The sequence below is a fragment of the Diadema antillarum genome, unplaced genomic scaffold (assembly GCF_040938485.1).
Source record: "Diadema antillarum isolate AM-2024a unplaced genomic scaffold, OU_Dant_1.0 seq00001815_RagTag, whole genome shotgun sequence".
Taxonomy (NCBI): Eukaryota; Metazoa; Echinodermata; class Echinoidea; order Diadematoida; family Diadematidae; genus Diadema; species Diadema antillarum.
In genome coordinates, this window is record NW_027272490.1 from 147,008 (window position 1) to 207,155 (window position 60,148).

At 38.9% G+C, this 60,148-nt stretch overlaps 2 protein-coding genes across 2 annotated transcripts; both read right to left on the minus strand.

Moving 5' to 3' along the window:
• Positions 1-7,039: 7,039 nt before the first annotated feature.
• On the minus strand, positions 7,040-17,515 carry LOC139712513 (CMP-N-acetylneuraminate-poly-alpha-2,8-sialyltransferase-like). Its single transcript, XM_071624328.1, has 3 exons — positions 17,466-17,515; positions 15,938-16,471; positions 7,040-7,316 (listed from the first exon to the last, which is right to left on the minus strand). Exons 1-3 carry the CDS (start codon positions 17,513-17,515, stop codon positions 7,040-7,042), a joined length of 861 nt encoding a protein of 286 aa, XP_071480429.1.
• Positions 17,516-34,848: 17,333 nt separating this feature from the next.
• Positions 34,849-51,620, minus strand: LOC139712515 (CMP-N-acetylneuraminate-poly-alpha-2,8-sialyltransferase-like). The gene is made up of 4 exons (XM_071624329.1): positions 51,474-51,620; positions 50,861-50,996; positions 36,989-37,522; positions 34,849-35,125 (listed from the first exon to the last, which is right to left on the minus strand). The coding sequence occupies exons 1-4, from the start codon at positions 51,604-51,606 to the stop codon at positions 34,849-34,851; spliced, it is 1,080 nt and encodes a 359-aa protein (XP_071480430.1). The 5' UTR covers positions 51,607-51,620.
• Between the last annotated feature and the right edge of the window lie 8,528 nt (positions 51,621-60,148).

The following is a 60,148-nucleotide window of genomic DNA, read 5'->3' on the forward strand; positions in this document are numbered from 1 at the left end:
AAGTCGTTATCTCCCCATATGAGGTCTAAGTGCCAGGGACTATCAACGTCTAATGCATTTCTGTTTGATGTTACGTTTGCAATGATGTGGCTCAGTCGGTAACGGGTCTGCCTTGCGACCAAATGGCTAAGCAATGTTGTGTGTAATTATACCGTCCCCTCCATTAAGAGGCAAAACACCATTTCCCACCGATGGGAAATTAAATGGAGGTTCCATGTGCGAGACAAAGTCAAGGACTCACTCACGTAAAAGACCCCACTTCATTCATTCATCGCAAAGCAGAACGCTATTTGAAACCCAATGAAGTGTTCCGTCCATCACTGTTCCGTCCATCACATACCAACACCAGAAAATGATGTCGATCCCTCTTGGTTCGCCCCAGCTGACTTCCAATAGTCCATCCCAATAGTTCCAATGCTTCACTTAGTTGTGCAGAAAGGCAAGCACACTTTTGGGAAAGCATACATTTTGTGAAACATGCATGGGATTAGTATATACGTGAAATACACATTATCAACTGCAAACGCGTAATGTATGATGAATGTTCATTGAGATGGGCGGTATTGTGAATAGTCATTCCTTGTCTAGCTGGCTGTCTGTTTATAATTAGCTAAATGGTAATAATCATGTAAATCAACTAAGTTGCTAATATATGATCCTCTATCTGCATGTGTTCTAATTTCAGTTTGTGTGAATTATTTTTGTCTAACCTCGACAACAACAACAGCAACAAGTCGCGCCAGAAACATGTTTGCAAAAGTTAGATCAGTGATTGGTAAATTTTGGTGTTTTTTCTTCACATCCTCTGATGTACTCCAGGTGCAGAGACTCCTGCGGAAACTTCGCCGAGACAGTGGCGATACTGCCAGCGAGCGGAACTCAGACTGCAATGCAAGTAGCTACGACAGTGGCCACGGGGGCGACAGCGATCGAGACATCGCGTCCAGTGGCTGGGGTCATAACAAGCCCAACGGCGGCATAAAAGCGACAGCGCCATCTGGCGATGGGAATTCTCGCCGCTCCTCGTCTTACCCACGGATTGCCGCTTTGGCTGCGCAAAATGTCAGCACGAACAAAAGTGAGTAGCCTCATTCTCCCACACGTTACTGAATCTCAACCTCACTGACTGCCAGAAGTAATGAACAACTTGGCCATTTCAAACTCTGTGCACACACACACACACACACACAAACACACATACAAATCTGCTATAAGGCTTAACCATACTGCTGTATCCACTTCAAATTTATTGTACACAATTTACTATTAAAAAGTACGTTCCTAGAGATAGTGGAGGATTGTAATAGTGTGAGTTTGTGTGTGTGTGTGTGTGTGTGTGTGTGTGCGCGCATGTGTGTGTGTGTGCGCGCGCGCATGTGTGTGTGTGTGCGTTTGTTTGTGTGTGTGTCCCCTACATTATGGAAAGTTGTGCCTGTTTTGCATGTTTCTTGTTCAGGAGAATGCCAGCGTAATCCCTTCTTCTCTTCTTTTTCAGCTGACACCAAGTCAGTTGGCAACATATGTTGTTATGATATACTGAATTCTGACATTACTAGTGTCAACCTGCTCAATGAAATATTGCTAGTGGTATGTTGATATGATTATCCCCGCGAGCGTTGAACTTCAGAAATTGAATACCCAATCGTATGATCCCACTGTCTACAATATTTCTTATTATACCAGCGGAGGTAACAAGTGCTATTGAGACGTTCCTTCCTCAGTCACCTCCTACTACATGTACTACCATATTTTTCCCCGCTCCCTCTCCTCTTCATTTTCTTTTTTTTTTTCTCCTTTCGTCTTTATTGTGACCTATGAACATGCCAACCAAGGTTACAATTGAATATGAGCTACCATGTTTACCATAATATTGACTCCAACAATGTGTGTCTGTTTTTTTTTTTTTTTTTTTTATCACAGCGCCACCTGGAGGCCACCGCCCTAGCTACATGGCTAGCCCTCACTGCACGCCAGAATGTCAGACACTGGGTCACTCGGATGAGTGCTGGATGCCCAATCTTTCCTCTGCCAACAAGCCTAAAACCGTCCACTTTTCGAAATATGATGATAACCGCTCTTCAGGCGGCAGCTACCGCAGCTACCAGTCAAACGACCGTCCGCCTGCCACCAGCCCTAAACCCCCCAATCCTGCCATCGCCTTTGGCAACGTTTCCAAAGTGAGTCAGAACCACAAACCGTTGCCAAAGGGCGGCATCCTTAACATGGGGCAGCAGTCGCCTGCATCGAGGGACATCAGTGGTTACTATGGCAACAGCTCTTCGACTGTGACGGAGGATGAGCGCAACGGAGGTGCCCTGCCATTAACACCGATTAGAGAGCATCCTTTGGAGAGGAACTCTCAGGACAAACGGAATAACACACCCAGCGTGGTTGTTACCCTACATTCGCCAGACAAGAGCAGAGGAGAAAATGACATCAGACAAAATTGCTATCGCAATGACATGAATAGAACAGATTTAGCAGCACAGGGGAGATCCTATATAAATGGTGTGAGTCAAGCGCACAGGAACGATGGCATGACGAATGGGAGAATACCCAGCAGTATGCATAACGGACGAAGCGACAGTCGCAACTCCAGTGGTGACAGCCGGAATTCGAGCACGGATAGCGTGTCGTACTCGACGTCGTCCGGGGCGAGCAGCGAAATGACGCCAGTTCGCTACTCGCCTGACGAGGTCGAGGCAGTTCTCGAAAAGTGTGGAGCAGACGTGAGCTCCGGAGTGTCACCTGATAATGACAGACTATACACAGACTGGGTCTAGCTTGTGGCTACCTACACAGTATGATCCCCCTATACAGTGCTCTTGTGACAACAATAACGCATGTATGGTATTTTTTTCGTCAATATAATTTCTTCTTTTATTGCTGGATAACGAGATGTAAATATTATTTATTTCTTATGTGAACGTTTGTCACAACGATATGAAATTGCAATCTAAATGATGCAAGTCATTGAACTATCATTCTTATGCAAGGGCTGGACCTACCCACAGTGCCTTTGCTTCTGCTTTTGCGTCTGTCAATATGTTTGACCATGTCTTAATGTATATGAATTTATCTTGACACCAACGGTGTTTTGTCTGTGGTAATTCCAAACATTTTTTCTTTTCCACATTTCATAATTACTGTGAAAGTTTTATGCAAACTTGTAAGTTTGCAAAAGTTAGCAAATCGCGTTAGAGCTGATGTTTCGGTCATACTCATAATTGCTTCCAGCAGAAACCGTTTGTAATCAGCTGCCGAAAATGAGCAATATTGTGTCATGAACGCAGTACGACAGCAATACATTCCTATCTATGTTAATGTAGAACCCATGACATACATATCCTCAGTACTTGTGGTTGTAATTATCAGTCGAACAGTATTTATAAGAACTTCATCCTGGACATTTAAAGTAGGTCCGTGTCAGAGCATAAGCAACCTTTCGGACTGATATTATCGGATCGTAGTGAGGTGTATAACTGTATGAGATGATAGAAATGTGTACAATTATCATCTCATGAGCACAAGATGGAAAAGGCTTTAGATCATGGAGACATTGTCTACTTTACTCAGTCTATGCATTTCATTGTAGAAGTCCATTTATGTATTCAGATTGCAACCGAGTACAACCATAGCAATCGTGTGATGGTACTACCTACATATTCTTAACTTTCTGCGTCGGTTCCTAGTACTGTACATGTGGGTTTTTTTTTTTCATGCTCTATGATTGTATTTTGCTTGTTTGACAAGTCTAATATTGCATCTGTGTGCCGATCCATGTTTATATACAGAAACAAGATTATTGGCTGAGTGTTCTTGTGAAAATTCTTATCGTGTGAACTGCTAGTTGCACCGCAATGTGTACTGAAATGTTTATTTTGTATATTTTGTAGACGTAGTAAGTTATAAAGTGAGTATGTAAAGATGACATTTGAGCTGTAAATTGACAAATAAGAGAGTAATTCTCCATGCTGTAGTGATTCCCCGTGCCCTATTCTCTCTCTATCTCTCCCTCGTTCTCTCTCATTGATTTTTACCGGTATCCATCTATTTATTTATTTGATTCCTTTCAAATTCCTTCTTGTGTATCCCTCAATCTCCTATAGTTAAATCCTGTGCATGATGACATGAACAGGTCATATGAGTTGCCAACGTAAGACAAAAGTATTTAAAAGGATAGCACGGAGGTAATCAAGTTCCTGACATTCCGGATCACAATTGTGTAATCAACGATCAACTTTAAAGCTTCATATTAGCCGTAAACTTGACAACCATAATGTTGAGATGCTTATTAAGAATACCGCTTGATATTCATTTAAGCCCAATATAGGCCTACCATTGGGATTCGTCGAGAGAGTGAGTAGTAGTGTTAATAAATTGTAACACTGACAATCAACCAATATCTATTCAAAAAGAAATTCGGAAGTGCATCCTGGTTAATCAGGGTCATGCAATTCCACAAGATTGCTCTATGACAATCGAGATTTGCATTGTATATTTTCTAGCTAGATCGGTTTGATTTCCAAAAACACAAAGGGGAAAGAAAATAGCCATTGAATTATTAAGATTTGGTTTGATCAACTTTAGATTTGAAGACATCGGGTTGGTTTAACAAGCTTGATCAGTACATGGAGATCACACAATAAAGGCTTTGTTTGTTTTCAACCTCTTGATTATGATTTCGGCCAACGGACATGACCGTTCTTAATGGGGATTACATCACAATCGTCTTCCGTTTGTAATCCTCTGTTTTTCATTTTATTATGATCGTTTTTTATGATGGCGGGGAAGGGGGTCGGTATCACCAGACGTTTTGCTTTCAAAGTCTTCGTTGTGACCGTGATTCTTCTGGTAGGGCTGGACTATGTCAGCTATTTAGTGATAGCGCCACCTCTTGTTACATCCTTACCACACGCGGATGTACTTCGCAGTGTGGTTTACCTTGTGAGAAAAATATTTTGCCATGTCATAACCTTGCTTGCAATCCAACAAGGTTCACCGCAGTGTCGATGAAAATTAGCCACAAGCCATATACAAAGATCATTATAGTTAAAAGTCTGGCTATTCTTGTCCAGTGATGCTTTGAAGATGCATTCTTGCCCGATGTGAATATTGACTGTTATGAGAAACGAATGTAGTGTAAAGGCTTCAGCGAAATGAGCATGCACATGCTCCGAATTCTGGCATTCACCAGTTTCTTCTCACGCGTAGTTGAGAAATGTGACTTGTATTTACTTAAAGGTCACTACAATGAGCATCACAACTGGACAACATCCATACAACAGTGCAGTCATGTTTTGAAATGTATAAGTTCATGAAAGAAAGAAAGAAAGAAGCAGGAAATGTATCACCTGTCTAAGAGAGGAGATCATCTGGAAGGGTCATCATTGAACGTAGAGAAAAGGTTACTGCATATAGAGTTTTCCTATAGGTCCACTGAATATTATATACATTCCAGAGTAATTTACAAACGAGTTTGGTCACTGGAGTATCATACATGGCTTTTTGAGACGTTTTAAGAGTTGATGTAACTGGCATAAGATCTCTGTCGTCTGTCATTATTCATTAAAATAATACTTTACCAAAAATCATGTGATCATTGACTTTGATGAATGATAAGCACAAGGGTTCATCTGTATCTTAAAGGTCTAGAACATCCCCATTTTAATCGCAGTCATTCAGCCAAAGAAAAAAATAATTGTTGGAGGCATCCAAGCTGATACTCTTATCAGAAGTGCGAACGTCACAGGAAAGATTCATATTGGCACTTCAATCAATCATCACCGTCATAAGTACCGGGATGAAATATGTAATATAAAAGTACTTTTACAGCGAGCTCTTTTTACCTGATACTGAAGGTTAATTACTTGTAGTTATTGAAATAGACGCCAGCGAATACTGATTTACGAAGCAAAAAAAAAAAAAATGATGCATGATGTATATTCACTGCCTCTTTATTACTCTGTCAGATTTTTTTTTCCTTATTGTTTCATTTCTGTATGACAATATTTACATTATGAAAGTTGTCGGAAAGAATGTTGTTGCTCTTCATTTCCTTTTTGCATGTTAATGATATAAACAGTCTATTGTATTTTGTTATAGCTATTAATTGTGGTACCTATCATACAATGTGCAGATTGTAATAAACGTATGCTGAATATCAAAATATGTGTCCCATGTGGCTTTCGTTTACCTCTTTCATAATGATTTTGTTCTATATATGCAGCTATATAGGTACATTTAAAACAATACACACAGGACAAACAAGATACACTCGACTGAAATTCAACCGAATACAAGCGAAATAGCATATAAAAGATCACGAGTGAGAAGACAAAAACAATGATTAGAAAACAACAGTTAATACAAGGGTGTATTTCCTTTTCACAATACATGTACTTTAATAAATTACATGCGTGGTCTGCAGATAATGACACTATTTTCACATGTTTTTCATCGTCATTGTTAGCGCAGAGCTGTTATGAAGACCCTCTAAACATCATATACTAGTACACCAAGCTATTCATTTAATAAAGGATGTAACATTTCAAATAATTATGTAAAACTGATATGCAATTAATCATCACATGCCATGTGCCGTCATTTCGACATCTGTTAACGTGGACTTACGTTGTATGACTCATTGCCATGTCCTCCCACAGTGACAACACCATGTCTCAATCCACTCAAACATGTTGTGTGTGTGTGTGGTTTTTTTTTTTTTTTGATATGGGGGGGGGGGGGAGGGTAGGAGGCGTGGAATATTTGGGGGAATGATTATAGCTTGTCGTTTTCATTTTTACTAGACCATAGATTCCCTGAAAATAGAGGTCTGGATTTTATGCACCCAAGGTTATTTGAATATCTGAACAGGCTCATTCAGTTGGATTTCTGTGGACCTTTAAATCAGACCAGTCACGTACACGACGTATCAGTTTCGGCGTCGGAACACGACGTGTAGGCCGACGTGTAGGCAATATGAAACTATTAAAGGACCAACGTTGTGTTCAAGTCTCTTGGGTCTTAATTCCACCTATTACTCATCGTAGCAGCGTTCAGTCACTAATCGGAGTACACCCTCTTCGTCTAGCTCTCGCAGCAAAGCAAATTCCCGAGGCATCTCGTGCACACCCACTGTGCCGTTTTTAGAGTAAAACTGTCTCTTATTCGGTTCATAGTAATGGTATCGCAGTTCTCGGTTCCGGGAATCTTGCGGGAACGGATAGAACCCATAGATGTCAACATCATCACAGTGTAGAAGAGCGGCCGTAACAACAGACAGTCCCGTAGACGGCGCGGGAATCTTCCAAATCCTGTAAAGAGAAGGCAAACCCACACAAGAAAATATTGAGGAACTTTATTGCACTATGCATCGTTTTCCAACTGTAATATTAATGTCATAAACATATTGTTGTAGAAAACCGACTTGGGGTCAAGAGGGAAGACTCTGCAAATCCAACTTCAAGTTTATACTGGTGAGCCAGTGATTTTTCAGCATTATCTATAACTGGTCTTTTAAAAACAATCTGAAATTTTGATAGGTTACATTTTGTTATGCTATGTTATATGTATATGTTATATATATATATATATATATATATATATATATATACAATATATATATATATATATATATATATATATATATATATATATATATATATACATAAGAAGAAAGAGTCTCAAGTACGCCACGGATCCAACGAGAAGTTTTTTATTACAAAATTTTCGGTCTGCCCTAGACCTTCGTCAGTGTAAAGACAATGATAGACAATGATATCATTGTCTTTACACTGACGAAGGTCTAGGGCAGACCGAAAATTTTGTAATAAAAAACTTCTCGTTGGATCCGATGGCGTACTTGAGACTCTTTCTTCTTATGATTACAACATTCGAAATCCAACACGTGGAAAGTTCCAAGATATATTTTATATACTTGTATAATCGATATGTATATACAGTATGTATATGCATGTAAACATGTATTTATATACATATGCACTTGTATACATAAATTTTGACAAAATAAAAAATCCGAGGAAAATATAATTTAATGTACAGAGAGCTAATATAGCAAATACAACTCTTAGAAGTGTTCAAAAATAATCGAAAGCGTCTACCAAGGAACTTATCTCGCTGAGGCGATTTGCCAGGATATTGAATTCTTTTGGAGTATTGGAGCAAAAGTGTAAAATAATTTCGATCGCATGCAATTGACTTTTATATTCATGAAACAACCTCCACACTCAATAGTGGACATAAATAAAGCACTTGTAATGCGTCATCAATCTAGTAACCTATTCTGAGGCGCAGAGGGGCATTAAAGTGAATTATATAGGTATACATAATTATAAGAATGGAATGAACAAGGAAGAGATAGAAATGTATGTAAGAAACGAGCCTCTTTGATGTCGTAAAACTATGAATTTGCAAATTTCATGCTGGTGATCATACTTCTTTGGAAATGGAATAAATGAAATGAAATAAAATAAAATGAAATGAGTATGTAAACAAATCCAAAATACATATTCAACCAAAACTAGACACGACCATAAATGATATTATATGACTTTAGATTCTTTTTTTAAATGTTCTGTGGATTCTACTGCTCGGATCCTCAGTGGAAGAGCATTCCAGAGACAGAAATAAAAAGCTTTTTTCTTCGAGATTGGAGATTTTTCTTTGGACATTTAATTGTTTACTGTTACAAGAGCGGAAATTTCTCCAGGTAAAAGATTCTGAGACAAGGTTTTGCAAATATTTTGTAGCCGAAGAATGTACAGCTTTTTATGTGTGGAGCAGGAGCAGGCTCCTTTGCATGCGCTGATACCAAATGAATTCATAGTGCACATGGTCCAAACATCAGAGGAAACATAACCGTTAGTGATGGAAATCGAGAACTACTCTGCTGTAGTTACTTGTGCCATGTGCAATGTGTCTGAGTAATTATTGCCGTTTCAACACTCCGTCTCTGTGTTCTGGGCCAAGGCTTGCCTCAATGTTTTCCTGCTACCGGTAATGACACAATGAAGGTTGCAGTAACATCGCTGTAGTAGCAGTTTCTCTTTCCATTTAAAGGAGTTACAGTTATTTTGTAGAAATCCACCTCAGTCAACAAAACAGGAGTAGAACAAGCAACCTGCTCAGAAATCCCATTGTCAAATGCAATGAATGAAAGGAAGACAACCAAAGCACCATTTCTATTGAGGAAAGTCCAACTTCATAATGACAATGCATAATGAGAGGAATAGAATTTGTGTGCATGACAGACCAGCAGCTAACAAGGCTAATCAAGATGACAGTCAAAGCCAACAAAGAGAGAAACAAGTCAAAGGGATTAACTATAATATTCAATCTTCCACAACGAGACAGGCTCCACATTCTGTCTAGCAGATTGCAAGATATATAATCTAAATACTGGTTATGTTATGAAAGTTACGGCATATCTCAAACGGTATACGTGATGATCGTGCCCTAGCAATCTTTTTCTGTTTTCTGTCAAGGAGATAAACAACATAATAATTTTCAAGGCCACGAAAATGGACACTAAATAGCCCATTTTATACAAGAGTTTCAATCGAACTGGGACACGATATTGTAAATACAAATCATCATCTCCTCCGGTTTGGTTTGGTTTTAAGTAATTTATGTTCTTTTCTGGAAAAAGAAGAAGAAACATAATTTATCATAAACATTTATTTTATGCTTGCAAGCACGTGAAATCATTCTCGGAAATATGTGGAAGTATGTTAATGATGTTTATTTGGGGAAGTAATTCTGTTCAGGATGAAGGAATGCAATAAGGGAAAACACCAATCTTTAAATCACATTTAATTCTTGTTAAATATTCTATTCTCAAAAGCACAGAACATAAAAGCCGCCTAACAATGAAGTGACAATTGATATTCTAGAAGATAGATATATGAAAGGAAATTAGCTTCAATGAAGGGAACTTTAACTATCCATTTTACAAAATGGCAAAATCTCAAAGTAGACAAACTGGCATGGATGAGCCCGGAGCAACATGTCTACAGAGAGGGAGGTAGGGATGGAAGAGGTAGAGAAAAGGGTGGAAGGGTGGGGATAGGAGGGGAGCGGTAGAGGAAATGGTGGGAACACTGGTTTACCACTGGGTGGGAGACATAAAAGGGAATAGATTCTATTTAAGTGTCTTATCTACTAAACTATCTTTTTTATAATGGATATAATCTTTGCTGCAAGTATAGCTTAAAGGTATTAGCCCACATTTGTAAACCTGCAGCAATTGGTCTCATAGTTAGCATGGAGTTTGGGTATGATTGCAGTAACACCTGTGCAAAATTTCGTTCCAATTAGTCCATTACTTTCATAAAAATAAATGAAAATGCACCGTATGCATGCGTATAACGCTCCCTAGCTCCTGTCCACGTACGTACTACATGCATGCGATACATGTGTAAGTTACATACGTAGCTAGCCCGCGCTCGTAATTCGATTTTGGGTCGGGTTGACCCGGTTTGAAAATTGATTTTAAAACGATGATTTTCTCTCTTTTTATCGAATGGTATAGACAAAGAGCAACAGGTGAGGTATGTTATTGTTATAACTTGTACTTGAAGTCATATTGGACCTGTTTTATGCAGTTTTGATTTTCGTGGGTTTGCAAATGTGGGCTAATACCTTTAATTTCATCGATTATAACTTTTATGCAATGCTGATTTGTGTTGATTTTGGTAGGGCCTACAAATGTATTTTGATTTTTCATGCATTTATTTTGAATAAAAGATCCATAAAGGAATATGGAAAAAAAAAGCAACAAAAAGGATCGTATTTCCGACACTGTTTGAGGTCATTCTAGCGCGGAAGATCGGTGGATACTGCTAAGGCCTGATTTGTCGATTACTGATTATCAATTGTAAAAAATTACATAGCAACCGCGAACGGGTAAGCTCTGAGATTGTAGTACTTCCGGCGAACCCTTTTGGCTAACATATCGCAGTTTCGTAGTTTACCCAACTGTATGAAATGAACACATTTCTTATGCATATGCGTACATCTTAGAGTAAAATTCGACAGTCCTGCAGGCATATGCGAACTGCGTTTTCACTTTAACAAGACACCTATGTGGAATTTTACGGATGAAGATGCAAACATAAAGGGAGTGTCACACCGTTCCGGGCAAGCTACGCGGGCTTGTGGCGAGGAGGTAGTTTCCAGCACGTAGAAGATTTTCAGCGGGCGAACAAGAATGTTTGCAATTTTCATTCATGCCTTGTCATACCGTACCTGGGGAAGTTTTGCGGCTTGACTTACGGGGAAACAAATTTACTCCCCGGAGCTGTCCGCAGTTGGTCCGCACCTGACAGTATCTAGCGCGTATCTCGCCTGTAGTTGCCCGGAGGTGCTCACGCAAGTCCGATTTAACCGCAGCCAAGTTTTGAGCATGACCAAAACTTTTCCGGGTGAGTCGCGGGAATGCCCGGAGAGGTCCACGCAGAACACCAGTAGGAGGCCCTTAGCGGCAGCACTTCCCAGGCAACTCCCACGCAGGTACTTCGCAGTCCCGTATGCAGCAAAGATAATGAAATTCTGTGGGATTTCAGCCATTCCATCAGAGGAATTCCTTCACTGAGTTGTCAGCCCCCACGCGACTGGTACAAAGGTCACACAGTATACTCGCAAGTATGATTTAAGTAGAACGCGTCCAGCAAGTAAGACACTCGCTCAGATTCTTTTCCGCCCTCAGGAATGTCCGGTATGCTAGAAAATCCCTACACGTAACAAGCCCGAGTAGCTTGCCCGGAAAGGTGTGACAGGGCCTAAACACGGTTGCGGGTAAAAAAATATGCGTGCGCACCTCCGGGCGACTACGGTTGAGATACGTGCTAGGTACTGTCATGTGCGGATCATCTACAGGGACCTCCGGGTAGTCAAAATTGTTCTTTGCAAGTCGCACGCAAGGCTTGCCCGGGAAGGTGTGACACGGCCTTTACTCTCATGAAATGAACTACGTTGATGGAATTGAAACGACCGAGTGAGGGCGCTCAGCCTCAAAATACCCCGCTCCAAGGGCAGAAAGAGGGTAGAAGAAGTTTTACCATCCCCTTTTCCAGAAAATCAAGGAAAGTAATGGACTATTATGAAGGCCGAGCTATGTTCTGCTATAGAATGAGACCATGAAACTTTAACAGCCAGTCTATTGTACATATTGCAAATTGTACACACTACTAGTAAAAGAAAGGGTATTACACCAACTTAAATTTGTACATGACAAATCCTTGAACACTAACTAGTGTTGATCACTTTACGGTATCTTTGAAATTCTTGTGGTCAGTAGCTAGACTGATGTAAGCATTGTTTTTTAATGGCTCACAATCATTAAAAAAACGGCTGTTGATGTGTTGTTATTGTTGTTGTTTGTATAATTGCCAGAAAGCGCAGACAGACTTTCGCAAAATGTGTGCATTACGAAGACACCATAGAGCTATCTTTCATTTCAATTTGCTTTACATTGACATTTTCCATTATCTGCATTACAGTTTGCTGAGGTCATTTTTTTTTCTACACCTTGTTGTTTTACGAAGAACAGGTAAATATACATTAATAGTCGCTAGAGGTTTCATTACATCGACCAGGGTATTTTGGTTTGGTTTGGTTCTATTGAAGTTGGTGAATTTTCTTTCCTTTCTAATTTTTTCCTTTCAAATTCACTGCCAAATAGCAGCATTCCATTCTGAGAAAAGCACGCATAACATAATTAATTGTACAGCTAGCGTGTTCACTTTACCATTGTATCTTAGGTAATATTCTTAGGTAATAGCCAATGAGTCACTTGACTGTGTATATATTAAAAGTTCCAATCCACAAGATACAAAGATTAATGACATAGATATCTTCAAAGCCTTCGACAAATATCAACTGCTATCCAGTTGATGAAGATGGAAATGAGTCAGGAATAATAACATAATAATAAAACATACGATCAGATGTTCATATCTATTTATTCCTATAGATACAAGTCTGGTCTACCAAGATGAAAGATGGAGAAGCCTACAAAAGAACGAAAGTCGCCCCGAAAAAGGGTGGTGAAAATTAAGATATGACATTAAAGAATTTCGATGTTTGTCTACCAGAGTATTAGAATAACTGGTAATAGAAGAATAAGTGAAATCGTTGCTATCGTTTGATTTCGCGAAGGTAGAGGAATTTCAACACAGGGATCCCAGAGGGAAAAAAAAGTGTGTGGTGGGAACATCCCAATCACGTTAACAGAAAAGGAACGTTTGGCGTTGTGAAGATTTGTGGTTTGACATTCCGTTACGTATGATTGCGCAAAATGTCTCACACCCCTCCCGCAATCCTCTGTTGTTGTTGTTGTTGTTGTTGTTGTTGTTTTGACAATTCAGCCACTTTCGATTGAATCCTGTTGTATTTGGTGCCAGTTCGGCATTTCTATTCTAAAGGAAATGAAAAAAAAAACAATGTTTATCTGATACTGTTTCACATTACTTCCTCTCTTTTTCTAGTTCTTGGCAATGCATACTAAGGCACTGTGAGAAGTTGAATAAAAATGTATACAGTACTAGTTGCATTCAAGCGTATATGATTAAAAAGTATTTTCGCTTTTAAATTTTGGAATGATTGGTTGTTTAATGCTGTCACCATCTGATCAGATATATGTATTTCATGCAATTTGTTCTTTCTTTTTCCTCTGGATTAGTGAAATGAAAAGATTACGAGAGATCACGAGACTGAGACCCACGAGTCATACAGCTCACGAGTATGCAGCCCACTAGTCATACAGCCGACTAGTTATACAGCTCACGAGTATGCAGCCCACTAGTCATACAGCCGACTAGTTATACAGCCCACGAGTTCGACACTGAGTAAATAAAGCCCACGAGTTCGACATCAAGTAAAATAAGCCCACGAGTTAAACAGCGCCTGAGGGCTCGGTCACACTGCCCAAAAGTCGCATAAACGCATGAATCACGTAAGAAATTCGAGCCTTAGGGCCTACGCGATGCATGCGCGATTTGCGCACTTCATGAGTTTGTCTGACGTGGAATCTTCGGATATGTCCGCCGACGTGCGCCGGATCGGCGCTTTACGCGATTCCATGGGAGCTCGGTCACACTGCCCAAAAGTCGCGTAAACGCATGAATCACGTAAGAAATTTGGTTTTGCGTGCTTTTCCGTCGAGAATTTGACCATTTTCGCTGATTTACGCGATGAAAATCACCGATGAATTACGCAAGAACTACGGACAGATCACGCACAACACGGGTTTGATGTGCACCCTCGGCAGCAGGAATTGGCCTGACGGGAGATGATAAAATGACTGTTTTAACATAGCGCCAATCATACGTGAGTTGTTAGTGATACATCAGTGATTCATCAGTATTTCATAAGTATTACATGCGCTTATTTACGTGTTCTGTAAGAGATACATACGCCAATATATTTTTTTTCAGTGATTTTCAGTGATACGCAGGTGTTACAGGCGCGAAACATGCGTCGATATGTCTGCTAATCGTCAGTGGAAAGTCGTTGGTGAACGCGATAGCGGCAACATTTTCGCGAACGATCACTGATATTCCAAGCATATTTCGCGCATTGTTCGCGTAAGAACTACGCAAACTACGCAAAATTACGAATTTTCTGCGAGAAGAAAAGGGAAAAAATTATGTCCTGTCCATCTTCTAGCTAGAAACTGGGAAAGGCTATTAAAAGTAGCACAGTGGCATTTTCAAAGGTCTAAGATTACACCTTACATTGTTTTTGTCCTTTTTTGTGGGGGGGGGGGGGGGGAGTGGGTCCCATGAAGAGCAAAATTTTATTCAAAAAAAAAAATAGCGTGACAGAACTACCCCTAAAAGCCACAAGTGTAGAAATACATACTTGATGTCGCTGATGTCGCTGTTCAATTAGTTACAATCTCTCGCTCGACAGCGCAGCGTGACAAAATTGCACCAGCCAGTATTATATTTCCCCTTCATTGAACTCCCTGTACAGGTACATACTTGTAATTGACATGCAGATGGCGCTGTTCATCCTGTCGGTCTCGCGAGTCTTCCTTGTCTAGTATCGGTCTCGTGGGCTTTCTTTACCTAGTGTCGGTCTCGTGAGCCTCTTTTGCCTAGTGTCGGTCTCGTGGGCTTTCTTTGTCTAGTGTCGGTCTCGTGAGCCTTTTTTTGCGTATTGTCGGTCTCGTGAGTCTTTATTGCGAAGTGTCGGTCCCATGGGCTTTCTTTGCGTAGTGTTGGTCTCGTGAGAATTTTCTGCGTAGTGTAGAACTCATGGGCTGTATGACTCATGGACCTATTTTTTATGTCGGTCTCGTGGACCGTATGACTCGTGGGTGTCGGTCTCGTGGGATGACCCCATTTTTGTCTTCGCGCCTATGTGTGTACGTGTGAATATCTGAATAGTCATAATTTCATAAAGGTTGTTTGGTAAAACAGGGACAATTTCCCCATCTGCACATGATGATGATGATGATCCACAGCATCTGTTATAGAAACATTCAAAGGCGCAGACTCCTCCAAGACAGTTAGCAATTGAATGTCCGGTGGAAAATGTGAGTTTTGAGTGAGGCTTTGAAGTGATCCAGTTTGTCAATTTCACGGAGGAAAGATGGGAGGGGAAAGATGGGAGGGAGTTCAAAAGGCGAGGAGCAATAGAGGAAAATGCCCGGTCTCCGTATCCCTTTAGATGTGTGATGGGCACCTGGAGAGTAAGGCCAGATGAACGAAGGCCAGGGCGAGGCTGCCCTGTCAGTCTCTGATTTTTCCCTAGATAATTATATGTGATCTGATATTCGACATTAACGTAAAGCACTTACTCAACAAGAGAAACTGATCTCGCAGCAGAGTTTAAGGGTGAGCATATCCACAGATTCTATTATATTTGTCAGTAAAAAGCAAAATGGTTGTTACTGAAATTATTGAGATACCTGAACGCAAGATACATCAATGATTCTGGACTGTAGGCCCATGATGGCTGGAGATTCAGAGTTCTGTTAAACAGCGAAGCTACAGTACGCAGCCTTTGAGGATGTCCCTTCGGGTACCACACAATTGTCTTGTTGGTAATGCTGTACGTTCTCTCTGCGTAAGGAAGTCCCTTGTTATCTCGAAGTAAGTCACTTGGCACTTTTATTTTTGACAGTTCGAACAATTCTTCTGTGTTTACTGTAGTTAAACTTATCCTTGACCCGACATCAGATGAGAAATTTCTCCCAACGGGCGCGAGATTCAGCCTGAAAATAAAATCGTGTTCGTCGATTTCGCGTCCACACCGACTATACTCCAGTACCCCAGAGTTCCCGACGACAGCACATCGTGGCCCGATGGTTGGTAGTGGTTCCGTCTGGTTTTGTGCGATGATAGTAGATTCATTGACGCCGAATTGAAAAGCCTCCGCTGCGATGCCCATGCGAAATATTCTGAACGTTGTGTTTGTGTCCAAGTATTTCATAATGATTTTGCTGTAAGACAAAATAAACGAGGTATTAAAAGGGAGAGCTTTTCATGGCACAATGTTCGAGATATTACATTTGATGCATAATTATGTGTAGGTCAGTTATATCACAAAATATCCTGCAGTATCATATTATAAAATTTTCGCAATAAAGCCTAAAATATAGGGAGATATCACTATTTTTCTCAATAAACCATAACTGTAGACGATTTAGTTTAGAACCACTTTTATCATAACCATTGTTCACATTTTGTGTATTTTATAATACTTAACATTGATTATACTGATTCAAATTTTTACATTGGTTGTTTCTATCCCTGACTCAAATTTTAGAACTATTTTGAAGCACTAAAGCTGGGTTTTTGTTTCAACCACAAATGGTAAATAATGTCTTTAAGGCCTGGTTAGAAGAGTACAAAATGAGGTCAGTTTACATAGAGATCAGTGGGTCAAGATAGAATGCTTGGATACGTGTTGATAGTGAACGTAATGTACCCCAGAGAAATTCATACGTCTTCATAAAATTCTTTTGATTAATCAGGATGATACTGCGACCTTGTTTGCGCAATTCTGACATCTACATCGATAACTAAGACGTAAGAAAAAGTCATTCAAATATAAAAACATCGATGAGATATGCTGAATAACATCATATAAGATATAATAATATAAATTTAAATTACGAAATGCAAGAAGAAGGTAGGAAGCGTAGACCTTATTGGAATTGGGTTGATGACAAGAGAAACATTTATGAAACAAATAGAATTCAAGATGTTTTATCAAAATCGTATACCTAAAGTTATTAATGGCATTTAAAGTATCACAAATTTGCCCCACAAAAATGAAATATTCTAAGCAAGTGTGTATGACATTTCACAATAAAAGTGACGATGTCATGGCTTCACAATGCTAGACGTACAAAACAGATTGCTTTCATTCGTGTGTGTGTGTGTGTGTGTGTGTGTGTGTGTGTGTGTGTGTGTGTGTTGATTGTGTCTTACCGTGAACTAGCAACAGCTGTAGCTGATAATGGCCTCTTCATGTGCTTCATATGTTCAAAAGTCGACATTAAAACTGTACTGTCGTATGTATGTCGAACGGATACTTCAAGCCTCGCAATCATAGCTGCTGACTCTGAAATAGAAAATACAAAACTGAAGTAGTATTTTACATCATTGTCGATCCAGTATGATTGTAGTATAGTATGATCGTTTTAATGGGATAGAGTCTTCAATATTGACACTTTTCTAGGAGAGGACCCGCCAATTTATACACCAAAGTCAGGAGGGACATTTGGGGGAAGCATTTTTTTTTAAATCTGATTATCTATCACACCATGTAGGCCTAACCCTCACAGCACAGGGATATCAAAATAAAGTAAAGAAAGCAAAGGGAACAACTTCAATTCTTACGTTAGTCGATGATGCAAATGAGTAATTCAGGTTTTTCATGTTCTACAAACATAATACCCTGGTTTTATTGCTTTGTGCCTATATCGGAGCATTTTCAACTTGTTAATACCATGATCCCTTATACGATACATAAGTTCTATGTGGAGTGTACACAACTTGAGAATGTTGTTTGATGGTTGGAAAACAAATCTGATTACGTCATCATTCAGCTATTTCTTGATACTGCAGGGAAGGAATTCCGTATGCTTCTGAAACTTGTATGGTACAGGTTTTATTTTGATTTTAGTTTGATTAATATTACCATTTATTTATTTTTCGTGTGTGTGTATATAAGTAAGTTATTCTGTTTTCACTGAAGCAATTATGAATGTTGGTCCTACACGTTTGTTTGTTCTTAATGTTTTTAACAAGGACCCCTTTGCAATTCAGCCCTAACTTTGGCTAAAAGGGCAATCCTTTCCATGAGTGGAGAACGAATACATAAAAATGAATAAAAAAAAAAACTAAAGAAAAAGATGAATTGATTTTCAACTATACCTGATCCTCTTTTGCTGATGAGTAAATGCATCTTCCCCAGGTTGGCTCTCCACACAATACAAGCAACCAGGATCACAATGACGAGAGCCCATGTTCTTCCCCGGCAGAAAATTGATCGTTTCATCCGGAAACGGAACGGATACATGCTTGAGCAGCAAACTCACAGCGATTTCATATCTTCCCACTTCTTTGAATCAGTATGATCCGCTTCATAAACTATACACGGTCAATCTCTGCTTGGCTCACTCGCGTAGAATACGAGCGTGCGTAGAATGATAACCCACAAAGACTGACACGTTTCATTGCGTGATATGGGTTATTAAAGGTAACTGTGATATCGATTACAACAAATTATGCTAATAAGATAATGCGTTGACATCATTGGTTCATAAAGATTGCTGTGAAACTCACTCCAGTCAAAAATTCAGCAAACTGAATCCCCGATAGATATAAAAGTCGTAATTACGAAATTAACACTATGTTGATATGAAGGGACGATCATTGTAGATTATTCTTTTTTATTTCACCGGTGTAAAACTTAAGCATTACATAATGGGAAACTTGAGAGACCATGACATGATTACCTCATCTTATTTGCATATGTAACTTCGACAGGGCTCCAGGGAACTCCATAAAAGGAATTGAGTCAGTTTTTGGTATATTCCAATGAAACTGTGTGAACATTGATAGTCTCCTTTAAATCTACTCCTTTGAGTCAAACTAAACATTTTCACTGTCTTCTTCTTCACGTGTTCTGTTGTAATGTGATGTGATATGATGTTGTAATATGATGTTGTATTATGGGTTCTTTTTTGTTGTTGTTGTTGTTGTTGTTTTTTGCTCTTTTTTTGCTTTTTGTTTTTTTGTTTTTTGTTTCTGTGTGTGTGTGTTTTTTTTTTGTTTGTTTGTTTGTTTGTTTGTTGGGGGGGGGGGGGGGTATTTCCTCATTGCCATATGTTGCGGATCCGGTCCAGGGCAGCATCAGTCGCAAGTTCTGAAAGCCTTCCTGGGAACATCCGCAGATGGCATCGTCCTCCACGATCATATGACGCAGTTTAATTTAGTTCTATTTTGTTTTTTATTTTTTCTGTAAAATAAACCGTAACCAAAAAAAAAAAAAAAATAATAAAGTCTGTCAGTCACAAACAAACTACAAGCTTCAATGTCTGATGCCTTTTTACTTAAATTCTAATAAGTAGTGGTTATTAACACATTTGACTTTCAGAGGATCAAGGTCATATAGGCTTACATCCAAAAATCCCACGTACGACAGCACTACTATGTTGAATCAAGCAAAAGTAAATTAATCAAATAAAATGCATATTGTAATCATACAACTCCCCATGACAAGATCATCATGCAGACCTGGTTAAAATTCAACACAATTCCTCTGAGTATTAAAATTTAAGTGGAAGAATATTTCGATGATATTATATCTTCCGATGCTTCAAGAGGAATAGGCACTGATACATATTTTACCCCTCATCTCGTTATGTATTATTCAATACGTTTGTTGATCTGGATTCATTTTAATCTAATCTCTCATGGGGAATTTCCAGTAAAAGCAGAAATCTTATCTTTTTTTTTTACTTCAGAAAATAAATCCGTTATTTTAAGAATTTAGAATCAGAATTTAGAACTTAGAACGAAGTTTAATCAACTATTCAAAAGGGCTGTCTTTAATGTATTGATTCTCGAAACAATCCCTACTTTTACATTTGAAATTTTTATTTATTTTATATTTTTTTATAACACAGTGTCCATTCATAGCCAACTCGTCTTTTGTCTTTTATTTTGAACAGCCCCAGATCACTCCTAGCGCAAATAACCATAAGACACAAAGGTTTCTGATGTATGGAATCCATTACCCGAATATCTTCAAGCTACCTTTTCACTGTTTTCTTTTAAGACCGTATTAGTGGACCTTACTGTGGAAATACAACCATGAATGATTGGCTTGAATGACAAAGCCTGATTATGCTTTCTTTTTTCCCCTTCTCAAACCAAACAAGACTTCACTCTGAACAATGGCAATATTACTCCGCAAAGACAAAGTTCCCAGCAATGTGCACACTGCATCACACTTTGCACAGCACAAACGTATGCAGTTTCCTTTAAAATGGCAAATCATTATTATCGATTATGACATTTTATACTCTTAATGATTCAAGCTGGCTGTATGTGTCCTTAATCATTAAAAAATGGATGGGGGGGGGGGGTCACAGGCAAGACTGATACCAATAAAAGATACCAAGTTTTGATGCTTTAAAAACACAAGCAAAGTATGGATGCCTGTCTTTTTTTGCCAGGTGAATTCATTTGCGTCTGCATAGTTAAAGAATAAATTAAATTAAAGAGGTCTTTTTCAACAATATAAGCGGCGTTTCATTTTTAAGGGGAGGGGCGAAAGAACATTGAGCTTATGCTGAATACCCACCACGTGAGAAAAACCCTGAGACTGACATGGAGAGGGAAAAAGAACTCTGGAACGTTTTTACAAGTGTCCCGTCATTTAGCCTGGAGACAGGGCTGAGACATTTCTAAAAAGTGATTAATTCATTGTAAATCACAAGAGGATGTGATGTAGGATATAACCTCTGTGGCCTAGAATTATATTGATAAAAATGTTATGATCAAACCGTCCAACTCCAGAGCCTGATTGTTAGTTTTCTCGTTTATTTCTCTCTTTTCCATTTTCAAATTGAATTTTTGATGTAAACACAACACGAATACAACTTTATATAATATATAATTATGTACACACATGTGTGTGTGCATGTGTGTATCTTTTAATTGATCAAACATTGCTAATTGTATATTGTGTTTATACATTCAAGATTAATGTTTTTCATGTGAAATTATAGAAATAAAAAAAAGACTGAAAACAGTGGTTGTGTGTTTGTGTTTGTGTGATGTTACGAAAGAAAAAACGGTGAGTATAGCTTGGCATTATTATTCCTGTATACTGTTCCTCCTTTTTGGAAAAAGTCACGAGTTGAATGCATATATATATATATATATATATATATATATATATATACATGTATATATATATTGCCATGATTGTGAATTCTTATACACGGAAGAAAAATCTATGTAATAAAACCGAAAAACGCAATATTTGAACATAAATATCATTGATACTATCAGTCCTGTATTTTACTGTAAAGTTGTGCCTTACTAAAATGCTAATATCCTGTGTTTGATATAGGCCTACTCCTGGGTCCCAGTGAGATTATACATGCACACATGTCAAACATACCCAAAAGCAAATGACAACAACAACAAGAACAGTAGTAGTAGTAGTAGTAATGTAAATAATAATACTAATAATAATGATATCAATAAACTCTTCAGCAAGGCTTTAAAGTACGATAGATGCAAGTAGACAAATCCTGAAACGTTTTGTCCTGAAAGATATTCTGGTACAAGATGAGTTTATTATAAAATCCACCGCATCATCAGTCTCTCTTTTGCATGTCGGTGCTTTTGAGAATTACAGACTGTATATAGTTATATTGGGAATCTCTAAACAGATAAATGAAAATTCAGCATGACGGTTGGTACATAATATACACTGTAGACCCCCTATACGTATGATTCGCATAAATCACCTCTTGGTACTGACATATTTGTAAAAATATTTGAAGCTGAATTATATTTCGATGAATATAGTAAAGGCCCATGGATATGCCAGACATTTCGCTCCAGCTGGCCTGGTGGCAAAATGGATTCTATTAGACTTTTTTATTTTTTTATTTTTTTTTTGGGGGGGGGGGGGCAATTTTGGGTTCCTGATTCAAATATAAAATGTATTTACTTAAAGTATACTGTCATTAGTTTAGGAACTTCTGTCCGTCTCTTCTGAAACAGACTGAACAGTTTGAATAAACACACAATTGATTCCTACGTAGAAAAATCAGTGAGATTGATGAAGCCCATTGAGAGACATAATTAACCCTAGTCTTACTTTGAATGGCACTTATTCAGAAAGACACGTGTTGAATGTTCTTATGTACAATCAAGTTTACACAGCTGACAGCCAACAGCTGTGTGTACAAAGTGCTGTTGTGAGTTTTGGATTGTGCATTACAAAACAAACAAAACGTCGCACGACCTGACTTTTAATTCAATTTGCAGGGACTCAAAATAGGGGAAATGAATCAACCTGATAATTTTCCTACTTTTTTTTCTAAAAAGGGTAAATCTTTTTTTCATGTATAGACTTATTGTTTGTATCATAAAGAAATGGGATATAACCCAATTTTTCTATATTAATAAAGATTTTTTATTATTTATGTGATTGGGTATAGCCGAGAGGTCCCTTTCCATTTCTTAAAAACCTTTTACACACTCTTCACCTTCAACTCTACTAACTTTTTGAAAGAATGATGCTAATACATTGAAAGTTGGTATGCATTGGCCATGAAGAGAATACAAAATAAAATATCAGATTAACTTCATAATTCCTTCATAGTGCTAGCTATGATTTTTTTTTTGGTCTTAGTCACTGCACTGATAATGGGTGAGAGAGATTAAACCCTACTATGTATCATCTTTTCTCAGTCAACACTTCTCCAGTAATGTTCCTTCGTAAATGAAAATAATATATTATTCAGAGGAAATGTCGGAATTTCGGAGCTTGGGTATTTCAATTTCAATTCGTTTATTCATCTCATTTTCTGATAAAACAATACAACAGTATTGAATTTTACAATACAGAACAAAAAAGATAATCAATCATTTACATATATCTGTGAAAATGAAAAAAAGAGAACTTGAATAAAGCCAAAAGGGCCTTGTAAAGTAAGTTCCCTTATGTACGAGTATGCACAAAATAATTGATTTTTAAAGTACAAAGTGTAGACATGGACAGAAAACCAACAAATACAACAACACATAACAAAACAAAACAAAACAAAACAAAACAAAACTTAAGACAAATTATATGATAGATTGACAATGTGTGATTTGTTGGAAGGTATATTTTCAAAAATTTCTTAAATGAGGACAGGCTATTGCGTGAACAGATATCTTAAGGAATCGAATACCAGATTAATGGAAATTGGTGACGTAGGGAGTTTGAAACCAGATATGTTTTTACTAGCAACATATGACGTCTATTGCAATTTCGTGTGTTGTATTTATGAATTTCATTATTGGTGCAAAACATACATGAAATATTATGAGGTAACATACCTTTGAAATAACAAAATCCCAAAATAGCGGTATTATAAGTATACAAATCAAATATATTCAAAGTATTATATTTACGAAAAAGAGGAGCAAAATGAGCAAGTTCCAAGTTGTTCCAAGTTTATGGCGTTACTGCTGGCAACCAGTGATAGCTTGCTGCCCGAAAGCAGTAGATGACAGGTTCGAGTCCCACTGGTTCCTTTTTTTTCCCGACATGTTTGTTAGTTTATAGATCAGCAGTTGCGATCTTAACAAATTTCATTTGCAGAGGGAGACAAATTGGAGAAACTCACACCTGAATGTTCCTTCTTGTCATTGTTAGATAAAGCAACAAAAAGCAATCTTGCTTGCTGATCGATAGACACGATATCAGACTGGTATCGTTTCATTGAAATAACCATTTTATCGACCGTTGAATATAGATTTTCCCGGCCAATTTCCCACTTTTGTCAGTCTAATTCCTTATTGCTGCATTCAATTTAGCAAAATTAAGTGTAGATGACATGCTCGGTATTTCAATTTTATAATCTCTTCATTCAAATTCATTTTGGAGCATTCAAATTACCTTTAACCTCATTCTAATCAACACTTATTCAATTTAAATTCGTAAAACAAGCATCATTTCGTTATTCGTTCATTCAATTTAGAATGATATGGTCACGTGATCACGTATATGCTGCACTCGTTCATTCGAATTCATTTTTGGGCATCCAATTTAACATATTTTGCAGACAATTTAGCACACATGTTTATGCTTTGGTTCTTTCTTTACTTTTTCTTTTCAACATAGTTATTGTTTTGTAAACATCATTATATTTCATCTTTTCGTATTCATTTTAGAGATTTTGGCAACAGTTTCTTTTTTTCAATGTGCTTATTGAGTCTCCCAGTCCGGAGATGGTGCATGTGGCTACAACTTCATCTACCCCTTCTGAGAACATTATTGGCTCAGAATACATTTATATACACAGGCCCTTGATTCTGGAATTCATTAAGTTGTGAAATAAAAAATTCTCCTTCTTTGTATTCCTTTAAGCGTAAGTTGAAATCCTTTCTGTTAAACCCTCTCTGATGTTCGTTTTTATTAACCAAGTCCCAACAACCACAGGGTTCATCATCCAACCATCAATCAATTAATCTCTGAACTCATCAATTCATGAAATAGCCATCATAATCTCTACACGGCTGTATGCAACCACCGGCTGTTTAAAGCATCTCTTCAATTCCCTCTTCAATTCCCTCTTTCGTTTCTTTGATCAGCGTGTAGGCATTCTCTTTCTTCCTTCCTTCCTTCCATTTTCCACCTTTCTGTCTAGTCGTGTCATGTTATTGTGTGTCTCCTGTTTTGTTCCGTCTTGTTTAAATTATACTTGTGTTAAGCATATACAAATAAGTATTTCGTTAGAGTTTCTTGAGTGGTTCACAATCTACAAGCTTACTTTTAAGTGGACCTCTCAGTTCTCCTTTTTTTTTCAACTGAAACATAGACTTGTATTATTTTGCGTATACATGTATATATATGTAAATTTATTATTGTATCATTTGATATCATTTCCAAGTTGTGTGTATACGATTGTGATGATAACCTAATTCATACTGTGTTGTGTTCTGTTGGAAAAAGGAGAATGAAATAAAAATGAAATGAAAATGAAAATGAAAACTTATCTGGCCGTTGAGCGCTTTATTCGGAGTGTGTCGGCCAGTTCTTGGAAGTCAAGGTTATCATCATCAAATGTTTCTATAATTCTTTCTCTGTCTTCTTGAGATATACGTTTGTATCTAACTTGTGCTGTCATGACTGTAAGAAGATGAAGTTAATCTGTAGTACTGGTACATGTTGGCCTATATGTATGAAAGAAAAGGGGCGTTACAGAACAACAAACTCGAGTTATATCTGGTCAAAAAAATGACACTTTTGCTGCGTAACAGTGTGTGGATGAAACAAAAAGTCACATAGAAATGCACACATTTAAATGCTCTCATCTTTTCAAAATTTGAATGAAAATGTTTGGAATTTGACTGCCCATTCGCGAAATTGACTGACTCAAATACCCTTTTCGGCAAGTGTTAATGGCGAATTTGAATGAACGTAGAGTACCAGCCAATTTGAATGCCCTTTTTACGAATTCGAAAGCCACATGTGCAAATTTCTTTGATCGAAATGCTAAATTGAACGCACGGATTGCAATTTTGAAAGACAGACTGTGCGATAACGAGGGGTTTTGTTGAATTGAATGAACCTTCTATCAAATGGTCTTGCAGGCATAAGTGCGAAATAGGCCAGGAAAACCTATAATAATATTTTGTAAAGTAGTAACTCTTCCCTGTTGACTTTGATGGCTTGTAGAACGCTGAGTGAGTCGCAAAAACAAGAAGAAAAAAACCCCCCGAAGTTCCTGTACAGATAGATGAAGACTGGCTGAGCCACATAAATGTAAGAAAACTTGCAATCAGTTCTGCTCTACCCTAGGAAGACGTATGTTCAGAATGTTTATTCGATTCCACACGTTTGTAAGGGCCCTGTCAAAACTTTCCGGGCAAGCCCTGCATGCGACTTGCGAAGAACAATTTTTGCTATACCCGGAGTTGACCGTAGATGACCCACACATGACAGTACCTAGCACGTATCGGAGTTGCGCACGCAAGTCCTATTCACCCCAGCCAAGTTTAGGCCCTGTCACACCTTTCCGGGCAAGCTAGGCGGGCTTGTTGCGTGTGGGGATTTTCCTGCACGCACGACAATTATTGCAGGCGGACAAGGATTTGGGCGAGTTTCGTATGCGTCTTACCTGCTGGACCCGAGCTTCTTACGTTCTACTTACGTGCATTCCGTTTGGCCTGCGTGTCAGGCGCATGGGTGGCGAGTGAGGGCCGACAACTCGGTGAAGGAATCCCTCTGAAGGAATTTGATGTGGCACAAGTCCCACAGAATGTCATTATCTTGGCCGCAGCCGACTCTCAAATAAGCAGCAGAAAGGCAGTAACTGACCCTCAGCATGCACGCAATTTCCTCGTACAGCTCGCTCCACGCCCACAGAATTGAAGAGTTACACGGATATTGGCAGTTTCGACACCTTTCCTTGCCAGTAAAACGCCTGTATTATGCTCGTAGAACGCCCGCAGATGACACGCGCTTCCGGCGCATAAGCATAGATCCACGGGCAACTTACGTACTTCAAGCGTGTTAACTGCCTGTGACTTGCGGCAGCTACGGGCCTCCTACTGGCGTTCTGCGCGGACTAGCTCTGCGGGCAATCCCCGCGACTCACCCGGAAAAAGTTTTTGTCGTGCTCTAAACTTGGCTGCGGGTAAATCGGACTTGCGTGCGCACCTCCGGACAACTATGGGCGAGATACGAGCTAGGTACTGTCAGGTGCGGGCCAATTGCTGGGAGGTCCGGGTAGCAAAAAAAAAAATAAATAAATAAAAAATCCCCGGAAGTCAACCCGCAAGGCTTCCCCACACACGGTGTGACAAGGCCTTGAGCATGCTCAAAACTCGTTCCGGGTGAGTCGCGGGGGTTTGCCCGCAGAGGTACACGCAGAACACCAGGAGGAGGCCCTTAGCGGTAGCACCTCGCAAGCAACTCCCACGCAGGTACTTCGCACCTGTAACGCAGGTACTTCGTAGTCCCCGTATGTCGCTCGTAACTGAAAACGGATCGGTTTCGAAACTCTCACACAGGTCACATGGAACACACGCACGTAGCGGCTAAGTAGCACGCGTCTAGCAGTAAGACGCAAGTACGGAACTCGCAAACATCCTTGTCAGCCCGCAGAAAATTCTCCTGCGAGCTGCAAAATCCGTACTCGCAACAAGCCCGCGGAAAGGTGTGACAGGGCCTTAAAAATAGGACATAGAATGCAGCACATGCTGCTCCTGTAACCATACTCTATGAACCATTGGTTTATGTATAGATAGTCGTGCCACTTTGATTGCAGTATGAGCTTTGGATCATTTATTCATCATATTGCATATCTGATAATCCGTCTTCAATATACAGGTACTAGTACTACATCAATTGCCAAAGAGTCATCGAGAGAGGGCGGTTGAGTCCCATTCTTTATTAAAGGACAAGTCCACCTTCATAGGATATAAGGATTGAGAGAATGCAGCAATATTAGTAGAACACATCAGTGATACTTTGAGGAAAATTGGACAATCCGTTCAAAAGTTACGAATATTTTAAGTATCTGCGCAGTCCCTGCTGGAAGAGAAGACTACTACAGTGTATGATGTCACATGCGTACAACTATATAATGAAAATAAAAAGAGAATTTCACAAAACTTTAGTTTTTGAATAAAATGTACATATTTTCGACTTGCTACTGACGTATGTTAAGGGTAATATCATTCCCCCTGCCCTCTGAAAGAGAGAAGTCGAGTGTTCTTTTGTTATGCGATAAAAATAGAAATATGTTGAATTTTCTTTATTCTTTCTTTATATCGTTGTACTCATGTGACATCACAAGCTATAGTAGTCTTTTCATCCAGCCGTGACTGAGCAGAAACTTCAAAAATTGATAACTTTTTAACGGATTGTCCGATTTTGCTCAAACTCTCACTGATGTGTTTTACTAATATTGTTGCATTCACTCAAGCCACATGTCTATGAAGGTGAACTTGTCCTTTAACGGATGTTTTTCCAGTCATTGGTTATACATGTACTGGCAAAAAAGAGATTAGTAATGTGTGTGTGTAGTGTGTGTGTGTGTGTGGGGGGGGGTGGTCCTGACAAATGTATATCAAAATGTCAACCTCTGTATTTCTAAGGTCCAAAGTGCTTATCTTCATTTTAACAAACATGATGGGATCTACTGCTCTCAGTGCAGCGACACTACCACCAGGCTTTCCCTGGTTGCCGGCAGTGACACGATAAACTGGAAACAAATGCCTAGGCTCGGAAATTCCGACGTTCAAATGTCCTAGGCGGACAAGACTTATCAAACGAGAGAAAGTGATTATCAATACACACGGGAATATGTGCTATGATAAATTTTTACCAAATTAATGTCACCCTCTACATATTTATCAGTGAAAACTGAGCAAAGAAAATGGGATTCCATCAGAATAGTGCAGTGTCGCTGCCTATAAAGCAATAGATCACAGGTCCGAATCACAGGGGATTATTTTCTATGAGTGGTACATGTATTCTTGTACTATATGTTATCATAAACACAGATCGTCGTCGTCTTCTTCTTCTTCTTCTTCTTCTTCTTCTCCTTCTTCCTTCTCTTCTTGTCATTATCAATATCTTTGACAGGCGTGTATCTTTAGGATTAAAGGGAAAGGTTATAACCGCATTTTCAGCAGTGCAGTACTCTTGTCACACAAATTCTGTCATTTTTCATGTATCGAAATTAGAAAGTTATTAGCTACAACTACTTTCGTTGTTGTTGTTGTTGTTGTTGTTGTTGTTGTTGTTGTTGTTGTTGTTGTTGTTTTCAGGGGCCTCGTGCCCGACATCTTCCACAGCTCGGTTGCTCCGCACCCTTGTATCCTTCAAGTTTTGCAACACCCCCCCCCCCCCCCCCCCCCTCCTGAAAACGGATCAATATCCTTGTTTGTGTATGTGGATGATAACAATAATGTTCATGATTATAGTTGGTTGTGTTTGTGTGTATGTGTGTATGTGTGTGTGGTTGTTTGAACATTACATTATGATAGCCTCTCTGGACCGCGAATCCCCCCCCCCCCCACCCCAATACCTGAGGACTTGTCTATCTGGAAGTGACACGATGCAGGGGCCGCGGAACCAGGAGGGTGGACTGCAGCCCCTCCCCCCCCCCCCCACACACACACACACATTAAATTTTTTTATGGTAGGCCTATGTTAAGAAAAAAGTAAAAAAAAACTAGAAATGTCGCTATGGCGACTGGTATGCCTCCGCCATAATGCATGATTCTCCTAATAGGTCTAGATAGTACATGTGGACAATGTGTGATTACATTTTCACAAAATTGGCAAAATATTAATATGGCAAGTTTGTCACAAATGTGTTGAATGTTCACCTTCCTTGACCTACGTTTAATTGGATGAATAGGAGAGCATGTATTTGGGATTTAAGGACTTTAAACTTGACTTTGACCCATTCATATGTTTATGCATTGAGCAATTTTCTAGGTATGGAGAAAAAGTGCAATTTCTGTATTGAATAGTAGATTGTTACCATTTTCACCTGGCCTTTGACCCTAAAATTCATAAGATAATCACTGTCAGGCAGAACATGCATAAATATGTAGTATGTTTCGAGATAACTTGAGCCACTTCCGAGATATGGAGGAAAAAATTAGTTCAGCACTTTCACTTGATCTTTGACCTTTTGACCTTTGAGGCAAAAACAAAAGAAAAAAAAACTTTCTAGAGAATCTCTATTAGGTTATACATGCATACACCAAGTGTTAAAAAAACCCAATCCTGCTGGCATTGCATAAACATGAGGGAAATAGTAAAATTTTGAAGTGTTGCCATTGACCTTTGACCCCTGACCTTTGACCCCATGAACCCTAAATTCTCTAGATAATCACTGCCAGTCAGTACATGTATATGTACTATGTTCCATGAAGATATCTTGAACAATTTCCAAGGTACAGAGAAAAAAGGTAAAGTTTTAATATTTTTCACTTGACCTTTTGACCTTTGACCTTTGACCTCATGACCCAAACTTTCACCAGAGAATCTTAATTGGATGATACATGTATACACTAAGTTTCAAGAAAATATCTTCAGGCATTGCGTTGATATGGTGGAAATAGTAAGATTTTATGTATTTGACCTTGACCTTTTGACCTTTGACCTTGAGCATGTGCGCCCAAAAGTTGATAGGCACAACTTCACCCCCTAATACACATACATGCCAAGTTTCATTAGGATACCTCAAAAGGTTTTGATAGTTACCCTGTCCACAAAATTCATTACGGACGGACGGAAGGACGGACGGAAGGACGGACGGACGGACGGACGGACAACCCGAAAACATAATGCCTCCGGCACCACTTCGTGGCGGAGGCATAAAAACATTATTAAGCAGGGGCGGGGGGGGGGGGAGGTATAGGGAATCGGGAAATAGGGACCCGTTATAGCCATTTCAGCCCTGTTACGAAGTTTTGGCCGTAATTAGGATAGACTATTAATGATAATGACACTTTTTATAACTCTTGTCAAAACATGTTATTGCAATTTGGAACAGTAATTCAGCTAAGATTAATTTCAATCCACTAACTTGTTCTATAATTTACATATTGTATATTTTCCACGGACTGGTAATGCTTAGTGTGGTCATGCACTTAATGAAAATTAAGTATTAGCTTCTCTATGAATACATTCTTGCAAGCAAAGCGTTTTACACTTAGGACTCGAGGGTAGCATCTCTAAACAGCATCATGAACAGGAAATTTCGCGAGTGAATAGTCAAAGTTACAAAGTAGAAAAGATTTAAGTACCGATGATGTTAACCTTTTTAAGCACTTTTAACATAGTAAAGAAATCAATTGACAACAGCCGGTATTTATTTAGTTATTTATTTCAGCTACTCTCTCTCTCTCTCTCTCTTGCAGATCGATGATGAATAAGTTGTCCACATGGATCTATTTCTTAAAGCAAGAATGCCATGCAGATCTAGGCTGTAGTTTTCGTAATGACCCACCGACTGTTCCGTACAAGATATATTGATGACAAGGGGGTACATTATCAAGAGGCTTAAGGTTAAATCAATTTCTCAATCAATAAATCAAGTGATCAATTAGTTTGTAATTCAATTACTAAATAGATAATATTTGGTGAGATGTGATATGATGCAAATGATTGATTTATACACATGGTGTATATACAGTGAAATTCGCAACATTCCAACCATTATGTCATCGCATACATCGAAATATATTTTGCTAACATTTACGGGATATGATAGACATGAAGACACTTTTGTAACAAATAAAACTAGGCATAGAATTGCAACCTTGTAGATACACTCCGAAGATGATAGTTCAAAGCCGATTCAACATGATGCGTGAAATTTTACACTCAGTTCAAGTCGTGTAAGGAACAATGATTTATTTTACACTGTATGAATCTTACCCGTACATGCGTATGGATTAACGGTGGTTCTATCAGGTATTGAGAAACCTCGAAAACTATAATCATTCTGAGCGCAGTTCGCTTTTTTCCAGGAAAGTCGGTAAATGTCATGTAAATTGGCAATGTTAAAAGGTGATACGTTTTCATGCTTCCATGGCTAAACGATTTTTGATTTAATGTGTGAAAATATGATTGTTGCTTCTAAAAATCTATACCACAATGTGGTGGACCTAGCTTATGAAATTCATCACCATCTAGTTTGCTCCTTTAGCAATAAAGCCTGCTACTAGTATTTCTCTAGAATTTGGAATAATTAAGATAATATTCTAACTGGTATTTCATTTTTCAGTATTTCTCATTACACAAATTATTTGGCATAGACGCCTGAAAAATACAGAAGTTGATTGGTAGTGAAGTTGTAACAAACTTAAGAGCTTCGGCTTACTCCAGCCGATGAGTCAAGTACTTTGTAATTGGTAAATTAACTGATATACAGTTCTCTCGCTAAGATTTTTTGTTCAATAAAAAAAGGACAGACTGCATATTTTTTCCATTTTTTCTGTACATGCTTCAGATATTGGTGCCGACGATGACTCCAACTTCCTTGACTAAATTCTTTCCGATGAACTTAAATACGATAGATTTATGAAATCACAAAGCTATCACATCTTATTTTTGTTAAACCTATAGGATAAAGAGCAAACCCTCTTTCATACAGACTCTGTTGTCTTTTGCCGTGTGCAATATGGGCTCTTTGACCTTTAACTGAACTTTTTATATTCACCCTTTTAAAGAAAGACGCATTCACAATGGTAGCCGTCTCGCAATGACTCCACATAGAAAACATCTTGTAGTTTGAGACGGGAGTGAAGTGGAACGTGGCTATATATCGCCTTAACCCCATATTTTTACTGGGCTATAACAAAATGAGACCAAGTTTTTAGTGGGGAGTCAAATTTGACCCCCCCCCCCTCCCCTTCAGATCTCGGCCGCCTATGGCGCGATCGCCGCAAAATTTTGCCTGACGATAAAGCCGGATGTCACCTACAAGATTACATGGTCATACAAGAGAAAAATATTGGCTTTCCATTTTTAGTAAATTAATTATGCAAATTTACGCATGAAATCATATTTCCACCTATAACTCCATTAAAATGACTGAAGGATCCCTAAATTTTTGTGTCAGAGTTCCTCAAGACACATCAAACAATTTTCTTGTAAAAGATAGCGAAATCAAAATCAGTTTCTTTTGTTTTTCATTGTTTTGTTGATTTCTTATGTATCTTATTGTTTTTTCGACCTTTTGTTTTCTATTGTTTTTTTTTTTTGCCAAAATTTGTTGCAAGTACTTTTTCAAGCTTAGTGTTAAAAGTTGAAATAATCTAATCTATATCAATTTAACCAAAAAAAAACACAATTTGCATTGGATTTGCACACGATATCATGAATTTGAGCCATTTTTGGGTTGACATGCATATGCAAAACATTATACTAAACATCAGAACAGTGTACCCGGACGTCGCAATTTGGTCTCAAAATATGCGGGAGACTTCAATAAATAAATAGGTCATGAAACGACGCGGCAAAATCTTTGCGCGTTGCGAAATCGTGGCGCGAAATGTCGAGGGGGGGGGGGTCATAATGATACCCCCCCCCCCCCAAGTTGGAATAGGGTTAAAGGGAAAGTCCATCTTGATTACCTTGCTTCGTTTGAAAACAGAAAAATCAGAGACACCAAATTTTTCATTTTTCCTAATTATTTTGTCACAGACAAAACTTATCTACAGAGAAGGACATGCAAACACGGATTACTCCTTATTACATACTACGAACAGGTCTGAAGAAATTTTTTTCTCGTGGGGAAAAAAATGAAAATTTATGACTTTTTGTGCACAAACGGAATGGAAAGCTGCTCAACACCTATGTCGCATAGAGTTGCCTATCTGTCTAGCTCTCTGAACTTTAACAGTTCATAACCTTGTGTGTGTGTGTGTGTGTGTGTGTGTGTGTGATTCCCTCCCCCCCCCACAAAAAAAAAATTACTGATCTACTTTTCTGATTTTTGTGTGTTTGTTTTCCAACAAAGCAACATGATATCAGAATGGAACTTCCCTTTAAAGGTCCACAGAAATCAAAAACATTCTTCTCGTAATTTTCTTTGTTGACTTTGAATGTTGTATTGCATACCTACTTCTGGCGTATTGTGCCCTTTTACCAGTTTTTTGTTTTTGTTTTGTTTTGTTTCACCTACAAAAGTAATAACTGAACTTGAGATACATTTGAATAAGATGCAAAAAAGCTTTAAAAATTTTCAGGTTTGCAATCTTAACTGAATCACGCATACACACACATATTGTACGAAATGGGCCCTCTGAAAAGACTGACTGCAGAAATTGTGTGAGACAGTCCGAAAGAAGGAAGAAAAAACACCGTCTGGGGAAGGAGCTCTAAAATGATAGGGCACTCTTACAGAGCTAGCGTGGAGTGAACTGTGTCTGTTATATTTAGAACTAATCCTTTCGATTCAATTCAAAGGTTTTATTTTCACTCTTTGAAATGTCTGAATCAAACAAGCTTTCTTTGCGCTTGGTGTTTGCAGCGCAAGAGCATCAAGCGGAATGAGAGGATGTTGGGGAGATGTTTGATGGCTGCAATGGGTTTGTGATTTCTCGAATCATTTAAAGGTCACACAGTCATGTTATTGATTCACGATTTTTGTATTCGCTATGGAAAACAATATGTCTTCATATCTCTGTTATGGCGACGAAACCGTTTCCGATGTACTTTGTTTAACTAGCGTTACTGCTGGAAACTGATGTCCCATAGACGGCAATGAAATTGGCCTACACAGTGTAACGTATACTGCAACGGTGACGGTGGAAATTCTCTCTTTTTTTTTGCTTGTGTGTGTGGTTTTTTTTTCTTTATAGATAGTTCAGAATGGATGATTCCATGGGAATTACGAGATATCCAGAGATTCCTTTAAAAAAATAGGTCTTGTTGCTATTTGAATGTTTTCAGAGGCTAATTCAGTTGGATTTCTGTGGACTTAATCAGACAAGTCACGTACCAGCTCCGGCGTCAGTTCCCGACGTGTGCTCTCAATGCGAGTACATATGGACCACCATTGTGTTCAAGTCTCTTGAGTCTTAATTCGACCTATTACTCATCGTAGCAGCGTTCAGTCACTAATCGGAGTACACCCTCTTCGTCTAGCTTTCGCAACAAAGCAAATTCCCGAGGCATCTTGTGCACACCCACTGTGTCGTTTTTAGAGTAAAAGTTTCTTATGGTGGGTTCATAGTAATGGTATCGCAGTTCTCGGTTCCGGGAATCTTGCGGGAACGGATAGAACCCATATATGTTAACTTCATCACAGTGTAGAAGAGCGACAGTAACCACAGACAGTCCCGTAGACGGCAAGGGAATCTTCCAAATCCTGTAGAGAGAAAACAAGCCCACACAAGAAAATAATGTGGAATTTGATAACACAGTGAATTGTTCTCTGTAATGTTAAAATGACTTATTGTCAGAGAATGCTGACTCGGGGTCAACGGGTGGGACTCAGCAAAATTGAAATGGTTAAGTTTATATACGGGTGCGTTTACGCATTTTTTGATCTTATTTGAAATTTGAAATTCTGATGTGTCACAAATATCTGCCCTGTATTGTCTTTGCAAAGTTAATAACATTGTTTCAATGTCATGAAATAAATGATTTAAACAAAATACACTTAAATGCAAATAGAGCGAAAAGCTTCAATTAACATAGCATCTGTATGTGTGAAAATTTTTACGATGAAGGGTGCCGAACCACATTCATGGAATGAAACAACCGAGTGAGGGCACTCAGCCCCAGACCATCCCGTCCCAAGGGTAGGGGAACTTGTGGCATTTTCCTTTATGAAAATCAAAGTTGAATTCTAATTTGGGGACAGCTAAGAAGCGCATTGGTATATAGAAAGAGACCACGTAGCGAACAGCCAATTCAATAATAACGTAATGTAAATCATACAAACTGGTGCCAATTTTAACTTGTATATTCCTTGAACACTTTTTAGTCGCATATCCGCTGTAAGTATCTAGCAAGTGACAGTTTGCATTATTTTTGGGAACTATTGGAATCCGCAACACGATTGAAGACATAATAATTACGATGACTCTAGATTAGCAAGAAATAATGGACAATGAAGTGGTTTTATGATCTGCACAGAATGTGTGCATTAAGATGTTTAAACAGCACTTACAGAGCAGTCTGTCCCTAATATTGATTCCATTGACATTACTACTGTCTTCTGCGTTGAAGTTTGCTAATAAATATATCCTATATGGGATTGTTATGTTGTTTTATGAAGAACATGAAAACATAGGACGTTATGCCGACAATCGCATGTAGTGATATCACTGACATCGCGCATGACACTGACCCAATTTAAATCGGTTGTGTGGAAGATATGGAATTTTCTTTTCCGAAATTTGAGGTGAATGATTTTCAAGTCATTTTTGGCACCACCAAACAGCAGGGTTCCACTCTGAACACAAGATGCATAGCATAAGCGAAAAGCTAGCGCTTTTACTCTTGTTGCACTAAGTCAATCCTTACAGATAATGGCTGATTGTCCTGCCCGATATATCAGACCAACTGTTAAAATTTGTCCAAAAGCACCAAATTTGGTGCACATATAATCTTTTATAATTTACATTTAATATTTTATAACATACTTCATTTCTTCACAGATCATAAAGATCTAAACTTTCGCTTTGATATTGCAGAATTATTGTTTTCTGTTTTTGTATGACGCGATCATCTGAACAGCTATATATATTTAATGCAGCTTGCTGTCTTCTGTGGATAAGCACCATTAAATGATTGGTTTGAAACTAGTTTCTCCTTTTTGTTTGATTCCTTCTCTTTTTGAATAATTTCAAATATTACCATTATTGTGTTTTGGTGTTGTTGTCATTTTTATCACAATCATTACTAACATCGTTGTAGTTGCTGTTGCATGTATTAACAATTGACAAAAAGTATTTGAAAGCCGACAGGTTTCCAGCGCACACTTTCTGCAACCAGCCCCCCCCCCCCCCCCGGGGGGGGGGGGGGGCTTTGGACGAATGGTGGGGTTCCAGTCAACACAACCGGATGCGTTTGTCTGTTTGTTTGTTTGTGTGTGTGTGTGTGTGTGTGTGTGTGTGTGTGTAAATATCTCAGCAGTCATGCAGATCTCGAAATTTGTTGTCTGTTGGAAGATGGAAAAAGCAAAAGGGTTGTAACTACAAATAGGTCATGCAAATTGCGATACCTGGACGCAAGGTACATCAATGACTCTGGACTATAGGCCCATGATGGCTGGAGATTCAGAGTTCTGTTAAACAGCGAAGCCACAGTACGCAGCTTTTGAGGATTTCCCTTAGGGTACCACACAATTGTCTTGTTTGTAATGCTGAACGTTCTCTCTGCGTAAGGAAGTCCCTTTTTATCCCGAAGTAAGTCACGTGGCACTTTTGTTTTTGACAGTTCGAGCAATTCTGCTCTGTTTACTGTAGTTAAACTTATCCTTGACCCGACATCAGATGAGAAATTTCTCCCAACGGGCGCGAGATTCAGCCTGAAAATAAAGTCGTGCTCGTCGATTTCGCTTCCACACCGACTATTCTCCAGTATCCCAGAGTTCCCCACGACAGCGCATCGTGGCCCTATGGCTGGTAGTGGTTCCGTCTGGTTTTGTGCGATGATGGTAGATTCATTGGTGCCGAATTGAAAAGCTTCCGCTGCGATGCCCAGGCGATATATTCTGACCGTTGTATTGGTGGTCAAGTATTTCTTAATCTTTTTGCTGGAAGACAAAAAAAAAATGGTGAAAGAGACCCTTTAGTTCGACCTGGTTAGGAAAGTAAAAAATGAGGTTATGATGGCGTGCTTGGATATCTACGTGTTGATAGACAACGTACATTGACGTAAAGGGCCCCGGAGAAAGTCATGCATTTTCATGAAATTCTTTTGATCTTCTTCTTCTTAATCTGTTAATTATGTGTTATTGATACTGCAACCCCTACACTCTGGGAATGGAAATGACGGAAACGCGCTTTGATAACAAGCATTTGTTTGAATTGTAGGAATTTGGTACAAAGAGATCTGATACTATGAATAACTTCCTGCACACACACACAAAAAAAATCGTATTCGTTCCTAATCGAATAACTGTTTCGTTCTAATATTTTTGTGGACTAATACAACAAAATGTCCAATTGAAACACTGCTTCAGTTGGAAATACAGGTGTACTATGATATAGATAAAAGTGCGCTTATAATTTCAGTATGATGAATCATATACAGGTAAGGGGAAAACTGGATTAATAAACTCAAATTAATGTATTCGTGCATCGAGTGCTTTTATTTCAACTGATTGCCCTTTATCGACTTGAGTACTCACCGGGTATTCATTGTTTTAGTAGCAGTCACGATAAAAAAAAAAAGTTCGTAGGCATACATACTTCAACGAGTGTATGTACAAGCATGCACATGACTGTTTTTAGCATGGCTGCTACACCGAATAATGTACTTTATATTCACGTCGATAAAGGGTTACTTTGTTTATCAGTTAGATTAATAAAGTAAACAAAAAAATGGGGACCACTCAAAGAAATAGAGAACAGTGTCCTGATCTCTCATTTGTGATTTGCATTTGTATGATGAAATAATAACTACATGTATATTGTTTTTTTTCTCTCTCTCTACCGAATTCTGCTGATTGAGTTGTAGTCATCTACGATGTAACAGGTTTCCATTTTTTCTTCACAATGCTACTACTAGTGCCGTTATAATGAAAAAGAAAGAAAGAAAGAAAGAAGAAGAAGAGGAAGAAGAAGGAGAAGGAGAAGGAGAAAGGTGAGAGAAAAAGCTATAGTCTGTCCGGTCTCTAAAGTGCATTCAGAGATGTTTAATTAAATCCAAATGTAAATGCGGATGGAGTGAAAGCAGCAATATTAATTGGAGCACATCAGTGACAATTTGAGGAAAATCTGACCCTTTGTTCAACATTCTTGATTTTTTTTTTTTTTAAGTTCGAGTGCCGTCATTGCTTGATAAGACGAAAATTTGTTAAGAAACGTATCTATCGCACACGCAAATGTGACACAACGGGAGGCGTAACATTACAAATCCAAATACCGCACTGCATGCGCGTCCCCATATTTACACATGACACCACGAGCGTGGTACCGCACCCCGGGGTGCGTTTTTTTTTTTTTTAAGACGGCACAGATTGGGGCATGGCGCGTGTTAAACCTATGGGAAAAACGTTGGGTTAGGGTTTTTGGTTAGGGTTATGGTTAGGGTTAGGGTTGGGGTTGGGGTTAGGGTTAGGGTTAGGGTTAGGGTTAGGGTTTGATGGTTAGGGTTAGGTTTAGGAATAGGGTCCCCGATAGATTTTTAGTTTCCCCAATCTGTGCCGTCTAAAAAAAACACGCCCCCGGGGTACCGTCATACCCCGGGTATCGGGTTATAATTATGGCGCCATCTCATGTTCAGAAGACGTATATTTGTACACTGCGGTCATTGTGGCCAAAATTTAGCACTCGGGAATAATGATCCAAATGCAATCATCATGTACCACTATTCATGGGCGTCACCAGGGGGGGGGGGGGGGGGGTGCGTTGGGTGCGAACGCACCCCCCTTCAGACCCTTAAAAAAAAAAAAAAAAAAAAATCAGTCTGCGAGCGACCTCAACGCCGGACCCTAAATAATCATTATTTTTTATCTTTTTTGTTGTTGTTGATATTTTGCATCGGGGACAAAAAAAAAATAATAAATCGTGGGCAAAAACAATTCGCACCCCTGGTTCTGGCAGCACTGATTTTATACATATCTACTAGTACAAGTGTATACAGTGTTTATTATACAACACCTCAGAATGATGTCGAATTGTGATTGGCCAAGAACATGTCACATGACATTCAATAGAAAATACCTATCAAACTCATTGAGAGTGACAGCCATACAATAGGCCCCTGGCATGGGCCTATAGCACGGCTCGAAGGTACTATAGCACGGCTTCGCGGGGGGCTACTAATGCATGGCCGCTCACAGAGTTCTGTGGCTCACACCCGTAGCAAAGCGCCAGCAAACTACATTGTACAGTGTACGTGCTGGCCGGCTGCGCTGCGCTGCCGGTAAGTCTCACAGACCAGGCGCGGCGGAGTACTGCAACGTTAACGTGTACGCGCAGTTACTTTACCTAGCTAGTTGCATGTGTGTATCGCGCGGCCTGTATACACCTAGCGGTACTGCTGTGTTTTTACTTTTGACTCTGATCTGCTACGTGGACCACAGTGATCCCAACATCAAGACTTCATTTCAAGTTGAGAAACCGTAATTTGATTATTTTTCTGTGTTTTTATACAAAATCATTTTCGGAAATAGACAAAGTCTAGACCTACTACTAGATCTACCGACATCTCAGATCGACCTAACACTTAACAGTCAGGCCTAACTCGATCTAACGTTAGCGTAGAATGGGTATAGACCCTGCGGAGTTCGTGATTCCTGTGACTGTGTGGTCGAATCATGACGAGTGTTTGAAAGCAGCACACAGGGTGGTTTACAATTCTCTGCCTAATTGTTACATTTATTTTTGGGCCTTCCTGAGTTGGCGGTCACTAATTTTGTATTGTGATTGTGGACAAGGTGTTGTATAAAACGAATAATTTATGATTTTGTTCGTGCATTGGGGCACGTAATACCGCACTCGGCGCGAGATTCGCCACTGGTCTATTCAACGCGGCGCTACGCGCCTTGTTGAATAGACCAGTGGCTCATCTCGCGCCTCGTGCGATATTCGTGCCCTATGCACTCACAACTCATAAATTATTCGTATACTATTTAGATAGATTTTGGACATCCTTCCCATGCTTGGTCACTTCGACGCCACCTCGCTGGTCATACCTCCCCCAGTCTGAACATAAACCGACACCCTTGACTACCAGTGGCGGATCCAGGGGGAGGGGCGCAACGGGCGCCCCCCCCCCCCCGCCCCCTCTTAATTTCCAAAGCGAAAAAGTATAGCTACAAACGGCAGTTTTTGGACTGTAAAATGTCAAAATTTTCAAGCTCGCTGGCTCCGCTCGCTGGCATTTAGTCGTAATGCCATTCTCCTGAAGTTGCTGCCAGTAATTGTGGGCAGCTCCACCCGGAGCGCCCCCCCCCCCCTTATTGCAAAAAAAAAAAAAAAAAAAAAAAAATATATATATATATATATATATAGCTACAAACGGCAGTTTTTGGACTGTAAAATGTCACAATTTTCAAGCTCGCTTGCTCCGCTCGCTCGCATTTAAATTCTCCTGATATTGCTGGCAGTAATTGCCTGCAGTTGCGTCCGGTGCGCCCCCTTAACTTCGAAAGCAAAAAAGATATAGCTTCAAACGGCAGTTTTGGACTGTAAATTGTCAAAATTTTCGAGCTCGCTCGCATTTAATCTTTATGCAATTCCCCTGATGTTACTGCCAGTAATTGTCTGCAGTTGCGCCCGGTGCGCCCCCCCCCCCCCCCTTAATTTCCAAAGCGAAAAAAAATATAGCTACAAACGGCAGTTTTTCTACTGTAAAATGTCAAAACTTTCGAGCTCGCTCTCTTCGCTCGCTTGCATTGAATCGTTAATGCAATTCACCTGATGTTGCTGCAAGTACTTGCCAGCAGTTGCGCCCGTTGGCATGCGCTCAACCCCCCCCCCCCTTAATTTCCAAAGCGAAAAAAAGTATGGCTAAGAACGGCAGTTTTTGGACTGTAAAATGTAAAATTTTCAAGCTCGCTCGCATTTAATCGTTATGCAGTTCACCTGATGTTGCTGCCAGTAATTGCCAGCAGTTCCGCCCGGTGCGCCCCCCTCCCTTGATTTCCAAAGCGAAAAAATATGGCTGGGAACGGCAGCTTTTGGACTGTAAAATGTAAAATTTTCAAGCTCGCTCGCTCCGCTTACTCGCATTTAATCGTTATGCCATTCACCTGATGTTGCTGCCAGTAATTGCCAGCAGTTGCGCCCGGTGCGCCCCCCCCCCTTAATTTCCAAAGCAAAAAAATATGGCTACAAACGGCAATTTTGGGACTGTAAAATGTCAAAATTTTCAAGCTCGCTCGCTCGCATTTAATCGTTAAGCCATTCTCCCGATATTGCTGCTAGTATAATTTGTCGTTTCACACCGTCATCCGCTCGCTCGCATTTAAATTCTCCTGATATTGCTGGCAGTAACTGCCAGCAGTTGCGCCCGAAAGCAAAAAAAGATATAGCTTCAAACGGCAGTTTTTGGACTGTAAAATGTAAAATTTTCAAGCTCGCTCGCATTTAATCGTTATGCAGTTCACCTGATGTTGCTGCCAGTAATTGCCAGCAGTTCCGCCCGGTGCGCCCCCCTCCCTTAATTTCCAAAGCGAAAAAATATGGCTAAGAACAGCAGTTTTTGGACTGTAAAATGTAAAATTTTCAAGCTCGCTCTCTTCGCTCGCTCGCATTTAATCGTTATGCTCTCCTGATATTGCTGCCAGTAATTGTTAGGAGTTGCGCCCGATGCGCCCCGCTTAATTTCCAAAGCGAAAAAATAAAGCAACAAACGACAGGTTGTTTTTTTTACTGTAAAATGTCAAAATATTCAAGCTCGCTCGCTCCGCTCGCTCGCATTTAATTGTTATGCCTTTCTCCTGATATTGCTGCCAGTAATTGCTGACAGTTGCGCCCGGTGCGCCCTCCCCCCTTTATTTTCAGAGCGAAAAAATATAGCTCCAAATGGTAGTTTTTTTTACTGTAAAATGTCAAAATTTTCAAGCTCGCTCTCTTCGCTTACTCGCATTTAATCGTTATGCCATTCACCTGATGTTGCTGCCAGTAATTGCCAGCAGTTGCGCCCGGTGCGCCCCCCTTAATTTCCAAAGCAAAAAAATATGGCTTCAAACGGCAATTTTGGACTGTAAATTGTCAAAATTTTCGAGCTCGCTCGCATTTAATCTTTATGCAATTCCCCTGATGTTACTGCCAGTAATTGTCTGCAGTTGCGCCCGGTGCGCCCCCCCCCCCCCTTAATTTCCAAAGCGAAAAAAAATATAGCTACAAACGGCAGTTTTTCTACTGTAAAATGTCAAAACTTTCGAGCTCGCTCTCTTCGCTCGCTTGCATTGAATCGTTAATGCAATTCACCTGATGTTGCTGCAAGTACTTGCCAGCAGTTGCGCCCGTTGGCATGCGCTCAACCCCCCCCCCCCTTAATTTCCAAAGCGAAAAAAAGTATGGCTAAGAACGGCAGTTTTTGGACTGTAAAATGTAAAATTTTCAAGCTCGCTCGCATTTAATCGTTATGCAGTTCACCTGATGTTGCTGCCAGTAATTGCCAGCAGTTCCGCCCGGTGCGCCCCCCTCCCTTGATTTCCAAAGCGAAAAAATATGGCTGGGAACGGCAGCTTTTGGACTGTAAAATGTAAAATTTTCAAGCTCGCTCGCTCCGCTTACTCGCATTTAATCGTTATGCCATTCACCTGATGTTGCTGCCAGTAATTGCCAGCAGTTGCGCCCGGTGCGCCCCCCCCCCCCCCTTAATTTCCAAAGCAAAAAAATATGGCTACAAACGGCAATTTTGGGACTGTAAAATGTCAAAATTTTCAAGCTCGCTCGCTCGCATTTAATCGTTAAGCCATTCTCCCGATATTGCTGCTAGTATAATTTGTCGTTTCACACCGTCATCCGCTCGCTCGCATTTAAATTCTCCTGATATTGCTGGCAGTAACTGCCAGCAGTTGCGCCCGAAAGCAAAAAAAGATATAGCTTCAAACGGCAGTTTTTGGACTGTAAAATGTAAAATTTTCAAGCTCGCTCGCATTTAATCGTTATGCAGTTCACCTGATGTTGCTGCCAGTAATTGCCAGCAGTTCCGCCCGGTGCGCCCCCCTCCCTTAATTTCCAAAGCGAAAAAATATGGCTATATAAGAACAGCAGTTTTTGGACTGTAAAATGTAAAATTTTCAAGCTCGCTCTCTTCGCTCGCTCGCATTTAATCGTTATGCTCTCCTGATATTGCTGCCAGTAATTGTTAGGAGTTGCGCCCGATGCGCCCCGCTTAATTTCCAAAGCGAAAAAATAAAGCAACAAACGACAGGTTGTTTTTTTTACTGTAAAATGTCAAAATATTCAAGCTCGCTCGCTCCGCTCGCTCGCATTTAATTGTTATGCCTTTCTCCTGATATTGCTGCCAGTAATTGCTGACAGTTGCGCCCGGTGCGCCCTCCCCCCTTTATTTTCAGAGCGAAAAAATATAGCTCCAAATGGTAGTTTTTTTTTACTGTAAAATGTCAAAATTTTCAAGCTCGCTCTCTTCGCTTACTCGCATTTAATCGTTATGCCATTCACCTGATGTTGCTGCCAGTAATTGCCAGCAGTTGCGCCCGGTGCGCCCCCCTTAATTTCCAAAGCAAAAAAAATATGGCTTCAAACGGCAATTTTGGGACTGTAAAATGTCAAAATTTTCAAGCTCGCTCGCTCGCCCGCTCGCATGTAATCGTTAAGCCATTCTCCCGATATTGCTGCCAGTTATTTGTCGTTTCACACCGTCAAATCCATTTATAGGGGGACAACCCCCGCCCACAACCTCCCCCCTTGCTCGTTCCGCTTGTTCGGGCTAGGTCGCGTTCATGACATCAGTGTAAGAATTATTACTAGAAGTTTATTTGAATTATACCATTTAAAGGCAAATTGTTAAATAACAATTTACTTCAAAATGTACTGATACCTTAAACAAGTGGGACTGTTTCAAGTCGATAAAACTCGCAAAATACCTGCATCAAATTGCACCATTTACAACATCAAAATGCAAAAAGTGCTCACCGTGGGAGGGGGCCACTCCCTCCCAACAGGCTCCCACATCCCCCCCCCCCCCCTTCGCTCACTCCTCTCGCTCTTGCTTGGCCGCCTTCATGATATTCAGTGTAAATATCAAAACAGGAAGTTTATTTGGATGATACTATTTTATAGGCAAATTGTTCGATATCAATCTACATCAAAATATACTGCTTTACTTTAAACAAATGGGACTGTTTCAAGTCGATAAAACAAGCAAAACATGCATCAACCCCCCCCCCCCCCCCCTCGCTCTCTCCGCTTGCTCGGGCTCGGTCGCGTTCATGACATCAGTGTAAGAATCAATACAAAAAGTTTATTGAAATGATATAGTTTATATGCACATTGTTGAACAACAAATTCCATCAAAATGTACTGCTATACCTTAAACAAGTGGGACTGTTTCAAGTCGATAAAAACACGCAAAAAGCCTGCATCAAATTGCACCATTTACAACATCAAAATGCAAAAAGTTCTCACCGTGGGAGGGGGGGGGGGGACAACAGGCACTTCCACACCCTCCCCCCCCCCCTTGCTTGCTCCCTCGCATACTAACACCCCCCCCCCCCCCCCCAAGATGAAATCCTAGCTACGCCGGTGCCCTTTCCCCGCTTGGTTTCCCTTAAAAACAGTAAAAGTCTAGGGATTTAGAGCTTCCTATATTCCAAATGTTTGTCAAAAAAAATATCGTTACATTAGGGTCAAAACGCACCCCCCTTGAATAAAAGCTGGTGACGCCCCTGCTATTCGGCCCTGTTATGGAGTTTTGTGCCCTTATTACTATAGGTCTAATAATGATGAGATGATACTTTTTAGGTTTTCAAAATATTCAATTTCAATTTTGAACAGTTTTTCAGAACAAGATGATTTCAATCCACGAACTTGTCCTATATGTTTACTTATTTTACGTCTTCCGTGGATTGGTAGTGCATGGTGCTGTGCAGCTGTGGAGTGTGTGACACTCACATCATTGGTGCATAGTGTATGCAAGGTGCACTGTGGTGAGCACTGTGGCTGATTCTGCTGCACTACTAAGATCATTGTTGTGTAAAAAAAAATCTTCCAAGAAGCACTGAAATATTTTGGGTATCCAAAGATAAAGCACCGACAAACGATAATGATAATTATAATAATGATAATAATAATGATGATGATGATGATGATGATAATAATAATAATGGTAATAATGATAATAATAATCCAAAAAATTGCGGATTTCTTTTTGGTACCCCCAGGGTACCATAGACCACATCACATAAGCCTAGGGACTTCGCTTGAAATTTACGCACTGACGGCTGGGCGTAGAGTCTAACTGAGCTCCACACCGGCGCCATGGTGTCTATCGTGCGAGAACTGTACAATCGCATATTGTACATGTATTGTTATTCAGATTACAGGCGCGCTGGGCCAGTGATTTATTGTTGCCTGATATCAATTGCATCTATCCAGTCTAACCATATCGCTGCAATTGATATCACTACAATAAATGTATGGTTGCGCGAAACGGAGGATGCTACACCAGACTCTCATAAACCATGATAACGTAGAAGATCTTCTTTCTTTTTTCTTTTCTTTTTGAGCTGATTTCTGAAAAGAACAAGTAAACACGCCAAAATAAACTTGTGCTATGATATTTAATAGTCACCTCCTGGGATCGATAGTCAACATGATTATCATTAGATCTTGAAAAGTCTGAGATGAACTAATTTTTTCCATGTTTTTCTACGTGCTGTCAACATTTCAAGGGAATCTAAGTATAAGGCGTAGACATTCAAGATAGAAAAATAGTCATTTTAAGGTCATACTTGCGTCTTACAGTTAAGTAAACCTCTTTGATCCCCGCCTGTCTGTGTGTTTGTGGTTAAATGTGTTGCGAATCAAAATCTGGATTCACTGGTTGACATAACTGAAGTTAATAAAATAATGGCGTTCATGAAAATAAGAGGATGGGGAGGGGGAGGTGAATCTAAAATGTGAAAACTTGTGTACCTCACGTGAGGTGGTTTAGCTGCAACTGAAATTCTTTTTCACTTGAAAAAGAAGCACTGTTGCAAACTAGAGTTCCTCCTTGTGAAACCGGTAGTATATGTTAAAAAATACAATCTTTTTCTAGAGTGTAACTAAACTCCTCCTGTAATAAAATTCACCAAGCATACGCCACATGTATACGTTTACGTTGTACGTCCAGAAAAGATATATGGTGATAAAGAGCAGAAAGATTATTTTTCAGAAACACAGTCTGGTAGCTCACCGATTCTGCTGATTATAATTTTTCGCTTAGTCTCTCACCCATTACCTAAAATGTGAGAAAACACAGATTTAATACCATTATAATATGGTATTTAATAAATATTTCATCAATTATCAATTATTCATTTATCTTATTTATCTTTGTATCTAATACCATAATAATATTACAGTATTTAATACATATTATGATAAACATCATGTCATCTGCTAATAGGGCAAAGTGGCACGATCTGGGGGCAAATTGGAATGGTATTCCATTTTGCCTAATTCACTCTGTCCCGACTATGTCCGAAGATTTCTCCGGACATGTATATCACTGTATTCACTAGCCCTGGTGCAATTACTATGTTCAAAGTAAGCTTAAGCCCATTTATAATTGATATGATTTTCGAGGTAATTCAGCATAATCATGGTGATCTAGATGCAAAATGTTTATATCATTATTGGTTAGATGTATGGAAGACAGATGATATATATTTATATATATATATATATATATATATATTTATTTATTATAATTCATGTTCCATATTCCATTTGATTTGAAGCAGAAATGTTTTTCACACAATGGTCAGTTTGAACCAATAATGCACAAATGTATAAGGACATTTGTAATTGACGTGTAATATGAGGAACCCACTAAAAAGCAAAGCTTGTAGGATGTCAGAAGTGACTTAACATACAAAATACAAAATATCGAGAATATTACAAAGTTTACGGGATGTACAAAGTATAATATATAATGTTTATGATTAACTTATGGTATAAATGCTAAGAAAAGTGGCAAGTTGATCAAGCTAATGAAGTCATCCGAGCGAGGCATCATTTGAGTATGCAAAAAAAAAAAGAAAAAAAATTTCAAGTGATTACGGCAAAATAATTAAACATAGGATTTTAGAAAATTGGCTTTCAGATTTTTCTTAAAGGAGCTTAAAGAACTTGAGTGCAACCGAACCGAATCTAACTCATTCCAGAAAGAAGGGCCGGTCGATGTAATTGTCTTAAGGGCTAAAGCTGTACGGACAGGGTAAAAATGATAGAATTCACAGTGTCTTGTATAAGGGTAAGTATGAATATCACTGTTTTTCACAAACATTGAGGAAAATATACTAGGAAGGTCACCAGTATTCAACTTATACATGAAAATTCCAACATGATACAAATACAAATCAGAATTTTTTAACAATTTACTTGAAACAAACAATTCATCAGTGTGATCAAAAAATTGTGCTCGATTTATAATCCGTAAGGCCTTTTTCTGAACCAAAAATAACGAATCAATTTTAGTCTTTGAGCAATTCCCCCAGGCTAATATTCCGTCATTCAAGTAAGGTAATAATAAGGTTGTATAAAGAGAATGCAATATTGGCTTTGGGAAGAGATATTTCAGTTTGTGAAGAATTCCAACATTCTTGCACAACAATTTACATAAATAATCAACAAGTACCTTCCATGAAAGGTTACTGTCAATATAAATACCAAAAAATTTTGTTGAATCTATTTGATTTAACTGTAAACCGTTCATTAAAACTAAACCTGGAAGAGATTTTGTTGTGTTACTGAAAACCACATAATTGGTCTTATTTATGTTAAGCGACAATTTATTTGCCTGAATCCACTCAAACACCAACTTAAGTTCATTATTCAAAGAATCGAGCAAAACATAAGGATCTGAGTGAGAATAAAAGAGACTTGTATCATCTGCGAACAGAAGAAAAGACAGCAGAAAGGATGAGTTCTGGAAGTCATTGATGTATAAAACGAATAAAAGAGGACCTAAGAGGGAGCCCTGTGGAACACCACAACAAATCGAGTTTATATCAGATTCATGATTACTTACGGAAACAAATTGAGTTCGACCGGTAAGATAACTTCTGAACCACTCCAAGGCCTTTCCACGAATACCGTAATGTTTTAGTTTATACAAAAGAATTTCGTGATCTATTGTGTCAAAGGCCTTGGAGTAGTCCAGAAACAGACCGACTGTATGCGACTTTGTGTCTATAGCTCTTACAACTTTCTCAACCAGTAGTAATATAGCATGGGTGGTTGCATGTTTTTTCCGGAACCCGAATTGATTATCAGCTAAAATATCACATTCGTTTACAAATTTGATTAAACGATTATAAACCACCTTCTCAAGTAATTTAGAAAAGGATGACAGAAGCGATATTGGTCGATAATTTCCTAACTCATCCTCTCTGCCTTTCTTATGAATTGGGATAACTTTAGCAATTTTCATTTTAATGAGCACAATACCAGTTAATAAAGATAAATTCAAAATGTGAACTAATGGTGATAGTATTTCGTTTACAATACATTTCATGAGGTGATTAGAAATCCCATCATGACCTGTACCCTTCTTGGGGCTAAAAGAATTGACAATATCTAAGACATCTGTTTCAAGTACTGGGAGAAAAAATAAAGACTGAGGATTGGAATTTAGTAGGTAAGAATGAAAGGGTATACATGTGTACAGATGAAATATTGCGGGCCAGATTCGGACCAATATTAACAAAAAAAGAGTTAAATGCTTCCGCAATTTCCACATCATCTGTTAAATTCTTCCCTTCACAAAGGATATTATCAATAATACCCTTATTTACACGTTTATGAATAACACTATTTATTACATGCCAGGTAGATTTTGCATCTGACTATTCCGATATTCTGTACAAATCACGTATAAATATTTTTGATACTTATTCCTTTCTTCTTCTTTTTTTGCCCAGCCCTAATCACAAATGATGCAGCATTTCTGCTTGGTTCGATCTTTGTGCATGAGCTCAGAGTGAGGACAGCAGAACATAGAATTTGTAAGCAGGGAGGTGCCACCTCCCTGTTCTAAGGAAGTGTTTCCCTTTACTCCATGCTCCACTTGACTCGGGTTCTCCTACGTGTCATGGCGTTATCGTGGAATCGCCCTGATATTAGAAGCATTACAAGTGCATGTAAAGTATATGTATATGAATTACTGGTGCTGGCATGGCATTACAAATCTTCCTGAACAAAAATCTTCTGACTACAAAGAAAGCCTTGTTCAAATATTTTGTGTGTGTGTGTGTGTGTGTGTGTATGTGTGTGTGTGTGTGTGTATGTGTGTGTGTGTGTGTGTGTGTTGCAACAATTAAGCAATTATGTAAATTGGTTAGTTTCCTTGTGAACAAGACAGCACAGACTGTAAAAGAGCTATAGTTCAAATATTGTGTGTGTGTGTGTGTGTATGTGTGTGTGTGTGTGTGTGTGTGTGTGTGTGTGTGTGTGTGTTGCAACAATTAAGCAATTATGTAAATTGGTTAGTTTCCTTGTGAACAAGACAGCACAGACTGTAAAAGAGCTATAGTTAAGATGAATTTAGGTGCATAACAACATAACGGGTACCAAAAAGACTGAGACGCTTACATTTTTTTTCCCTTGCTCATCCATGCTGAAAGTTTTTTCTCGTTTTTTCCCCCCGACACGTCATTCGTTCAACATTGGAGGTACAAAGAAAGATAGTCTTTTGTGTCTCCATGGTTCAACGTGTGACGCCTACACGCCGTGGTATTGGGAGAGTTGGGTGTTGTCCCTCTTTCATTTGGCAAACGGTCAAGACCATACAATATTGACAATTCACTCAAGCTCTTGTCAAAAGTATAGTCTTTTTGAAAGCACTGCTGCAATGAAAACTCAATGGTGTGATATGAATCAGCCACCATGCAGTGACTCTACTTTGTAAGATATTAATTTGCAAATGGCCCCACTGGAAAAGTATTTCGTTTTTCTTTGATAGTGACTTTCTATTTTTTGTGAAAAGTTACTTTCCTGCAACATGCGAAAATAATCCCTGTGTAACGAAGAAATGTGGAGTGAGCCATTCGAAAGAGTAAGAAGTTAACTCCCTATACATCCCTTTGTTTAAAGTTATTGTTTTGTTAGTTCCTGGGCACGTGACACATGACATATTAATATATTTATGTACCTATATTCAGAGAGAGGCATGACAAAGATCGATGGGACGAGTGGTATACGTGTGCATGCGTTGTGTCTTCCTGTGTATATTGGCTTACCGTGAAATAGCAATTGCTGTAGCCGATAATGATCTCTTCATGTGCTTCATGTGCTCAACCGACGAGATTAGAACAGATGTGCTATTATATGTGTCTTCAACGGCTACCTTGGGTATCGCATTCATGGCTGCTGACACTGAAAAAGAAAATACAAAACTTAATCTTTCTCATGATATAATCATTCAGTAGTCTTTCTACAATATTGTATGATCGTTTTCACCAGATTATAGCTTCTTCAGGGTTGCCGACGTTCTGTATAGGGACGCCTGCAAATTAAGGAGGGACAATTTGTTCAAAGATTTTGTCCAAGGATAAACACACTTGGCCCGTGCTTATTAAAAAAACAGAATCCAGCCTTATCCAAATGCATAAACACATTGATATTAGAATCAAAGTAAAGCATGCAAAGCTCAACTCGTCAACTTGGGCATTTCGAATTACTTGGTAAATAGACCTGTTCTATGGGGTAAGTACACAATGTTGTTTGATGTTAGAAAAAAAAAATCTGATTCTGTCGTCATTAGTTTAGCAATGTCTATACTGCAGAGAAGGGATTCAGTACGCTATATTAAAGCTCTGTAGTCTAGAGTCAAGTAGAAACTGCCAACTTTACCTGATCCTTCTCTGCGCATGAGTAAATGTACCTTCCCGAAGTTGATTCTCCACACTACACAAGCAATCAGGACCTCGGTGACGAGAAGCCATGTTCTTCCCCGGCATAACATTGATCGTTTCAGCGGATACATGCCTGCATAGCAAACTCACAGCGATTGCATGAATTTTCTTCCTAATCTATCAAACAGTCTGAATCAGTATGATCCGCTACATCAACTATAATGGGGTCAATCTCTGCTCGGTATACGAGTAGAATACAACCATGCGTAAAACATGACACACTGACACGTTCCATTCACTCAAAGCGCTCAGTGGTTCCATTACAAACGAAAAGTCAACGTTGCCACAATTGGCATAATCAAGCTCTCCGGTATAAATTTGACCTCTTTGTCATCTATAGCATTATGCTAAGCATAATTTGACTTTTTCGAATGCTTTCAATTCATTATGATCTATTTTTTTTTAATGGCACATCTGTGTGAATTTTGTTTAGATTGTACACATTGGTCTCTACCATCGGAGTAGAGATCAGTGGTGGTACATCCCTCCTTCCATGCGCCACACGCCAAGCAACGAGGAAAGAGGGGAAATTTCCCGTGCGTTTGGTTCATAACGTTCAGCATATGATGCTACATAGTCACAACTCCGAGCGGCGAGCGGCCGATTTGCAGCCTGCCAGGGAATTGCTGGGAATTTAGGCATCGCATCGAGTGATTCCTTTTAAAGGGGCTGTACAGTACTGGTTGAGGTGGGGATTCATGGTTTTTACATTCCTAAGTGAGATAATGAGAAACATCTTATGAAACATGAAAGAGCATGTAATTGTAAGAAGGATTCAACGTTTATTTGATGAAAATTGGTTTTCAATTGGCTGAGATATCCAAAAAAGTGATAATAATAAAAGACTTCATGCCCCAACTTTATTAGGATCTCTTTGTTTCACCTTGTTTTTGGATATCTCGGCCACTTCAAAACCGATTTTCATCAAATAAAGTTTTGATACTCCTTAGAATTGCAAGCTCTTTGACATCTCATAGAGTGGTTTCTGAATATCTCGCAAAATGTTAAAAACTAAATCCTCACCTCGACCAGAACTGTACACACCCTTTAAGTCGCCGCTCAATTTGGAACTCGCCAACTGGTGAGCGACCGATCTCCCAACGGCGACAAGGCGGCGACCGCTCGGCAGCCATTTATTTAGCAGGGTTTTTTTTTACCTTATTAAACTCGCTCTACGGCGACGGTCCGGCCACTGAGCGTATTTTGGGCAGCGAGTGAAAAGTGGGCAGGCGACGTCGAAATTTAACTCCGCGGTAAAACTTCGCGGCGACCGAGCGATGCCCTAATAAATAGCGATACCCGGACGTACAGTCTGTATGCAGTAATTGGTAGTGGGGGGGGGGGGGGGGGGGGTTCGGACGACCCCAGCGAGTGAGGTCCGCTTGAACATCCTTCTTTTTATAATAAAGTACATTTATAATGCGCCGTATCTATCATTAATGGTACTCTCGGCGCATGAGAGCCTGCATATTTCAACACATACTGTGTACAACCCTCCAAACCCAGTCCATATCCAATATTACATTAACATTAACAAAAACTACAATTTTTAAACAAATATGATTTAACTGGAGTCTTGAAATGAGAGGGTTTTTTTTCTTTGTTTAAATCACCCAACCATGAAAGTGTGTGTGTTGTCGTTGTTGTTGTTGTTGTTGGTTGTTTTTTTTTTTTTTTTTTGGGGGGGGGGGGAGGATGGTATACTGACATGAATAACAAAGTTATCATCTTACTTTTTTATCACAAGATTTCCAAATATTCCATCCAGTATGTTCACCAGATCGTTGAAATTCAATTTTTAACATTGAAAAGCTCCCTCGTTTGGAAGGGGAATACCCCCTCCCACATGCATCTTCCGCTCGGTCGCTGCCTTCGATTATACTAAATCTACTATAGGCATTAGGCTTTCAGTTATCAGTGTCAGTTTAATTGCATTTGTTCCCTTGTACAATACAGAAAACACGCAAATACACAATGAAAACGACAAAATCAGAGCCTTTTAATCTTTCTCGTAACATAATATAGACATACAGGTATACAGAAAAGGAAATGACATACGTGTGAACACTTATATATTTCGAGGTATAAGTGGAGAAGACCGTCATCAATAAGCACTGTGCTTGACTGGGATGACGGCCTCGGATAACATGATACATAAGAGAAATCAAAGTTCAAAGTGAAACTGAAAGAAACTGCGAACGACAAAAAAAAAGTCACTTCAACCTATAATATTACATGTGCAGTGGATAGCATACATAGGACTGTAACGAGACGAGTAGGAATGACAGAGAAGGGATACAAATATACAACAGTAAAAAAATGTAAGATGATTTAAAACTGCGAAGAGAAACACTGTGCCTAAGTTCCTCAGACAGCGTCTTGTCTGTACTGTCTTTATACTGTCTTTCTTTGTGCTGTAATAAGGTTTGTATTTTTCAAAAGAAAAATGATAATTAGTTGCATGACGGGTTGGATATTGGTGGGTGCCGGAGTTTGAGATAAATGTATCTTTAAACATTGCAGAGAGGTGATTGTAGGCGTATTTATACATAAATATGGCAGTTTGCCGTATGTGTATAACCACATCAGTGATTTTGAGAGTCTTTAAATCATGGAACAGTGAATCAGTGTGTGCTAAGTAGTGAGAACCCGTGATAATTCGTACTGCACGTTTCTGTAAAGGCAAAAGGGTATTGATTTGGTGAAACCACACTTTCCCCAAATAATATTACAGTAAATTGTGTGAGATAATGTTCATGCGTTATAAGGAATTAACGTTTTCTTTTACGATTTGAACTGTTAATGAGGTAGTCAATCAACAATTAATGAATTTAGTTTGATTTTGCTTTTGACAATATTTTTTATGAACAATGAAATAATGATATCACCTTACTTTCTTCCTAAAAATATTGAAATCTTTTTATCCCAAAGTATTCACAAGATCGTTAAATTTCAATCTTAAAATGCAAAAGTATCCTCACATTCCAGCAAATCAAGAAACCCACGAACAGCCAACACTTTTCACCAGGGATCCGAAGATTTCAAGTCAGCATGGAGGACCATCCACATGTGGTGACCCTGAGGAGACATCGCAAATCTTAAATCCCAAATCGAAGTTTGTTTTTAAATTCACAATTAACTCAAAAGTAGTTAAAACATATATATTTGTGATCTTGTGGAACAAATCACGAAGTCATATTGTCACACACAAAAAACAACAAAAACCAACAAATCTCAAATTCACACGCACACAAAATTCACAATAAATTATCATATTACAACCAAACATGGGCAAATATCTGCTAATCATTTATGAGTTATACAAATTCACAAACATTTCATAACTATTTGTGAACAAATTCGCAACATTTCAGTATAACTGTATAACACGTGAAATATGACACGTGAATGAATTCACAATCTACTGAGACCTCGTCTCAAATTTTCTTCAAGCACAAAATATATTGGATCTTGTCAGCGGGGTTGCTATAATTATTATTCATGGAACTTTTTGATGACTTATCATAGTTTAGAGTTTTGGCTTCTATAAGTGAAAAAAAATGTGTTACGAAGAGTTAAGTTAAACAAATCAATATCAAAGACTTACTTCTATCCGATCAACAAATTTAAAAAGCAATAGAATTTTGAAGGATACTGTGATATTAATCACAATCGTCTATGCTAATCATTAAGGCGGTGTTGTCATTGGTTCATAAATATTAAACGTATTACACGTATACAGTTGTCAATAGTTCGGTAAACTGAACCCTCTATATATTAAATCACTGTGAAATTATTAATTCATTGTGATATGAAGGATGATTATAGGCTCTTCTTTTTTATTTCATATCAAAAGAAAACATCTTTGTAAAACCTATATAAGCGCTATACACAGAGTGTGAGACTTGAGAGGTTTTGGCATAATCATCTCATCTATTTTCATATGTGACTACAGCAGGTTTTCCCGGGAATTCCAAGGAAATGTGAAACTGAAGAATTCCATATTTTTGTTATTATTTTGCATGCGAAATCCAAAAAGAAAACGGTTCACGTAACATTTCTTGATCTTAGTGATGCATTTGGCAGCATAAATCATGATCTCACTGCCCATTCTTTGAATCGTTACAGTGTACCTAGTTGTGTAGTAGACTACATTAATCGATTGTACAGCAGGCTTCAGGGATATGTTTCAGGTCCTTCGTGGGAATCAAAAACTTTTCACTTTCGAAAAGGTGTCTTTCAAGGTGACCCTCTATCCCCGTTTATATCTGTTGCCTGTTTCAACCCTCTACTGGAATATCTGACTTCAATTAAATCCAAGTATGGCTATAACCTCAATGGACACAAGGTCATCACCACCCCTAATGCAGACGATTTTAATCTGATTTCGAATAATAAACGTCACCATCAAAAAATCATATCAGAACTCAACTCCCACTGCCAGTCCATGGGTCTTTCCCTGAAGCCTGCAAAATGCCGAAGTCTGTCAATTTGTAGTGGTACTCCAGGTGATATCTCATTCCGTATTGGTAATACAGAAATAGACTCACTGAAATGTATGTGACTGTATTTATGCGGGGGGGGGGGGGGGGGGAGGGGAGGAGGCGTCGTATTTCATTGGGCTTAGACCTCCTTATTTATTTTCTCCACTTCAATGTATAGTATTTCCTATGTTTTATGTACAATTTCAAGCAGTTCATTATTATACTTCATTCAAGAATTTTGTTCACTTCGTCATGTACATGCATTCTATTTACCATTGTAATCTGGGGGCTTTACGCCTTTTCAAGCTATTGCTTTTTGTAGTCCCCGTTCTCCTCATCAATATTTCTTTTTGCTATGCTGATCTCACAATGTATTTGTCTTTATGATGATTGAGATGAATAAACGAATTGAATTGAATTGAATTGAATTGAATTGAATTGAATTGAATTGAATAAATGGCAATTGTCAAAGTAATAAAAAGAATTCAGCTTCCTGATTGGCTGTTGCTATTGGAAGTTGCCATTCCAGCAAAAATTGCTATCCTAACATCTTTTATGAAATGGGGCCCAGATTCCACAGGCGTGGGGCAGCTGCCAAGAAGGGTCTGCCTCCTGTGCGAGTGAGAGTCCTAGGGACAGATAGCCTCGTTGGGTCTTGGCCTGACCGCATTCCTTGTCTTTCACACTGGTAACACGAGATTAGTTTCTTAAGCACAATTCTGATGGAGTACAATTCTGAAGACTTTACTGCAGGTGATTAACAAGATTCTGTACATTATTCGCTTTTGCACTGGGAGTAATTGTGTAATTGTATAGAGGAGAAGCATGGATAATTGGATCTTTTTGATATTTTGTATTTTTTAATACAAAGTATGTCTCAAAATCCCCCCCCCCCCCCCCCCCCCCCCGTTATGACGAACTCGGTTGTGACGAGGTTCCGGTTGCGGAAGTAGCTGTTAGGGCCACGGTGTTGTCCGCCCGGTGTGTTTGTTGTTATTATTGTTTTGTTGTTGTTGTTGTTGTTGTTGTTGTTTTTGTTTGTTTGTTTGCTTGTTTGTTTGTTTTCGGTTGTGGCAAAGTTTCGACATGGCGAAACAAGAATGCCGGTCCCAAGGGCTTTCGTTGTGGCGGGAGTCCACTGTATGAGATACATATCACGAGCGTTTTATAATCATTACGCCAGCTGTAATGAGTGCATTTTTGTATTATGATATACGGATGTATGTTCATGCACAGCATCTCACCTACGGGCTGTGCACGTCGACTTCGATTCTCCCTCATGTATTGTTGAATACAATGTGTAGGCTCATTTCTTCCGATCGGAAAGTTGATTAAATCCACTCAATATTTTGAGTGGATTTTATAAATAAATTTATAGATAGTGTATTATGGCAGTTTTGTACGATTGAATGAGTAACCAGAATTGATATTTTCCGGCGTTAAGTTAAATGTATGTTAAAATCGTTTTATTCTGTTTGTTTTGAAACAGCTCATCAAACTAAGGTTTGTTTGTAAATGTATGTATACATTGTGCTCTTGTCAATTGTGCTGTAATAGTGTATTGTATTTTTCCTCGTACTTACCGTAACCAGGCAATGTTGGTTTAAGAAGAATTAAAGTATCTTAACTGGTTTGTGTACAAAGTGCAATGTCATGCAAAATGGTTAAACTGATGAAGCACAAATCCGGTTAATCCATGATACATCACTTGCTGATACAAAGTCATGTATAGGCAAAACAGTGCAAAAATAATGTGGTACATAACATATTCTAAAGTAATGAAAACCACGAGACAACACACGATGACGAAATGTAGACATATCTGCCGGTCCGTTTATTAAAGAACAATGTGAATGACCTGCCATCAATGATCATAATTATTTACGATGGGTCGATATAGTTATTCTTCGAGATGTGTTAACGACAGACATAGCGGCTGTGCAATTCTGGATGTAAATCTAAGTGGCCAAATACTGACATGACAACTGCGCGTTAATATGGATTCTCAGTAGAAATAAATAAAGGCAAGATTTTTTTTTTCTTGTTTGTTTGGTCGTTTGTTTTTCACGGTGCAATTTTAAAGATGACTACTATCAGTCACTTTCCTCTCTGATCTCCATGATTTCCAGCCTTCAACTTCTTTTACCGCTAAGACCATAACACAGGCCCGTAACTAGGATTTTTTGGGAGGGTTCAGAATTAGAAAAAGTGGACCTTTTTATTTCAAATTCTTCGCCACTTCGCGGTTTAATTAACTGACAAGCAAAAAACCAGAACAAAAAAACAGAACTCCCCCATGCAGTTTTTTTTTTTTGCGTTTCTTGTGCCACTTCACCCCCCCCCCCCCCCCCCGATCTGCGACAAACAAACTCGAAACTACAGTCACTAATCTAAATTACTCATTGCACCACCTTAGATAATCACTCACGGTTTCAAAGAACATTTGTAAAGATTCTTTAATTTTGAGGGTTTGTCTGTCTCCCCCCCCCCCCTTCCCGGCCCCACCTCCGGCATTGTGCTCCACCCCAGGGGACCCCTTAGGTGGGGAATGGTGTGCCCATTTGAACAAATTAAGATCATATTCCACAAGGGATACTACCTGACAAGTTTGGTGAAAATCTATCGTGAGGTTCTGAAGAAGATGAAAATGCGCAATTTCATTTAGGCTCAAATTTGGACCCCTGGGTTTCAAGGTGGAGGAGGGGCACCCCTGGATCCGCCAAGAACAAACTTCCCTTCAGGTGGGGAATGGTGTGCCCATTTGAACAAATTAATTAAGATCCTATTCCACTAGGGATACTACCTGAGAAGTTTGGTGAAAATCTATCGTGGGGTTCTGAAGAAGATGAAAATGCACAATTTCATTTAGGCTCCAATTTGGACCCCCGGGTTTCAAGGTGGGGGAGGGGCACCCCTGGATCCGCCAAGAACAAACTTGAAACTACAGTTATCAATGTACTTACTCATTGTATGAATTCAGCTCTATACCTTCTCGTTCTAGAGAAGATTCCCAAAGATTCCTTGGGGGTTGCCGTGCCCATTTGAACAAATTTAGATCCTATCTCTCTTGGGATGCTACCTGCCAAGTTTGGTGATACATGTAATTCGTCATGATGTTTTCAAGAATATAAAAATGTAAATAGTTAATTAATACATGATTATTGTACATGTACGTACGACGGACGACGGACGGCGGACGAGTGATCGCCGTAGCTCACTTAATTAGGTGGACCAAAAATTGTACTCCCGGGTCCGCCGCCCTTGCGTGAAGAGTGTTTTGCTTCTTAGTTTTGAACGAAAAGAAATTTACTGAAGATTTGTACACATGAAAATCGGAAACTTATGAGGCCATGACGCTACCACCTCATCTTATTTGCGTCATTGACATAATAGAAACATGTTATTCCATAAAGCTTTCCTTTCTTGTCTAATCTCAATGATTTTTTTTTTTAATTTCCAATGTGTGTATGGGAGGCCAAATTTAGTTTAATCAGCATCATTATACATCATATTGCTATGACGTCATCTATGGAGATGTTTAAAAAAAATACGCAGGTTCAACTAATACTGAGAGAAAATATTTGTGACAAAAGCTTATCTTTTTAAACAATTAATATTTCGTTACATCTCCACTTGTTTTATTTTGTTTTCTTTAAACAATTTTTTTTTACTTTCTTCCTGAACTCTCACATGACAAAGAGCATTTTGTTTGACTTACAAATTTGAATAAAGAGCAAATATATATATATAATTATATACACGTATAATATTAATAATATAAATAATAATATAAATAATAATAATAATATTAATAATATTAATAATATAAATAATAATAACAACAATAATAATAATAATAATAATAATAATAATAATAAGACTGTAGCACGCAGTGTAATACATTGTATGAGACACTCGGTAGTACCAAAGTTTCATTGGGGATAGGAGGTGGCATTCTTGACAACAAAACACATTCATTGACAATCGGAAATATTTACATATGTGTATACATATTGCTTTTATTTCAATTATCCTTCATTTCATATAATTTGCATTTAAAATCCCTTTATGCACAGAACCTAAAGAACATAATACACCAAGCACAAATTCTTCAGAACCCATTATGCTG

What these genes read in the sequence shown, in the direction of transcription:
- LOC139712513 (XM_071624328.1), bottom strand. Translation starts at nt 17,515, where the DNA reads ATGAAGCACATGAAGAGGCCATTATCAGCTACAGCTGTTGCTAGTTCA. An exon ending in ACAGCTGTTGCTAGTTCACG is followed by an intron (nt 16,472 to 17,465) that starts GTAAGACACAAT and finishes TTTGTCTTACAG; the next exon opens with CAAAATCATTATGAAATACT. An exon ending in TTGATGTATCTTGCGTTCAG is followed by an intron (nt 7,317 to 15,937) that starts GTATCTCAATAA and finishes TTCTCTTTACAG; the next exon opens with GATTTGGAAGATTCCCGCGC.
- LOC139712515 (XM_071624329.1), bottom strand. Translation starts at nt 51,606, where the DNA reads ATGTATCCGCTGAAACGATCAATGTTATGCCGGGGAAGAACATGGCTT. An exon ending in ACAGCAATTGCTATTTCACG is followed by an intron (nt 37,523 to 50,860) that starts GTAAGCCAATAT and finishes TTTGTCTTCCAG; the next exon opens with CAAAAAGATTAAGAAATACT. An exon ending in TTGATGTACCTTGCGTCCAG is followed by an intron (nt 35,126 to 36,988) that starts GTATCGCAATTT and finishes TTCTCTCTACAG; the next exon opens with GATTTGGAAGATTCCCTTGC.